Source organism: Ceratotherium simum, chromosome 12 (assembly GCF_057802395.1).
Source record: "Ceratotherium simum simum isolate JZ-2026a chromosome 12, ASM5780239v1, whole genome shotgun sequence".
Classification (NCBI taxonomy): domain Eukaryota; kingdom Metazoa; phylum Chordata; class Mammalia; order Perissodactyla; family Rhinocerotidae; genus Ceratotherium; species Ceratotherium simum.
Window position 1 is genome coordinate 10,523,088 of NC_141911.1, and position 71,150 is coordinate 10,594,237.

At 49.5% G+C, this 71,150-nt stretch overlaps 2 protein-coding genes across 2 annotated transcripts in view; one reads left to right on the top strand and one right to left on the bottom strand.

Annotated features, from left to right (window-relative positions):
• Nucleotides 1-12,667: 12,667 nt before the first annotated feature.
• Nucleotides 12,668-41,921, top strand: C12H8orf74 (chromosome 12 C8orf74 homolog). Its single transcript, XM_004433520.3, has 4 exons — nucleotides 12,668-12,715; nucleotides 14,303-14,495; nucleotides 38,917-39,320; nucleotides 41,685-41,921. The coding sequence occupies exons 1-4, from the start codon at nucleotides 12,668-12,670 to the stop codon at nucleotides 41,919-41,921; spliced, it is 882 nt and encodes a 293-aa protein (XP_004433577.1).
• A 22,461-nt stretch (nucleotides 41,922-64,382) lies between these two features.
• SOX7 (SRY-box transcription factor 7) overlaps nucleotides 64,383-71,150 on the bottom strand; it is a 6,996-nt gene continuing 228 nt past the window's right edge. The window contains exons 1-2 of the mRNA XM_087437228.1: nucleotides 71,091-71,150; nucleotides 64,383-67,361 (exon numbers count right to left, since the gene is read on the bottom strand). The exon at nucleotides 71,091-71,150 is cut by the window's right edge and continues 228 nt beyond it. Of these exons, the coding sequence (XP_087293354.1) occupies nucleotides 66,433-67,361; nucleotides 71,091-71,150 (989 nt within the window). The 3' untranslated portion in view covers nucleotides 64,383-66,432. The remainder of the gene's footprint in view (nucleotides 67,362-71,090) is intronic.

Genomic DNA, 71,150 nt, shown 5'->3' on the forward strand with positions numbered 1-71,150 from the left:
ATCGTTCTCTCAAAACTTAGTTGACTTTGGTTCTAATTGCTTCCAGTCAACTCTACATGCAAGTAACCACACGGAACCAAAGATCCTTTCTAGACTTAATTTTTAGGGCTAAAGCTGCTTGCCTTTTCCTATTGGCCACTGTGTAATCCCTTAGCCCTTAAAGTATGGCTAATTGAGGTGATTTCTAACAATAAGCTCCCGTTGGAAGGTTTTATCCTATCTTTACTAGGAGAGACTTGGAATAGCAGTCTTATCCCACAGTGGCTGCCATTTTGAAGCTGCCACTTATAAACTGCTCACTTTGAAGTATAGAAGCAGTTGGATTTTTTTGATTCTGCAAGACTCCAAATTACAGTGACCTCTTTAGACACCCATGTCTGTAGTAGCATTATTTTCAAAAGCCAAAAGGTGGAAGCAACCAAGCGTCTGTCGATGGATGAATAGATAACCTGAATGTGGTATAGACATACGATGGAATATTATCCTGCCCTAAAAAAGAAGGTAATTCTGACAAATGCTACCTCATGGATGAGGCTTGAAGAAATTATGCTAACCAAAATAAGCCAGTCACAAAAAAACAAATACTGTATGATTCCACTTATATGACGTTCCTAGAGTAGTCAAATTCATAGAGATGGAAAATAGAATGGTGGCTGCCAGGGGCTGAGGGGAGGGGAATGGGGAGTTAGTGTTTAATGGGGATGAAGTTTCAATTTGGGAAGATGAAAAAGTTCTGGGGATGGATGGTGGTGATGATTGTGTAACAATGCGAATATATTTAATGCCACTGAACTGTACACTTAAAATGGTTAAAATGGTAAATTTTATGTTATGTGCATTTTACCACAAATTTTTAAAAATCATCTTTAATAAATATATAAATTAAAAAATTGCAATTCTCTCAGCTAACGTAGATTATAGACTGTGGGCAGAGGATATATCGCTAAAGAGAGAGGTATTTCCATTCATCCCTGTTTACACTATTCCACTCTAGGAATTCTCAGAGCTGTGAGTACCAGACACCCAATTATGGCGGCTTAAATGCAAAAGGGTTTGTTTTTGTCATCTAATGAACAGTCCAGAAGCAGGTAACTGATGGTGTTTGTTCAATATGTCAAGGGGAAGACCTGTCTGATTTGATTGCCCTTTTCCTCATGGTCCAAGATGCTTCTGAAGCCTCAGCCATGGTATCCATGTTCTAGGCAGGAAGAATAAAGGAGAAAGAAAGATAAAAGTGTGTTTTCTGGCGGGGTATGCTCCTCCTAAAACCCTTCCCTGACATTCCACCTAGAAACTTCTACTTATATCCTACTAGGGAAAACTTTATCATATGGCCACCCCTAACTGAAACAGAGGCTGAGAAATATAGCTTTTAGGTGAACACATTGCTGCTCCCTCCCTGCAAACATAGAGTTCCTTTAGTAAGGCAAAGGGGGAGAACAAATACTGGAGAAAAACCAACATTCTCTGTATCTCTACCGTAGAAACCAAAGTTCTCTTGATACCACAAGCCAGCATCTCCCAGCCAATCTGTCAACTGTCCTATTGGACTGCTTTCAACTTTCCTTGGGCATTCTCAGCAGGTAGAATGTTTTTTTTAGATAATTTTATGTATTTTCTTTAAATTTACATATACCGTATACATGTGAACAAAAGTTGTGTGTGCCATGTAAGTCCCTTTAGGGCAGAGTATGAGTCAGGGTTCTCCTGAGAAACAGAACCAAGAGGAGAGATGATAGGTAGGTAGGTAGGTAGGTAGGTAGATAGATAGATAGATAGATAGATAGATAGATGATAAAAGATAGATAGATAGATAGATAGATAGATAGATAGATAGATAGATTGTTGACAGATAGATGATAGGTAGCTAGATAGATAATAGATTGATAGATGATTGAAAAATTGATAGATGGATGATTGACAGGTGATAGTTGATAGATAGAAAATAGATTGATAGATTGATAAATTGATAGATGATTGACAGATAATAGATGATTGATAGATGACAGAAAGATAGACAGACAGATATTAAGAGATTTATTTATAAGGAATTGGCTTGTGTGATTATGGGGGTTGGTAAATCCAATATCTGTAGGACAGGCCAACAGCCTAGAAACTCAGGCAGGAGTTGATGCTGCAGTCTTGAGGAAGAATTTCTTCTTTTTCAGGAAACCTCAGTTTTTCTCTTAAGACTTTCAACTTTCTCTTAAGATTGGAAAAGTTTCATAAAGTATATCAAGAGTAGGGCTGGCCTCGTGGCTTAGCGGTTAAGTGTGCGCACTCTGCTGCTGGCGGCCCGGGTTCGGATCCCGGGTGCGCACCGACGCACTGCTTGTCAGGCCGTGCTGTGTCAGGCGTCCCACATAAAGTGGAGGAAGATGGGCATGGATGTTAGCTCAGGGCCAGTCTTCCTCAGCAAAAAGAGGAGCATGGATGTTAGCTCAGGGCTGATCTTCCTCACACACACAAAAAAGAATATCAAGAGTAATACTTAAAGTAATTACTTAAAGTCAATTGATTGCAGATGTTAATCACTTCTACAAAACACCTTCATAGCAACACCTAGATTAGTGGTTGATGAAATAACTGGCTACTATAGCCCAGTCAAGCTGACACGTAAAACTGACTATCACAGGCAGGTGACATGATGTAGATGAAATGGCACTTATACGGGGTCAGATGATTGCGTTCCAGTTCAGACTCTGATATCTAACAGTGGCGCCCCCTTTGCTCTGGGCCTCATTCCATTATGGAAAGTTAAGGGCTTGGATGAGAATATCTCTGTGTCCCCTTCCAGATGGAATAGCTTTAAATAATCTGACCTTACCGTGTGCCTTTTTATATTTCTAGCATTCATGGTCATGTCTTAGTAGGGCCTCAATTATGATAATGAAGATGATAAAAACAATGTTGATCAACAGTATAGAGTAGGAAGGTTCCTCAAAACATTAAAAATACAACAATCCCTCTTCTGGGTACGTACCCAAAGGAAATGAAACAGGATATCCAAGAGCTATCTGCACCTGCATGTTCACTGCAGCATTATTCACAGTAGCCAAGATACAAAACAACCAAAGTGTCCAGCGATGGAGGAATGGATAAAGAAAATATGGTATATACGTATATACAATGGAATATTATTCAGCCATGAGAAAGAAGGAGATCCTGCTGTCTGCGACAACATGGATGAACCCATAGGGCATTATGCTAAGTGAACAAAGCCAGACAGAGAAGGACAAATACTGCATGATCTCACTTATATGTGGAATATGAAAAAAAGGTCAAACTCATAGAAACAGAGAGTAGAAAAGTGATTGCCATGGGCTGGAGGTGAGGAAATAGGGAGAGGTTAGTAAGCAGTACAAACTTTCAGCTGTAAGATGAATAAGGTTTTTATAGTCACCGTGTAACACAGTGACTATAACAAAACAAAACAAAACAAAAAACAATGTTGATGATGATAATAAAGGATAGAAAGAAATAATAATGGTCAGATCTGTCCTGAATCATTCAAGGATAGCCCAAATCTCTAGGCTATATATAATGTATACTGTAGCCTGAAGCCAGCAGTTAAGCAAACTCTACTTGAGTGTTAACTAGAATCTGTGAAGCCTAAACATTCAGGCCTTATCTAGAAAGCTCTTGAGTCCTGCAATAGTAGTTATTATGGCCGATTATTGAGATCAGTGTTCCAATACCAGTTTGTGATCTTGTAAAAGATATTTAATCTCTCTAAGACTCAGTTTCCTCATATGTCAAGTGGAAATGATAATCATTACATCCATCTTAGAATTGTTGGAAGGATTAAAATAGATAACATATTTAAAGCTCTTAGAATGTAACTCGCATTATTTACTAACTGGAAACACTCTTTAGCCTTGATAGGGAATTCTATGAGGTTTCTGTTTAGTTTTGTTTTTATTGACAAAACAGGCCTCTGGGATAGGTAAGATGAGGCACACATATTCATTCCACAAACAGTAAACAGGAAAAGACACCTCAAACACCATTAAGTTCAAGACAGCCAGACTATGTGGCTTCTGTATGGATCTCAAGGGAGAGTTGAGAATATCCGTGTTTAACATAAGGACACTGAGTGTGGACAAAATGAGTCACGTGCATAGATAGGCTCTGTCCATAACCTGTTTTCCTCCTGTAAATATCACTTCATGATGCTTCCATTATTTAACTACCAAACGTTTACTGAGTGCCAGCCACCTTCCAGGCCCTGCACTAGGCACCTGGCCCCAGAGGTGAAGAGGACATTGTCCCTGCCCTCATGGGACGAGCAGACTAGAGGGAGAGGCCAGTGTTCAACCAGTGGGTGAAATGCCGTGTCATAAGGGTTATGATAAAGGCAGTCACAGCCACTCAACACACAGTTGTGCCTACTATGGCATGTAGGGCGGGGAGCAAAACAGTCATCAATAACATGAAATGCCCTAGTGTCTTACAATCGAAGATGAAACAGGCATTAAAACAAATCATCAAAATGTAATCAGTGAAAAATTATCATGTGCCAAGAGCTGCTGGTGACGCATTTAGTGCTACAAGACCGTGTGACAGGGACTCAAGAAAGGTTGCCCTGAGAAAGAGATGATTAAGCTGAGACACGAGGCACCAGAATGATGTAGGCAGAGCGAGGGAGGACAGAACGTTCTAGGAAGAGAAGGCAGCACATGCAAAGCTCTGGAGAGAGAGGGGAGGACTGGAGAAGTGCTGATGGTGAAGCCAAGAGGCAGTGGGCAGAGCAGCTGGGGTGGGCTGGAGAAGAAACAAGGATCCAGATCATATAGGGCCTTGTAAGCCCCGTGAAGGTGTTGGTGCTTATCTGTGAGCAACCATCGAAAGTTTTGAAGCAAGAAAGTGACATAGGCCAATTTTATGTGTGTATGTATTTGTGTGTGTCAAGAGAGGGGACAATATCATTTACATAAAATAAAAATCAAAGATCTTAGGTGAGAATATATACCAGAGTAACCAACCCCTGAAACAAGATGCAGAACATTATGATCGCCCTAGCAAGTTCCCCTTGCCAACTTCCAGTCCATAATCAGGTTTGGGGTTGGGGGGTTTACTCTGGCGACAGCGAGGAGAATGGGTGGTTGGGTAATTGGGGTAGGGATATGGCAGTATTGAGGCAAGAAATGATGCAGGACTATCCTTGAGTAGCAGCCATGGGGATGGAGAGAAGAGAAGGGATTCAATAAATATTTAGGAGGTAAATTTGGTAGAACTTGGAGTGGCTGGGAAGAAGGAGTGAGGGGAGGAGCAGTCAAGAATGACTCGCGGTGGGCCGGCCTGTGGCTTAGCGGTTAAGTGCGCGCGCTCCGCTGCTGGCGGCCCGGGTTCGGATCCCGGGTGCACACCGACGCACCGCTTCTCCGGCCATGCTGAGGCCGCATCCCACATACAGCAACTAGAAGGATGTGCAGCTATGACATACAACTATCTACCGGGGCTTTGGGGGGAAAAAAAATAAATAAATAAAATCAAAAAAAAAAAAAAAAAGAATGACTCGCAGGCTTGAGCAGGTAGAGGGACATCTAAACAGCATGGGGGAGAAGGATCTGGAAGTCTTTCCAGAAGAGCTAATATGCAGGCTAGATTTTGCAGAATCAATAAGAAGTAGTCAGGTGAGGGGAGTTAGAGTGCATTTTAGGAAGGGGGAGTGGTAAAGGAAAATCTTGGGGAAGATCCTGAGAATGAATACATATTTGAGCAGCTGGATCAAGCCTCACCTAAAGCATAAACCAAGACATTTTAGTTATGTGAGACAATAAATTTTCATGTGGTCTAAGCCAGTTTGAGTTTCTGATGCAACAAAGAGAGTTGTGATTAATACAGACCCTCAGGAGAAAGTTGAAAGGGACGGGAAAGGTGAGAAAGGGCTCTAGATCCAGGGTATTGAGCCATCCCAGCACTGCTTCTCGAATCCAGTTGTGTCCCGGGAATTGCCTGGGACTGCAGACTTGGGAGAGAATTCGAGTAAGGGGCATCATCTGAGTGTCCAGGCAAGGTGGCCATCTGTACTTCTTCTTTGAAAAAATGAAGATTCATTTCAGATCATCTGCCCATTTTTAATTTTTTTTTTCTTTTGGTACTTTTCTGCTTTTTCATTTTTTTTTTTCAGTTATTTTATTGAGGTCATAATGGTTTATAACATTGTGTAATTTCAGGTGTACATTATTATTTATCAGTTTCTATATAGACTTCATCTCGCTCACCACAAATAGTCTAATTTTTATCCATCACCATATATGTGCTCCTTTACTCCTTTCATCCAATCCCCTCCCTTCCCCTCTGGTAAGCACTAAGCTGGTCTCTTTATCCACGTGTTTGTTTATCTTCCACGTATGAGTTAAATCATGCAATGTTTGTCTTTCTCTGTCTATCTTATTTTGCTTAACATCATACCCTCAAGGTCCATCCATGTTGTTGCAAATGGGAGGATTTTGTCTTTTTTATGCCTGATATAGATATATATACACACACCACATCTTCTTTATCCAGTCATCAGTTGATGGGCACTTGGGTTGCTTCCATGTCTTGGCTATAGTGAACAATGCTGCAATGAACATAGGGGCGCACAAGTCTCTTTGAATTGTTGATTTCAATTTATTTGCATAAATACCCAGCAGTGGGATAGCTGGATTGTATGGTATTTCTATTTTTAATTTTTTGAGAAATCTCCATACTGTTTTCCATAGTGCATTCCAAACTGCACCAGTTTGCATTCCCACCAATAGTGTAAGAGGGTTCCCTTTTTTCCACATCCACGTCAACATTTGTTATTTTTTGCCTTGGTAATTATAGCCATTCTAACGAGTGTAGGGTGATATTTCATTGTAGTTTTGATTTGCATTTCCCTAATAATTAGTGATGTTGAACATCTTTTCATCTGCCTGTTGGCCATCTGTGTATCTTCTTTGGAAAAATGTCTGTTCATAACCTCTGCCCATTTTTTGATCTGTTTTTTTGCTGTTGAGTTGTGTGAGTTCTTTCCATATTTTGGAAATTAACCTCTTGTCAAATATATGATTTGCAAATATTTTCTCCTAGTTGGTGGGTTGTCTTTTCATTTTGTTGATGGTTTCCTTTGCCTTGCAGAAGCTCTCTAGTCTGATGTAGTCCCATTTGTTTATTTTTTCTTTTGTTTCCCATGCCTGAGTAGACATGGTACTCAAAAAGATGCTGCCAAGACTGATGTCAAGAGTGTACCACCTATATTTTCTTCTAGAAGTTTTATGGTTTCACGTCTTACATTAAAGCCTTCAATCCACTTTGAGTCAATTTTTGTGTATGGCAAAAGATAATGGTCCACTTTCATTCTTTTGCATGTGGCTGTCCAGTTTTCCCACACCATTTATTGAAGAGACTTTCCTTTCTCCATTGTATCTTCTTGGCTCTTTTGTCGAAGATTAGCTGTCTGTAGATGCATGGTTTTATTTCTGGGCTTTCAATTCTGTTCCATTGACCTGTGTGTCTGTTTTTGTGCCAGTACCATGCTATTTTGATTACTATAGCTTTGTAGTATATTTTGAAGTTAGGGATTGTGATGCCTCCAGCTTTGTTCTTTTTTCTCAGGATTGCTTTAGGTATTTGGGGTCTTTTGTTGCTCCTTATGAATTTTAGAATTCTGTGTTCTATTTCCATGAAATATGTCATTGGGATTCTGATTGGGATTGCTTTGAATCTGTAGATTGCTTTAGGTGGTAAGGACATTTTGACTATGTTTATTCTTCCAATCCATAGGCATGGAATATCTTTCCATTTTTTATGATCATCTTCGATCTCTTTCCATAATGTCTTATAATTTTCAGAGTATAGGTCTTTCATCTCCTTGGTTAAATTTGTTCCTAGATATTTTATTCTTTTTGTTGCAATTGTAAATGGTATTGTATTCTTGACTTCTCCTTCTACTAGTTCATTATTAGAGTATAGAAATGCAACTAATTTTTGTAAGTTGCTTTTGTACTCTGCAACTATGCTGTAGTTGTTGATTATTTCTAATAGTTTTCTGGTGGATTCTTTAGGGTTTTCTTTTTTTTTTTTCCTGCTGAGGAAGAGTCACCTTGAACTAACATCTGTTGCCAATATTCCTCCTTTTTTTTTTTTATGTGACTTGCTGCCACAGCATGGCCACTGGCAGATGAGTGGTGTGATTCCAGGCCCAGGAACCAAACACTGGCTGCTGAAGCACAGCATGCTGAACTTTAACCACTAGGCCATCAGGGCTGGCCCTAGGGTTTCCTATGTATAAGATCATGTCATACGCAAACAGTGAGAGTTTCACTTCTTCCTTTCCAATTTGGATACCTTTTATTTCTTTTTCTTGCCTAGTTGATCTGGCCAAAACGTCCAATACTATGTTGAATAGGAGTGGCAAGAGTGGGCACCCTTGTCTTGTTCCAGTTCTCAGAGGGATGGCTTTCAGTTTTTCACCATTGAGTATGATGTTGGCTGTGGGTTTGTCATATACAGGCTTTATTATGTTGAGGTACTTTCCTTATATACCCATTTTATTGAGAATTTTTATTGTAAATGATGTTGGATCTTGTCAAATGCTTTCTCTGCATCTATTGAGATGATCATGTGATTTTTATTGCTCCTTTTTTTAACGTAGTGTATCACATTGATTGATTTGTGGATATTGAACCATCCCTACATCCCTTGTATAAATCCCACTTGATCATGGTGTATGATCCTTTTAACGTATTGCTGTATTCGGTTTGCCAATATTTTGGTGAAGATTTTTACATCTATGTTCATCAGCAATATTTCCCTGTAATTTTCCTTCTTCATATTGTCCTTGTCTGGTTTTGTTATCAGGGTAATGTTGGCCTCATAGAATGAGTTAGGAAGCATTCCGTCTTCTTCAATTTTTTGGAATAGTTTGAGAAGGATAGGTATTAAATCTTCTTTGAATGTTTGGTAGAATTCTCCCGAGAAGCCATCTAATAAAGAGAAAACTGAGAAAACCATCACAGAAAACCACCAAACTGAAATGGCAGTCAGAAACACAAAGGAAGAGAAACAAGGGAAATATGGAACAACTGGAAAACAAGAGATAAAATGGCAGTATTAGGCCCTCGTATATCAATAATCTAAATGTAAATGGATTGAGTTCTCTAACCAACAGGCACAGAGTGGCTGGGGGCCGGCCCAGTGGCACAGTGGTTAAGGTCACACACTCCACTTCAGCAGCCCGGGGTTCACAGGTTTGGATCCTGGACACGGACCTACTCACCACTTATCAAACCTGCTGTGGCAGGCATCCTACATATAAAGTGGAGGAAGATGGGCACAGATGTTAGCCCAGGGCCAATCTTCCTCACAAAAAATAAAAAAGAGAGAGAGACAGAGTGGCTGGATGGATTAAAAAACAAGACCCAACAATATGCTGCCTCCAAGAAACACATCTCAGCTCTAAATACAAATATAGAATCAGAGTGAAGGGAGGGAAGATGATAACACAAGCAAAGGGAAAGCAAAAGAAAGCAGATGTTGCCGTACTTATATCACACAAAGTAGACTTCAAGATAAAAAAAAGGCAGTGAGAGACAAGGAGGGGCAGTATATAATGATAAAAGGGACACTCCACCAAGAGGACATAACACTTATGAATATATTTGCACCTAACACAGGAGCTCCAAAGTACATAAAGCAACTATTAACAGACCTAAAGGGAGAAATTGACAGCAACACAATAATAGTAGGGGACCTCAACACCCCACCTACAACAATGGATAGATCATCCAAACAGAAAGTCAATAAGGAAATAGTGGACTTAAATGAAGAACTGGACCAAATGGACTTAATAGATATATATAGAACATTCCATCCAAAAACAGCAGAATACACGTTCTTCTCAAGTGCACATGGGATATTCTCAAAGATAGACCATATGTTAGGAAACAAGGCAAGCCTCAATAAATTTAAGAAGATTGAAATCATATCAAGCATCTTTTCCCACCATAATGCTATGAAACTAGAAATCAACTACAAGAAAAAACCTGGGAAAGGCGCAAATATGTGGAGACTAAACAACATGCTACTGAAAAGCCATTGGATCAATGAATAAATCAAAGGAGAAATAAAAAAAATACCTGGAGACAAATGAAAATGAAAATACATCATACAAACTCTTATGGGATGCAGTAAAAATGGTTCTAAGAGGGAAATTCATAGCAATACAGGCCCACTTCAACAAACAAGAAAAATCTCAAATAAATAAGTAATCTTAAGCTATACCTAACAGAACTAGAAAAACAAGAACAAAGCCCAAAGTCACCAGAAGGAGGGAAATAATAAAAATTAGAGCAGAAATAAATGAAACAGAGACCAAAAAAACAGCAGAAAGGATCAATGAAACTAAGAGTTGATTCTTTGAGAAGATAAACAAAATTGACAGACCCTTAGCCAGACTCACTAAGAAAAAAAGAGAAAAAGCCTCAAATAAATAAAATTAGAAATGAAAGAGGAGAAATTACAATGGATCCCATAGAAGTACAAAGGATTATAAGAGAATACTGTGAAAAACTGTATGCTGACAAATTGGATAACCTAGAAGAAATGGATAAATTCTTAGGCTCATACAACCTCCCAAAACTGAATCAAGAAGAAATAGAGAATCTGAACAGAGCAATCACAAATAAAGAAGTTGAAAAAGTAATCAAAAACCTCCCCAAAAACAAAAGTCCAGGACTATGCCCATTTTTTAATTGGAGTGTTTGTTTTTTAGCTATTGAGTTGTATGAGTTCTTTATATATTTTGAATATTAGGTCCTCATCAGATATATGATTTGCAAACATTTTCTCCCATTCAGTAGGTTGCCTTTTCACTTTTTATGGTATGTATGTTTTACCTCAATAGAAGAAATAAATTTAAAAAATAAAAAAGTGTAAATGGGATGAATCTTGATGACCCTATGCTAGGCAAAATAAGCCAGTCACAGAAGGACAAATACTGCGTGATTCCACTTATATGGGTATGTGGTGGTTCAAGTCACAGAATCAGAGAGTAGAATGGTGGTTGCCAGAGGCTGGGGGGAGAGGAGGATGGAGAGTTGCTATCAAGAGGCACAAAGTTTCAATTCTACAAGATGGGTAAGTTCTAGAGACCTGCTGTACAACGTTGTGTCTGTAGTTAACAATCCTGTATTGTACACTTAGAAATATATTGAGAGTAGATCCCATGTTAAGTGTTCTTACCATAACAAAATAAAGAAAAGAATATGTGGCCTAGAAAAAGAGAGGGCATGGAGAGAACCCTGGCACGTACCAACATGTAAGAGAGAAACAGGAAGAGAAGTCTGCACAGAAGGCAGAGAAGGAATGGGTGGAGAGAAAAGATCGTTCAGGAGAAAGCAGCTTATTAGAAGCCAAGAAGTAAACAAATGTTCAACAGACGCATCATCCAAAGATGACGAGGATGAAAGGGGATCCGTGATGTAGCAACCACATGTTGCAAGGGGCGCACTTCCTATGTTCATTCCCTCCACGTGATAAACAAGAGTGTGAAGGTTGCTGAAGAGAGAATGGGTAAGTTTGCATGAAGAGCCCGAGGGCCTCATGGGAGGGAAGGGACACCCCGTCCCCATCCTCTGGTCCCTAGTAATCTGCGGGGATGCAGGAGAGTGGCCCTAACCAAGGTCTTCCTGGTGGCAGTAAGGGCAGGTGGGCCCTGAAGTAATATGGCTGTGAGGGTAGGGAAGATGGGCTATGGAACTGGCCTTGATGGAGTCACGTGGCCGATGTGGACGATGGCTCTGAGTGGTTGAGGTGGCAGATGCTGGAACCTTGGGAGTTCTTTCCCCTTCCTCTGCTGGGGGAAGAGCTGTAACTTGGGAGCTCTCCCTCCTGGCCAGGGGAGAGGGAGCCGAGGGCAGGCTGCTCACCAGGACCAGATGGCTCAGCCACCAACCCCAGACAGCTTCTCAAACTTTCCTCACTGACGATTCTGGCCATGAGACTCCTGTGAGCTGGGGCTTATGGGCAGGGAGGCAGGGGAGGGCAGGACTTGCCTCTCAGGTGACCGGCAGGCACCAGGGCCTCAAAGACAGAGAAGGGCAAAGGTAGCCAGGAGAGAGAGACTGGATCCCTACAAATCGCAAATGTAGGTGTTTGGGCCCTGTGCCTGGGGACACCTCCACAGAACTGTTTTCTGTTCCACAAAGCAAAGTCGGGATGCTGGAAATGGGGTGTTACGGATGCCACTGGCCAGTGAAGAAGTCGAGTGGAAGCCAGCTCCCCGTGCGACAAGGAGTCGGTGGGGACGTGAAGACAGCAAGTGGAGGCCAGTCTTTTCACAGAGACAAATCCCTGACTGTGGAAGGAAGGAGAGAAATGGGGCTTGGGTTAGAAGGATATGTAGCGTGGGGGGACATGCGTGTGTGTTCACAGGGGGACCTGAGATGGCCCACCTCCTGAAGGTGGACAGCTGTGAAGGGGAGGTCAGAGGAGGGAAAGGGATCAAAGTCCCTGAGCAGGGGCGGGGACGAGACCCAGAGCCCAGCGGAGAGCAGGCTCTGTGAGGAAGGAGCCTGGAAAGAGCCGCCTAGCAGCAGGTCTTCATGACCTCACAAAGCTGGTACACTCACTCCCAGGGTTCCAGAAACGCGGAGTCGGTCCTGGCTAGGTCTCCTGGCAACTGGATGCAGGGGCCATGGCACTCTTAACACCCCAGGGAGTGAAAAAAGTCTTCCAATTTCAGGTAAGGAGACAACATGGCTTTTAAAAGGCAGTTGGGTCCGATTGGTCTAACAGGGCGGGGTGCGCAGGAAGCAGCCCTCGAGGGCGCCTCTTCAGACAGACGCCTTGGACTTCACGCCTTCCCTAGCACACCGCCCCTGAGGCCTATGATGGGTGTGGAGCACCAGGCCAAAGGCTCACCAGCCCTTGAAGCTCGGGGGCTGTTGGCAGGCCTACAGGGAGGCCCCTGATGCAGCAGAGCCCGCCTGGAGGAAGGAGGAGGCGGGCATGGAGGAAGTGGGCCTGCCTCCACTCCAACTGGGGTGGGTCACTGCAGGATGCCACCTCTCACCAGGCGCCCTCTGGGATTGCAGGCCAACGTGCGTAGGGAGTGTGTGGTGGTGTGTGGGGCGGGGGAGGCTCTGTCACTTTGGGGCGAGGAGGGAGGCAGATTTTATCAGTTTCTCAGAACCAATTCTGAAGTTGAAAGGCATGAGCAAGGGGGCTCCTGTGGAGGGATGAGGATCCAACCACAGGGCCTGGACCTCTCAGCAAGCTCCTTCCAGAACAGGGTGTCCACAGAGGGGTGTCCAGGCACTGATGCAGACCTCAGGCAAGAGGACTCCATGCCCCATGTGCGCAGGTCCCTGCAGCCACCAGCTGATGGGCAGGCGCCAAGGCAAAGGCTGCTCCCTCCCCGGCCCAGACACGCACTTTCACCGCCTTCTCTAGATCTTCCACCCAGCTGTCCCATCAGACGCCAACCTGGGGATCTGTGAAGGCTGCAGGGAAGGGCTGCCAGGGTCAGGCGAAAGAGCTGTGGTGGTGGGAAAGGAGTCCTTGGAGGCTGAGGACAGGGCTCCGGGCCTCCTCTTGGCACCAAGTCTGCCCTTGGTCCCCCAGGGTCTCCATAGCCGGAGCCTCCCCTCATCCCAGGGGAGCAACACTCCTGTGTTCAGTGGGTCTCCATTTCATGCCACATCTTTTCTTACCCCCTTCTTTAAAGGCACTTGCTTCTCTTACATCTGTTGGTGATCTATAAGAACATTTCCGAAAGGGCCAGGTGAACTCTCAGGCAAAATGAGTTCTCACCTCTAGATAGGAAAAATGGTACGCTGATCAGTCTTTACCATCTGGCCTATCAGAGTGCCTGAATTTTCACCAAGCAAGAAATATTTCTTCTGCTAAAGCATTGCCTCACCAAGCCTCTTCTCAGTCAGTCATTTACACTTTAGTATGAATTTCATTATCAGGTTGATACCTCTGGGACAGCTAGTTGAGAGTAGGCTCAGAGGGAAGTCAAATTTTGTTTTAGGGCAGAGGAGGAAGGGATCATAATTCAGGACTTGAGGCCTGTTTGAGGTATATAAAGCTGGGCCTGCAGTGGCTAGCATGAGAACTCTCAGAGGCAGGGCTAGAAAGAAAAGCACGTGCCCAGAAAGGGGAGGGAAAGCTGTCCAGGAAGGAAAGCACCATTCTGCCCAGGGGTATCCACATTCCCGGTCACTCTTCAGGATGGTGGGAGCCTGTGTGGGGCCCCCAATAGGGTTTTGCCCCGGGATGATGGCGTCCTGATTCCTCACCCTCCATCCCATCTTGTGCCCTGCAGAAACCAGAAGGTCGGGAGCACCTACGGAGACTGCTGAGCTGGGAAGAGTTTGACGAACTGAGAGACACACGCAGAAGCATCCTGCTGGATACCCTCTATGAGAGCATCGTCTTTGCCGCAGGCAAAGGCTTCCCCTGGGTGGAGGTGGCCAGCGTGGTCAAGTTTACAGAAGAGCTGCTAAGGGAAACTGAAGGTACGGAGCATCAGGGGCAAGAGTCAGCGAGGCTTGCAGGGGGTGGGGGCACACAGGACCCCACTGCGACCCACAGCCCCAGGAGCCCTCTGAGGAGCCTGGAGCTCCTTCCTTTTTTTCCCTGGCATTTAGCCTCCTCACATGCTCAGAAACAGGGTCCCTGTCCAGGCTTTCTGGAAAGTGGAGCAAACAGAATGTCCTGGCTGAGTCTTTTCACTGCTCTCCCTGGCTAAAAATCTTGCACCTCTCCAAGCTGTTTACACAGCAGCTGGGGTGTTTGCTTCTGAGTCAGTCATTTACACTTTAGCGTGAATTTCATCATCAGATCACTACCTCTAGGACAGCTAGTTGAGAGGATCCTCAGAGGGAAGCCAAATCTTGTTTTAGGGAGGAGAGAGGAGGGACCATAATTCAGAATTTTTATTTTGTTTAGTTTCGTTTTTGCTTAACATAAATCAAATCTGTCACTCCTCTACTTAAAACCCTTCATTGACTTCTCATTGTACTCCTGAAAGACTGCAAATTGTTCCCAGTATCAGGTTTTGTCCTGCTGAATATCTTGGGGGAATCCTTTACAGGCATCAGCCTGCTGGCGGGGATGGGGGAATAACAATCAGGTGAGTTTATAGAGGGAGCATCTCTCCCACCCCTGCCCCGTGTTGGGGTTCATGAGAAGAGGATGAGCATCTCTCTCTGTGACTCCACGGCACGAGGGGCTGTGGTCACGTTTGTCCATATATGGAGCAGCCCCTCTATGGCCAGCAGCATAGTAATACTCAGCCAAGAATCACCAACAGGTGCTGGAACCAGTGAATGAACACTTGATGAGAAACGGGATATTTACACACTTCCTAAGAGCCTCCCCACAACATCCTTACTGATCACAAAGGGGAAAAGAATTCTACAGTGAGAGGGACTGGCAGACCCCTCCTTAATCAAATGCTCCACGAGGAAGAGAACACATTGAGAACACCGTGCTGCTTGGTAGGATGCAAAAGAAGAACCCAGCATCCTTCTGTGATGGTTCTAGCAAAGCCTCTGAACCTGATCTAGTCATAGAAAACACCAAATTAGGGGCATTCAACAAACTCCCTCTCCCGTTAGCTTCAAGAGAACATTAAGGTCATGAGAGCCAAGGAAGACAGAGGAACTGTTCCCAACTGAAAGACACTGAGGAGACGTGGCCCCGTGACATATGGCCCCGATTTGGGTTCTCTTGCTACCAAGGACGTTATTGGGACAGCTGGAGAGCCTGAATGAGGTCTGGGGATTGGACAGCAGTGATGTGTCAAGGGCGATCCCCCAATTCTGATGGTTGTCATTATGAATGTCCTGTGTCAGGAAATGCACACAGAAGGACTCTGGGACGATGGGGCATTATGTGGCCACTCATTCTTTAAGTAGTTTGGCAAAAATTTCTTTGTATTATTTTTTCCCAGTTTTATTGAGATATAATTGACATATAACATAGTATAAGTTTGAGGTGTACAACATAATGATTTGATGTATGTACATATTGCAAAATGATGACCATAATAAGTTTAGTTAACATCCGTCACCTCACCTAGTTACAAATTTTTTGTTCTTGTGATGAGAACTTTTAAAGTCTACTCTCTTAGCAACTTTCAAATATACAGCACATATTGTTAACTACAGTCACCATGCTGTATATTCCATCCCCAGGACCTATATATCTTATAACCAGAAGATGGTACATTATGATCACCATCGTCCATTTCACCCAACCCCCATCACCCACCTCTGGCAACCACCAATATGTTTTCTGTTTCCATGAGTTCAGCTTTTTCAGATTTCACATGTAAGTGAGGTCATAGAGTATTTGTCCTTCTCTTTCTGACTTATCTCACTTAGCATTATGCCCTCAAGGTTTATCGTGTCGCAAATGGTAGGATTTCCTTCTTTTGTATGTCTGAATAATATTCCTCTGTGTGTGTGTGTGTGTGTGTGTGTGTGTGTGTGTGTGTGTATGTATCACATTTTCTTCATCCATTCATCCACAAATGGACAATTAGGTTGTTTCCATGTCTTGGCTATTGTGAATAATGCTGCAATGAACAGAGGGGTGCAGATTTCTCTTCAAGATCCTGATTTCATTTCCTTGGAATAGATACCCAGAAATGAGTTTGCTATATCATATGGTAGTTCTAGCTTTAATTTTTTGAGGAAACTCCATACTGTTTTCCACAGTGGCTGCACCAGTTCACATTCCCACCAGCAGTGCACAAGGGTTCCCTTTTCTCCACGTCCTCACCAGCACTTATTTCTTGTCTTTTTGATAAAAGCCATTCTAACAGGTGTGAGATGGTTTTGATGTGCATTTCCCTGATGATTAGTGATGTTGAGCACCTTTTCATGTGCCTGTTGGCCATTTGAATGTCTTCTTTGGGAAAATGTCTATTCAGGTACTTTGCCCATTTTTTAATTGGATTATTTGGGTTTTTGCTATTGAGTTGTATGAGTTCCTCATGTATTTTGGATATTAATCTCTTACCAGATATGTGGTTTGCAAATGTTTTCTCCCATTCCGTAGGTTGCCTTCTCATTTGGTTGATCATTCCTTTTGCTGTGCAGGAGATTCTTACTTTGATGTAATCCCACATTTTTAATTTTGCTTTTGTTGCCTGTGCTTTTGGTGTCATATCCAAAAAAATCATTGTCAAGACCAATGTCAAGGAGCTTTTTCCTGTTTTCTTCTAGGAGTTTTATGGTTTCAGGCTGTTTATTTTTTTAATACACTTTATTTTTTAGAGCAGTTTTAGATTCACAGCAAAATAGAGCAGAAGGTACAGAGATTTCCCACAAAAAACCTTGCCTCCACACATGCATGACCTCCCCCATTATCAGCATCTTCCGCCAGAATGATACATTGTTACAATCAATGAACCTACATTGATACATCATAATCATCCAAAGTCCATAGTTTCCATTAGGGGTCATGCTTGGTGTAGTTCATTCTACCGGTTTGGACAAGTGTATAATGACAGGTATCCACCATCACAGAATCATACGGAATAGTTTCAGTGCCCTGGAAATCCTCTGTGCTCCATCTATTCACCCCTCCCACACCCCCTAACCCCTGGCAACCACTGATCTTTTTACTGTCTCTGTAGTTTTGCCTTCTCCAGAATGTTATATAGTTGGAATCATACAGTAGGTAGACTTTCATATTGGCTTTTTTCAATTAGTAATAGGCATTAAATTTCCTCCATGTCTTTACCTGGCTTGATAGCCCATTTCTTTTTAGCACTGAATAATATTCCGTTGTCTGGATGTACACAGTTTGTTTATCCACTCACCTACTGAAAGACGTCTTGGTTGCTTCCAAGTTTTGGCAATTATGAATAAAGCTGCAATAAATGTCTGTGCACATTTTTGTGTGGACATAAGTTTTCAGCTCCTTTGGGTAAATACCAAGGAGCATAATTGCTGGATCACATGCTAAATACACATAGTGTATTTAGTTTTGCAAGAAACCACCAAACTGTCTTTCCAAGTGGCTGTACCATTTTACATTCCCACCAGCAAAGAATGAGAGTTCCTGTTGCTCCACATCCTCACCAGCATTTGATATTGTCAGCGCTCTGGATTTTGGCCATTCTAATTGGTATGTAGTGGTATCTCACTGTTTTAATTTGCATTTCCTTGATGACAAAAACAGCATCTTTTCATATGCTTCTTTGCCATCTGTATATCTTCTTTGGTGAGGTATCTATTAAGATCTTTACCCATTTTTTAATTGGATTCTTTCCTTATTGTTGAATTTTAAGAGTTCTTTGTATATTTTGGTTAACAGTCCTTTATCAGGTGTCTGTTGCAAATATTTTCTCCCAGTGTGTGGCTTGTCTTCCCCTTCTCTTGACATGGTCTTTGGCAGAGCAGAGTTTTAAGATTTAATGAAGTCCAGATTATCAATTCTTCTTCCATGTACCATGCCTGTGATGTTGTATCTGAAAAGTCATCACCAAACCCAAGGTCATCTAGATTTTCTCCTATGTCATCTTCTAGAAGTGTAATAGGTTTGTATGTTACCATTAGATAGGCAATCCATTTTGAGTTAGTTATTGTGAAGGTTATAAGGTCTATGTCTAGATTCATTTTTTTGCATGTGGATGTCCAGTTGTTCCAGCACCATTTGTTGAAATGACTCTCTTGGCTCCATTGTATCGCCTTTGCTCCTTTGTCAAAGATCAGTTGACTATATTCATGTGAGTCTATTTCCAGGCTCTCTATTCCGCTCCATTGACCTATTTGTCTGTTCACTTGCCAATACCACACTGTCTTGATTACATATTCTTTTTGAAAGTTTCCTTCATTTCTTTATTCTGAAGTTATTTTTTTAATTTTTTTTGTGTGTGTGTGAGGAGATCAGCCCTGTGCTAACGTCTGCCAATCCTCCTCTTTTTGCTGAGGAAGACTGGCCCTGGGCTAACATCCATGCCCATCTTCCTCCACTTTATATGGGACGCTGCCACAGCATGGCTTGCCAAGCAGTGCATCTGGGCGTGCCCCAGATCCAAACTGGTGAACCCCGGGCCGCCACAGCGGAGCTCATGCACTCAACCGCTTGCACCACCAGGCCGGCCCCTGAAATTATTTTTTAAGTATATTTTTTTAATGTGTGGCATGTTTGAGGTCTTCTTTTGTCCTTCTCATCAAGCAAACAGAATTCAGGATGCCCTGTCCCCAATGCATGATGTCCCTGTCCCCAGTGCACCCAGAGCTCACCTACCAGTCATATCAGCAGCACCTCAGTGTCCTTCCCTAATCTCACCAATTACACCACCTCCTCATCTACCACCCCTTCTAACCCACCTCCATCCTCGACTCGTCCACTGCTTTCAAATCTTGTGCTTCTGCACCCATCCACCAAATGGCACAGTGATTTTTTTCAGACACAAATAAAATCCCATCACTCCCCGGCTTCAAGCCATTCCGTGTCCGCATTGCACATCTTGTGTGCACTCGGATCAGCCTCTCTTTATTTCTGAGCTGCCCGTGTGCCCTTCCACTTCTCTCCTCCAGGCCAGCATGCCCACACCGTGGTCCCATTCTGAAGGCTTAAGCAAGACATGGCATTGCTCACGGGCTGGTTTCAGGGATCCTTGGGAAATTTCACCCCCCTAGCCACCCCCAGCCCCCGCCCCTGAGGCCTCCCTCTGGGTCCTGCTCCCCTGCTCACAGCAACGCACAGGTACAAAGGTCAGCCCCGTTGGGTGAGCTCTGCAGCGGCTCACGGCCAGAACAAACACTGACGAGTAGGAAGAAGAATGTTCAGCCCCAAGCAAGTGGGGGCTCGGGCTCTTTCAAGTTTCCATCGGAGCCTTCCTCAAGCCGAGCCCTTGAAAAACAGCTGGTGATAACACAAGCTAGCTTCACACGGAGGAGATGAGAGAGCGCTGGAGCGGTCGGCGTTTCTGGTTATCGCGTACCTCGCCAACACGGCCTGTCTACACCTCAGGGACTTCTAAACCCCGGGGTGGGAAGGAGACCTGGTGATCAGAAAACTTAATTCCCTCTGCTTCAGAGGCCCCTCAACCAGCCAACGAGGTTCTCCCAGCTGCTGCTGGCACCTCCGGGCGACAGGGAGCTCCCTCCCTCCGAGGCAGTTCACTCCCTGGTACAACCACTCTTGTTACTAGGAAGCTTTTTTGTATATCCAGCTGCATCTGCCTTCTACACCTTTTACTCGAATGCTCAGTCCGTCCTCTGGCAGCAGAGTGCAGGCCCTGCCGATATTGAATGAGTTTTATGTAATGTGGCTGTCATGTCTCCACGTTTAGACTAGACAGCCTCAGTGCATTTTATCATTCTTAATATGGCCTCATTCCCATAGACCCCTCCACCCCACCTCCCCACCGCTGCCCCTTTCTTGCTGCTCTTCTCTGGGCATATTTGTGTTTGTCGATAACATTCTTAAAACAGGGCATCCAGATCCAAATACAATACAACCAGCATTTTAATCAGTGAAGTGATTAGGAGTTTTATCACCTCCCCTGTCCTGGTGATGATGTTCCTGTTTATATAGCCTATAGTGCCTTTAGTTTATCAGCATCAAGGTCACATTGATTCATATCGGGCAAGCAGTCCCACATGGGAACCATTTTTCCCATCCTGCCCTTCTGCAATGGCAAAGCAGATGCTGCGTGCGCATGCAGGATTGGCAGACTCTGCACACAAGCAGGTGGAGTGTACACGCAGGACTTTACAGTCAGCCCCACTGATTCCGTCTTGTCAATGCTGGCCCACCCTTCTTTCCTCCCAACATCTTTTAAATCTTGATCCCGGGCCAGCCAGCTCACAAGTTCTTCCTCTTACCTTTAAATCATCTCGAAATTTGTGAAACATGGTTGGTAGAAACATCGAGTAGGAAAAGCTCTTGGGTGGGCTCCCCATGCCTGAAATTCAACTCACTAAAAGTAGAGTCCATCGGGAGGCTCAACACCCAGAGGGAAGATTCAGAGCCTAGTTCAGTCCTTTTCTGATGTGTGGTCCTGGGCAAGTCACATCCCCTCCGAGCCTCTGATCACACATCTAGAGAGTGGGAAAGGCAGGAGCACCACTGCCTAGGAGCGTGTTAAGGATTAAAGGAGGTTATTACATAAAGCTCACTGCAGAGTGCTTGGTGCCTCGTAAGTGCTCAGTGCATGCTAGCTCTTACTTTTAGGAGGGGACCACAGGGACCAAGACCAGAGGCTTGAGAGAGTGTGATGTGACTCAGAGATGGCGATCAGAGGTGGCTGGGCACCCTTCAGGCAGCACCTGCTTCAGATCAGCCTCCAAATGCACAGGAGTCACATCGGCTCCTTCTCGAGGGCAGCGGACACCAACCGTCCCCGGGCCCTTTCTCCTCAGAAGCCAGCACTAGCTGGATGATCCTGCTTCGCAGGGAGTGGGGCAGGACAATGGGCTGGGAACGAGGGGCCTGACACTTCAGCTGGAGGGAGGCCCAGGAGGTCAAGCAAACTGTAGACTCGTCCGAGAAGCAGGGGTGCAAGAAAGAAGGCAGAGAAGACTGTCCCCAGCTCTGCTCCCCGGTGACCGACCAGTTGTGAGAGCCATGCCAGGCTGGCTCCGGGCTTGGAGGGAGCAGATGGTGGGGGTGTGGTGGGAGAACCCACAGGTGCAGAGCACACTAGAAACAGGCCTCCTGCGCTGGGTCCTGTGCACTTTGGGCTCTGCCACGGTGCCGTTCAGGATGATGCCTGATGCTCCAGAAGATGGCCAGGCTGCCCCAGATGGCATCTCCATGGCAGCCGTGTCCGCACTGCCTCCAGGAAACCCAGAACGGAGACATCTGCAAGAGCATGAACAAGCCCATCAATCCCCCCGAGGTAGGGGTAGAATTTCAGCTGGCGCCTCCTTCCTCCCTGGGGATTCTCCTCCTCACTGTGCAGTCAACTCCAGTCTCAGGCTGGGCTTGCCCTCAACATTTCTGGAGCCGTGATTCAAGTCCTGGTTCTGCCATTTCCTTGCTGTGTGACCTTGAGAGATTCCCTTAACTTCTCTGTGCTTCAGATCACTCATCTGTAAAACCAGGACAAGAATGTCACTGACCTCATGGGATCGTTGTGAGGATTAGATGAGCTCATTTATGGAAAGTGCTTCGAACAGTGACTGGTACCAAGGAAGCCGGTGTACGTGCAGCGGGGTGGCTATTACTGCTATACCTGCTCCTCCTGCGGGCTCAGCTGTCCCCCGAGAGCCGTGGGTCCTACGCCTGCAGCAGGAGGCAACCCTTCAGCACTGTTCGTAGAGAGCGGCTCGCTTCACTCCCGAGACCCTCTGCCTTTGCCTGGTTAGTTCTGCCCAGTGCAGCCCTGACCTTGATCTTCTCTTTCTCTCCCATCCGTGTTATCCGAACTGCACTCCAGGTTTGGACCAGTCTCTAAGGAGTTGGTCCACAGACCCTTTGTCCCTTCCTGTGCCCACCAGCTCTGGGTAAACTCCTCTCTTGACCAGGCCCCAGGACCTCCTGACTCGGCCCCAACCCCAGTGGGGGCCGACTGAGCCAGTGTCCGCTGGGCACAGGGACCTCTGACATCCACCCCATGTGCTGGCAGTGATTCCAAATCAACCCTCAGCTCAGCCTGCCCCTCCCCAGGCCCTGTCCACTCCTCTGAGATGCCCGCTGTGCTGAACTCAGAGTCCAGGGCCTTCCCACACTCCCACACCCTCCAGGTCCCCGGACTTCACCACCCTCGCCCTCCAGCATCAGGCCCAAGTTTGGCCACTCTCTCCCAGCCGTGGCCACACCTCCCCAAGGCTCTCAACACCTCACCTGGGTTTCTGCAGCTGCGTCCTCTCTGGGTGTCCACATGCATGCTCACCGTACTCCCGCCTGCGACAGCTGCCTCGTTCATCCTTCTCAAACCCCGTTTCCATCAAGCCGTCCTCCTCCCTCCTCTCTTCAGATCTAAACTCCTCCCCCAAAGGCCTACGATTGGACAGCACGGAAGCTAGACCATGGGAAGCTTGAACTCCCGGAGGGAGGACTTCACCCTCTTTGTTTTTGTCCCCTTTATCTGTCCCCCCCAGTGCCAAACAATGCATGTGGCACACAGTGAGTGTTGCATGAAGAAATGAATGAATGAATGAGTAGATTCTTGATGCCCATGGAGACAATACGTTCTGTATGCAGAGGAGTTTATGGTCTTGCCTCGTCCCCGGGTTACTTCACTGAGGGCTGCGTGTCCGGGTGATGTGAGAGGCAGCATAGCGCAGTGATTAGGCACCAAACTCTGCAGTCAGGAGATCTGGGTTCAAATCCATCACTTATTACTGTGTAACCTTGAAAATGTTATTTCACCTCTCTGTGCCTCGTTTCCTCATCTGTAAAATGAGTGCAATAATAGTTCCGATTCCCAGGGCAGCTGGAAAGGTTAAATGAGAAGGGCGTACAAACACACAGCAGAGTGACAGGCAGAGAGCAAGTGCTCGACAAAGGACACAGAGTCAGCTCCCACGTGTCCATCACTCGTGGAGGTGAAGCAGGATACGAACACAAACGCTGGTGGTCCAGGACCAGAAGCAGCCGCGCAGGCTGCCCCTCAGGAGGCTTGCTGTCTCTGCCATTTCTCATCCTCCCCTCACCCTGCAGGCAGGACCGCAGATAGGTTCAAATCACGGGTCAGCAGAATGGGGGTCCAGACAGCCTGCAGCCTGGCCACTAATCCAGCTGCCCCACACGCATGACTCGCCCTTGGGCACACATGTGAGCAAGCATCGCTGCCCGCCAGCACGCGGGAGAGGGCATCTGTTCACTGCCCTTGTCAGGGGACCCAGGTGACAGGGGGCAGGGAGAGCTGGCCAAGACAGCTGGTCAGGTCCCAAATGAGTCCTAGCCCTTCCCATCTCGCATCCCACCTGCCCCTCCCCCGGGGCACAAGTCCCACCTATCACAGGTCGTGGGGTGCAGGACACAGATAGCCCAGGTCCCACTGGCCCGCCAGCTCACATTCGAGCTTCTGTTTCGGCTGAGGTCCACACTGGGCTGTCATTCTTGAAAGGTAGCTTCTCTAGGGACTTGTTTTTTCCATTAGTTAATCTGGGGCTAAGCTGGTTGAGTTGTGTTTGCATACTAGATAACAAAGTTGGCAGGAAGCACATAAGGAGGGTCGTGCTTGCACAACAGTGATTCAGAGCTCTGCCAGGACAGCCGCCAGCTTGACTTATCTGCAGGCCCAATCGAGCCTCGGTCCTGGGGGGGAAGGGTAGCCCATTCAAAAGCATAAGCTGACTCTGTCCTGGCAAACGGCTCACCAGGACATTCTGGTTTTAACCCCAGGCCAGAAGAAAGAATCCTTTCATCAGCACCTCCTCTGCCAGTCTCCGGGAAGCCCTGGGCAGATCCCATCCTGCTGTCTCCTTGGGGCCCAAGGTGAAGTCACCAGGCATGGCGCAGAGGGACAGAAGGCTGCCAGCTCCGTCCTAGTGGGAGGAAATCGTAGGAAGCGGGTAGATTTTGCATCCCCCACCGAGGCTCCAGGAAAGGAGAGGGGAGAGACGTTGGGGCACATGGGGACCCTGAGGTCTTCTCCTTCACCTTGGGGAGCTGCAGAGATTTAGAGGGCCAGGGAGGCCCCGCACTTCCCATCTCTGACTGCACACTGCAGCCGGGGAGGAGTATAGGGGGAACAGCCTCCTCTGCCTCAGGCCTCACTCAGCTGAGAGTCGAGGCCGGAGGAGTGCCAGCCAGCGCAGGTGCTTGCTGGGCCCACACCCACCTGCTCATCTGCGGAGCCTCCTGCACCAACCATCATGTCAGCCACTTCACAGCTTCTGCCTCTGGTCATCGTCCACGTCTGGCGGGCACCGGCCTCTCCCTGATGCTCCACCTAGACATCTGGGCTGGGAGGAATGCCTTTCCTGCTGGCCTGGCCCCCAAATCCTGGGACTGAGAGGAAGTGGGCCTAGATGACCAGTCAGTGGAGGCACGAGGCGGCCAGGCGAGTGCCCAATGAAGTGTGTCACATCACTGGTATCTGTGGTTCCACCCAGGGCCACTCCTGATTCTCCAGGAAGTGTCATCCAAACAGCCGTAGGATGTAAGCCAGCCACCCTGCCCGCCCCCCACAGCCTGGGGCTGGCAAGAGCCAATGGCTCCCCCAAGCTCTCCTGCATGAACTCTTCCTCCCAGCACACTCATGGCCATGCCCAGGGTCTCCCCTGCCAGCCCCCATGTACCCCACCCTGCGTGCAGGAGCTCCCAACAACTCAGGCCCAGCCGGAGCAGAAAGCAGGCAGACCTCAGGCTTTCGGATGGTGACTGCCCCAGCGGCCTTCTCCAAGGCACCCTGAACCCAACACCCCTCAGACTAAACCCGGAGGGAGGGCCTTTGGGGGCAACTGCTTTGTCGATGGAGAGTGGAAGTTTCCTCAGAGGCCATCGCCTGAGATCTTGGGAGAGCCTTTCTTAGGGCAAATGAGCAACTATCATTTCAGAGATACCTCCTCGAGCATATTAGTCTGCTCAGGCTGCCGTAACGAAGGACCAGAGACTGGGCGGTTCCAACAACAGAGATTTATTTTCTCACAGTTCTGGAGGCTGGAAGTCCAAGATCAAGGTGTTGGCAGGATTGGTTTCTCCTGAGGCCTCTCTCCTTGGCATGCAGATGACCGTCTTCTCCCTGTGTCCTCACATGGTCTTCCTTCTGTGTGCATCTGTGTCCTAATCTCCTCTTCTTATAAAGACACCAGTCATATCAGATTAGAGCCCACCCACGTGACCTCATTTAACCTTCATTACCTCTTGAAAGACCCTACCTCCAAAGACAGTCACATCCTGAGATCTTGGGGGTTAGGACTTCAACATGTGAATTGGTGTTGGGGGAAAAAGGGGTGGAGAGAACATGATGTTAATCCAGCCTGGAGTGCGGTCACAGCAGACCAGGTGAGACTACACCATAGAAACCTTCCCTGACCTTCCCCGAGGGAGCGTGCGTCCTGCAGAGGAACAGGAAGAGATTTGTGACCCCGGTATTTTCACATGTATAGTCTGTAACCCTCACCATGACCTTGCATCATAAGCATTATTTTAAAGATGAAGAAACTGAGACCTAGAGAGTTTAAGTAACTTGCCCCAGGTTGCTGCTCCAGAAAGTGGAGTTGGGGTTTGAGCCCAGGTCTGTCTGACAGCAGAGCACTCACCCCACCACGCGACCTTCTATCTTGACCAGAGAGATCAGTACACGGGGCACGTGAGGGCCTGAGAAGCATGAAGCCCGGGAGAGCACCCTGCAGTGGGTGGAATGAGGCTGCTGGCGTGCAGGAAGAGCTGAGCACCTGGAAGAACCAGGTGGAACACCTGGGGGCTGGGTTCCTAACTGAGTCCTCTGTTACTTACTCACAGCATGAACCTGGGCTCCTGGCCCCCAGCAGGCTGGCTCCAGTGTGGTAGGTGGCACAGGCCCAGCTGTGCCCGTTGGCTAATGTGTCCTGGCCTAGATCTGCCACCTGTGTGTGGGTGGATGGTACTGGTGTCCTCAAGACCTCTGGCCCTTTGGAGTGACCCTATGCCCTGCCTCTAGCTTCCCATGTCCTTCCTTGCTCAGCTGAACTTGCTGGTCGGTCTCAGAACCCCCCAGTAGCTGATTTTGAGCCTCGGTGCAGTGCCATGTCCCCAAGACGTGGGATCACTTGGTTGTTTTCATCTCGAGGATGATAATGACAAGGATGATGAAGAGGACTTGCCTCACCAAACCTGAGACAGCTACAGAGCTTGGCCAGGAGGTGCCCACAGCACCCCAGGATGTGGCTACGGGGGATTGTCAGCTCTGTAGAAATCACCATAGCTTCTTAGAGTCAAAAGGGCCCCAAGAGGTCACCTGATCCAAGCCGCCTGCACCACCACACACACACATTATTCAGGAATCCTCTCACCAGCTAAATGCCTCCTCACTCCTCAAGACAAGACCCACCCCACTGATAAAGCTCTCTCTCACTTCTAGAAAGTTCTTCCTGTTGCTGAACTGACATCTGTCTCTTTGAGCCTTCCAACTGATGGCTCCTGTTCTGCCCTCTGAACCCTCTCTGAATCAGCTTAATCCCGCCCCACTCACTCAGCCACTGTCCTGCAAGCACTGCCAGACCCCTGGGCTAGGGGGCGGAGAAGTACGAACATCCACTCAGCAGTCACGATGCGCTAAGCTCTCTGTGTGGACCATCTCATTTAATGTTCTCAGCGATCTTGGGTGGGTGGGTACTATTGTCCCCATTTCATGATGATGCAACTGAGTTTCAGAGAGATGAGGTAACCTGCAAATTGTCACACAGTAACAGGCAGGACCAGCATTAACCTTGAGACCTTCTGGCCCCAGAGTCTATCCCTCCTGCCAAAGCTCTTTAGCATTAAGCATGCAACTTCTTGACGAATGGGGGCGAGAAACAGGGAGGGGTGCGTTTGCTAAGCAGACAAGATAGGGGGACCACTGTGGACAAAGAGAAGAGCTTGGGCAAAAGCCCACCACGATCTTTAAAACACATGGCCCTGTGTTTGCCCTTTGAGACCTAGAGAGGAACTCTTTAAAAGACAACAACATCTTTCTAATCCTAGCATTTGGGTAAATTTTTATTTTAATGTGACTCTTGGTTTATCTTAAAAGGAAAAACGGAAAATCTAGTGGATGGGAAAACAGTAGTGTAGTTCCTCAAAAAATTAAATATAGAATTACATATGACCTAGCAATTCCACTTCTGGGTATACACCCAAAAGAATTGAAAGCAGGACCTCGAAGAGATGTTTGGACACCCATGTTCATGGCAGCATTATTCACAATAGCCAAACGATGGAAGGAACCCATGTCCATCAACAGAAGAATGGATAAACCAAATGTGGTCTATCCATAGAATGGAATATCATACAGCCTTACAAAGAAAGGAAATTCTGATATGTGCTACAATGTGGACGACCCTTGAAGACACTATACCAAATGAAATAAGCCAGTCACAAAAGGACAAATACTGTATGATTCCTTTTGTGTGAGGTCCCTAGAGCAGTCAAATTCATAGAGACAGAAAGTAGAATGGTGGCTGCCAGGGCTGGGAGGAAGGGCAAATAGGGAGTTAGTGTTTAAGTGGTATGGAGTTTCAGTTTTACAAGATGAGAAGAGTTTTGGAGACGGCGGGTGGTGAGTTGTACAAGGTGAATGTACTTAATGCCACTGAAATGTACACTTAAAAATGGTTAAAATGGTAAATTTTATGTTATGTATATATATATTTTTTTATTGATGTTTTAATAGTTTTTAAGATTGTGAAATTTTGGGTTGTACATTTTTGTTTGTCCATCACCATATATATGTCTCCCTTCACTCCTTGTGCCCACCCCCCACCCCCCTTGCCCCTGGTAACCACAATACAGTTTTCTCTGTCCATGTGTTGGTTTATATTCCACATATGAGTGAGATCATACAGTGTTTGTCTTTCTCTTTCTGGCTTACTTCACTTAACATAATACCCTCCAGGCCCATCCATGTTGTTGCAAATGGGACGATTTTGTCTTTTTTATGGCTGAGTAGTGTTCCATTGTATATATATACCACATTTTCTTGATCCAATCGTCAGTCGAGGGACACTTAGGTTGCTTCCACTTCTTGGCTATGGTGAATAATGCTGCTATGAACATAGGGGTGCATAAGCCTCTTTGGATTGTTGATTTCAGGTTCGTTGGATAGATTCCCAGTAGTGGGATGGCTGGGTCATAGGGCATCTCTATTTTTAATTCTTGGGAGGAATGTATGTATAGTTTACCACAGTAAAATTAAAAAGCCCTAGTGGAAGTACTGTAGTTCTGAATATCCCATATATCTTCCATTTGCTCCTGAAAAATCCTGCAGTAGCTGTGGTATACTCATCCTGGGGTCGGAGAATCTGGGTTTGAGTCCTGATTTTGCATAAGATTTCTAAGCCTCAGTTTCCTCATCTGTTAAATGGCAGCAATTACCTTTTTCATAGGTTGGCTGTGATCAATTAAATAGATTGATGGATAATTAAAATGCTTTAAAACTGTAAAGTGGTACGTCAGTGTAGGTTGGTTGTATTATTATTTACCAAGTGCTTGGCACTGGGCAGCAACCACATGTCCAGAGCTTTCTGGAAAGATCCTTCAGGTTTGGGAAATCTGGTCCATTCTAGCAGGTTCCTGCCACTGAGGAGCTCACAATAGGGGGAAGAGAAGAGGATGCCCAAGAGACACAGGGGAGAGCCATGAACTGTTGAGTCACTCAGTAAATGGTCTGACCAGAAGTGTTGCCCCTTCTACCCCCCGCAACCCCATAACTGGGGACCCCGCTGACTCGAAGCCATCCTTCCCCTTCAGCAGACACATGACCAGGAAAGACAGCACTTCTGTATCTCATGCTTCACCCCCCAGCAAGGTAAAGAGAGTCGCCAGGTAGAGACCTCCGAGGGACTGGACTGAGGAAAACCAGTCTCCGGGACGCATTGCCCGAGGGTCCTGCTATGCCCTCTGGAAAGCCAGGGTCCAGAAAGCTCACAGCCCTCAGGGAGCTGCAACACCAGTAGAGGCTTCGCAATGATGACGATGACAACGATGACCACGTTATTTATTGAGTGCTTACTGCACTCCAGGCACTGTGGGAAGCAGTGCACACATGTGCCCTCATCTGACCCTCTGAGGTGGGCATTTTTACTGCCTCCATTTCATGGATAAGAACACTGATGCCAGAGAGGCCAAATAGCCTATGTAAATGATTAAGAAAGAGAAGCAAGACGTGAGCCCACATCTGTCTGAACGCCCCGTCTGCGCTCTTACCTGGCACCCCGCATCGCCCCTCATAGATGGGCCAAGCTCTGAGGAATGACCCCAGCGTCCACACTGTCTTCAGTCCAGGGGCTGCCCCAGGCTCACTGGTGGCCTGCACGTGACTGTGAACTGCGGTGGAGAACAGGGCATGTGACCAGGAAGACGCAGTGCTATCCAGTCCTTGGTCCTGGGATCACAGGGCAGCAGGGAAGGTCCATCTCCAGCCAGTTTGGTGGTCCTCTGGCCAATCCCAAGCAGAGCTGATGAGGTCGGCAAGGATGTTGCTGGCCCTCCTCCCCAGATGGGGGGGTGTCAGGCCAAAGCAGGTAGCCCACTCTTCTCTCCCTGCAGCTCCACTACTGGACTCCCCTGGAAAGGAGCGGCCCCAAAGGAACTGCTTGTTTTGCGCAGGGAGGAGGGAAGGCCCGCAGCCCAGAGACCTCAGGACAGGCAGGAGCCACAGGGAGCGGTCTCAAGCAGAGGCGGGGACCTCTGGGGCTCTCACCCCAGACTCCTGTCGTCCCTGCGGCCAGCAGTCAGCAGAGCAGCCACAGAGAAAACTCCCAAGAGCAGAACCAGACCCGTGTCTCCTGGCCCAGCTCATCCCTTCCTAGAGCAAGCAGAGCCCCACGCCCCCTTCTGAAACGTTTCTGACCTACCAAAAAGCTCCAGGGCCAGGTGGGTAATGACGAGAAGTAGAACCAGTCTCATCCCCAGGCTGCAATGGTGACAGGGACGCCACCCCATTGCCAGGTCCCTGACCCCTGACCTCTGACCCCTGGCTGGAGCTCCTGACTTTGGTCCTGACTTTGTCACAGTGAGCCTTAGGCAAGTCCCTTCCTTTCCCTGGGCCTCTAAAGGACTAGACCAGCTCAATATGTTCAACCCTTTTCAGCCATTTGCTGAGCCTATTAGCATATTTTGCTGAGCCCGTTAGCATATTAAGGGCTCTGTTTAATTTCTCTTGATCCAACATGTCTTCAAGGTCTCTGGTCGTGGAACATTTATTTCTGTGCAATACCTACTGCAGAACATCCTTTGGAAATCTGTGACTCAGAGGGTTGGGGGTCCCTTCGAGGGTCCACCTCCAAGGGTCTACAAAGAGCCCAAAGCCGCTTGGAGCTGGATGGCTGAAAGGGGCTCTGCCACTCACCAGCCGTGTGCCCTTGAGTAAATCCCTTGACCTCTCTGAGCCTCAGTTTCTCTCACAGGCGAAGTGGGGATGGTGCCTCCACCTGCCTCCGAGAGCTGGGAGGCCTTGGGCGGAGGCTGAGATGACCCAGGACATGCAGAGCACACCGGGAGCTCCCTAAACAGGAGCCCTCCGCTGCCTCCAGGAAAGCACAGCCTGTCTCTGAGCTGTGGCTGTCATTGGCACTGTGGCTGAATTAGATTGGCAGCCTTCCCAAGAGCAGAAAGGAGGGCAGGGGCAGCGTCCAGGGCTCAGGATGGGGGTGGAGGTGGTGGGTCTTGTCGTTTGTCTGCTTCCCACCCTCCTGGCCAGCCCTGGTAGGCACTCAGGTATTTGGAAAGGTAAGCCAGGCCAGGCTGCTGCCTGACTTGGTTCCTCCCCTCCGAGCCAAGGCAGGGGCAACCAGACTGGTTTGTCAGGGGCACCGTTGGCCCCTGGCTCCTCCCCTCACACCCACCCAGAAGGAGCAACTCCTCTTCACCGTTCCCAGACCCACCAGGACATGGGGCATCCCCCTTGCTCTCACCCAGCCCTAGACCCTGCAGGCGAGGGCTGGGGGAGGCACCCAGAGAGCCCGGTCCAAGCGCGGTGCCTTTTTGCCCTGATTCTGGAGCGTCTGGGGCCATCATCCAGCCCCCGCTCTCCCTCCTCCTTGCCCTCCTCCTCCACTCCCATGCGCATCCCTGTGCAGGTGCTGGCCTCCAGGGGCTTGGGGACTGTCTTCAGGAAGTTCCTAGCAGCCAATGCAAATGAAGGCCACTCCCTGTTATTGAAGAGCAACTTGCAGGTACAGATCTGTCCCCTGGCAGCCACAGGTTTCTCCCTGAGACATAATCCTCGGCTTTCTGAGTCACCCTGGACTTCTCGACCCGCGGCAAATGGAGAGTGGTCTGGGGGCCAAGAAAGTGTCTCATGAGCCAGCAGGGTGCCATCTTTGCTGAAAACCAGAACTAGTTGAAAGAGTGTCTTGGGGTTGAAAGTTAGCATCCAGCCCAGGAGTTCCCTCCCTGTTGACACGGGACAAGGCCCACACTGTGTTTCATGACCTGTAGGCTGAGGCCATAGCTCATGCCCAGAGGAGGACATCCCCCAGGACAGCAGGCAGCTGGGCGCACCTGCACACGTTTGCTGAGGGCACTCAGCGCACTGGGCCCGCGGACGTTTTGTTTCAAACCTGGGCTTTGTGCATGGCTGCCAGAAGCCAAATAGAGAAGGCCAGGGGCTGGCCTCGGCTCACGAGTCACTCACGGCCACCCAAAGTGGAGGATGCAGGTGATCCAAGCCCCATTCGCTGCCAGGCCGGAGGAGGAGCAGGGCACCTTCCCGCAGGATCAGCTCCGCAGAGCCCAGAGGAGGTGCCATGATTCACCCCAAGAAGATCGCACAGGCCTGGAGTCGCCTCCCCAAGGCCTGGAGTCCAGCTTCGATGATCAGAAACTGAAGACCGCACCCTGCTCCCCAACCCCCAACCAGAGATTCCTCCAGGCACCGCCACCATCCCTCTGAAATACCTGTCTGACCTCCCACTTCTCGGCTTAACACCTCTGAGCAGCTCCACAGCTCTTTGCCACGGTTCTTAACCTTCCTTTCAGGAATTTGATGATTCTCTCTATGCACACTCTCCCCAGAAAAAAATGTGCATGCGAAATTCTGGATGCAGTTCCAGGAGGTCCCAGTGGGTCCCGAAGCCCATCCTTGGATGTCCTCAGGTTTCAGGAATTCCAGTTAGAGTCCAGCTTCTGTGATGAAGTCTAGCTCTTTCACATGGTATACACGGGCTTGCCCTTTGCAAACCGAAGACCTCAAGCCCTTCCATGTCCCAGACCTGACCCACGGACTCCAGCTTTGCCTCCCAGGACCTCGGACCTCTGACCCGTGTGGATCTGTGCGCATGCCCATGCTGTCCGCCCGCCACTTGCCTCCTGCCAGTATCTCTGCTGTGCCTCTTCCAGGGTGCCGTTTCCCACCGTCTTCTTCCAAACTCCTCCTCATTCTTCCACACTGGGTCCAGCGTCCGCTGTGCAGCAACCTTCCTCGGCTCCCCGCCCCCAGCCTCCTGGGTCAGGGCGCTCCCCTCCCCCATGGGAGGACCTACCCGCTCTCTGACGCACTTCTCCCTTCCTCCTCTCTGCGCTTCGGCGGGCGCAGTGGTGCCCCACGTCTGGGCACTCGCTTCCATGTTGCTTTCAGAGGCGTCCTCAACTCTTGCTATGTAGTTATGTAATGTACATGAGCACCATAAAAAACACAACAGACTGTATATTCTGTGTCATTTTTAACCACCCCTCTCCGAAAGCAACAAGGACTAGAACAAAATGCCCACAGAATCCGAGTGACAGGAGGCTCACCCAGGTGCAGGAAGAGACTCGGCAGCTGTGTCACAGCAGGCGCCGAATGGCAAGGTCACTGGGCAGAGCAGGGCGTTCAGGAGCTTTGGCTCTGTCCTTCGGCCAGTTGGTCATTTAGTGACTTGATGGCCCCTGTGTGTCAACATCTGAGTTCTTTTGGCTCAATATGGCTCATAACTCCAATCAGAGTCAGCAGGCAGCAATTCCCAAGCCAGCCGCCACCCCGGAACCAGCACTTCCTTTTTTGAGATGGGTGTGTGTGTATGTGAGTGTGTGTGTGTTTGCATGAAGGGGAGTTTGCATTTTTTAGAAAGCTCTGGGTGATTCTGGAACACAGGGCTCACACTGGCCCCAGTTCCCTCCCCACTGCCAACCTGGGACACAGGTTCAGGGTGGAAGGGGCTCCTGGGATCAGTGGCCTGGGCCGCTTATTTCCCAGCACAGGAGACAGGCCAAGGGAAGCATAGGTCACTGCCCCAGTGCCAGCTGGGTCTCCATGATACAGGTGACAAGCTGTGAGAATCGAGTGAGAAAACGGGGAGGAAAGTGCATTGCACACCATAGCATGCTAAAGCAGCATCTCAACCTTATTTTTTTTATCATTGTCTCCCTTAGGAGCCATTTTATTTATTTTATTAACTATTTTTGTGTGATCCTCCCCCAGCTTTATTGAGGTATAATTGACAAATAAAAATTTGTCAATTTGTCAGTAACTGAAAATAAATATTTAAGATGCACGATGTAATGTTTTGATATACATATACATTGTGAAATGATTACCACAATCAGGCTAATTAACACACCCACTGCCTCACACAGTTAGCACATTTATTTGTAGTCAAAACATTTAAGATCTACTCTCTTAGCAAATTTCAAATATACAAAACAGTCTCGTTAGCTATAGGCACTATGCTGTACATTAGATCTCCAGAACTTTCTCATCCTGCATAACTGCAACTTTGTACCCTTTGACCAACATCTCCCCATTTGCCCTCCCCCAACCCCTGGCAACCACCATTCTGCTCTCTGCTTGTGTGAGTTCCACTCTTTTAGATTCCCTGTAGGAGTGGAATCCTGCAGTATTTGTCTTTCTGTGTCTTGCTGATTTCAATTAGCATGATGTCCTCCAGTTCATCCGTGTTGTTGCAAATGACGGGATTTCCTTCTTTTTTAAGGCTGAATAATATTCCAGTGTGTGTGCGTATAAAATAATTTCTTTAACCATTCATCCATCAACAGACACTTCAGTTGTCTCCATATCCTGGCTAGTGTAATGATGCTGCCATGAACATGGGAGAGCAGACATCTCTTCAAGATCCTGGTTTCATCTCCTTTGGGTGTGTACTCAGAAGTGGTATTGCTGGATCATATTGAGAAGCTGTTTTAGACATTTTTCCCTAATTGCCCACCACTATTAAATTTTCATACCATAGGTCTTCTGTATATCTGATTACATACACTATGTGTATCTACTTTATACATATGTAAAGCTTACTCTTTGTATACGATGCAGGGTACAATATGACTAAATAAAAATTTTAAGTTAAATTAAGAAGCTATCAACATATAATTTAACATTATAACTGAACTTTCCAAGTAACTTTTAGTGTAATTTATTTACTTACATAAATTGTACATATGCAAAGAAGCAATTTATAAAAATATACAATGGTAACAGCAATGCAATCAAATCTTAAAATATCATTCAAAACTGTCATTTTTCTAGCAAAACAATTGACAAAATTAATTTCTTAAAAATTATTTTCAGTAAACTTAGCTTTCAACTCTTGCTTGATACAGCAAAATAACTAGTCTCTAGGGAGTGTGGGGTAGGGTGGTCCGAGAGGCCTCTGTGAGACAGTGGTGCTCCTGGGGGTGAGAGGTGAGTCCTGTGTTGGAAAGGGCATACTAGGCTGAGGCCAGTGTGCCAGGAGCAGAGGGAGAGGGAGGAGAGGAGAAACTGAGTCAGAGGAAGGGATGGATGGGCCTCTGGCTGACTTTGGCTTTCGCGGTGTGAGGTATGACAGGCAACCTGCGGAGGGTGTTAGGCAGAGGAGGACCATGATCTGACTCACATCGTGAAAGGGTCAATGTTTTAACAACATCGCCCTTAGGCTGAAGATCAAATTCCTCCCTCAGGGGCTTATGAGGCCCTGCACAGCCAGGTCCCTGCTCACCTCCCAGCCTCATCTAGAACCAGGGGGCCCCTCATCAGTTGCTCTCTAGCCTGCCAACTCCCCACCCCAGCCCTTCAGTTCCTCAAATGGTCCATGCTTTCTCCAACCACAGGGCCTTTGCACATGCTGTTCTCCCTGTTTGCTTCACCTTTCCCACCTCTCTCTGCCTGGTAACTCCTCTGACACTGCCCATCTCAACTCCTTCATCACTTCCTCAGGGAACTGCTCCCTGACTTCCCTTGAGAAGGTCACTTCTTCCTATTGGGTGCCCGCCCAGCCCTATGTAGCACTGAGCAGAGTTATACTATCTGTGTGCTCTCTCCCTAGCCCTTCACTGCCTCACTGGAACCTGGAAGAGTTCTGGACACAGAGAAAGCCCCTAAGAAATTTTTGTTGAATGGATAAATGAACAGCCCCTTCACTGCGCTTGATGTATCAGAATGTGTTCATTTACTCCCTAGATACCTATCGGCCCCGACTGTACACAGAGTCCTGTGCTGGGGCTGAGAATAAAAAGGTAGATGTCATTTGTCCAACTGTCTCCTCTTCCACAGATTGGAAGCTCTCTGAGGACAGGGGTCATGTCAGAGGTGAATGTCCCCAAGTGTCCTTCAGTAAGAACCTGGGAGTTGTGCAGGTCTCTGTCACGCTTCACATCCGACCATCAGTCCTGCCGCTCAATCTGCTCCTTCTGCCCAGGCCTGCTGCCCTGGCACTCTCAGGCCACAGCAACTCCCCTCTGGACTGGGCCACAGTCTCTGCACAGGCCACCACATGACCGTCAATGTGATCGAGCTCAAGGCAAGCATAACCACGTCTACTGCCTGCCTACAACCCTGGGCGGGTCCTGCGCTGCCTAGGGTACAAAGCCCTGGCTTCTGAACGCAGCATTCAAGGCCCTCCCATCTGTCTTCCACCCACCTCTCCACTCAACGCTTGCCATTTTCTGCCTCCATCTTTAGGTGCCAACAGCAACAAACCCTGTCTTGTTCCCCACCCATGCCATGCAGCTTCTTGCCTCTCTGCTCTCACTCAGTCTGTATCCATGAAGTGCCTCCCCCACCATCTTTGCCAACTTAGTCTCACTCAGCTTCTGAGATATAGCTCATGCATCCTCTTCTCCAGGAAAACCCCTATCCTCAACTGAGCATTCTTCTTCACCTGATTCTGTTTCTCTTTACAAACGTATTGTAACATCTGCTTGTGTGTCTCTCCTGTGAGCACTTTGAGGGCAAGGGATGTGTCTTATTTATCATAGTATTGCCAGAACCTAGCATAGTGCCTAGTAATTAATAGACACTCAGTAACAGTTTGACAAATTGATCTTGGATGGATGGATGGGTGGATGGATGGATGGAGAGATGGATGAATGGATAGAGTGATGGATGGATGGAAGGATGATGGATGATGGATAAATGGATGGATGGAGAGATGGATAGATGACTGGATGGAGGGATGGATGGATGGATGGATGGATGGATGGATGGATGGAGAGATGGATGGATGAATGGATGAATTGAGGGATGGATGGAGCAAAGAATGGATAAATGAAGAGAAGGATGGATAGATGATGCATGAATGGATGGATGGAGAGATGGATAGATAAATGGAGAGATGGATGGATGGATGGATAGATGATAGATGAGTGGATGGATGAAGAGATGGATGGATGGGTGGATGGATGGATGGGTGAGCAGACTGATGGAGAGATGGAAGGAAGAAAGGATAGATATGGCCAGGAGAGACTTTTCTCACAGGGCAGAAGCAAACTCTTCTTTTCCTACAGCATTTATTGATTACTACCTTGTAGCAGGTTCTGTACAAGGCACTTGGATATGTCACCCCATGTGATACTCCCAATAATCCTATGGAGTACATACAATTATGCCCCATTTTACACTTGAGGGAATGAAGGCCCAAGGTCACAGATAGGAAGGGACAGGGTTGTCTCAGGCCTTCAAACCTAGTGCCCTTCCCCTACACCGCCCTGAGATAGGAGCACTCTCTCAGGCCTCTGAGCCTGCTGATTTGCCTTGAAAGAAGGGGAAAGCACAGCCCACCAACCTTTAATTCTGCACGATGGAGAGGCCTCCCTTCCTCCCTCCCCCAGGAGACAGAAGCCTAAATCCAAGGGACACTTTCCAGCACATTCTAACAAGGTTCAAAGTGGAGTGCTGCTCCATCTACTAATATTTCTCTGAGACTGTGATGCCTCTACGCTCTCAGTACTCTGGGGAGATTGAAGGTAAATGCTCCCACTCCAGGCCAAGAGTGAGGAGCCAAAGTGAAAACAGAATGGGGGGTGGGGAGGACTTGAAAAACAACCGTGTGGGCAAAGCTGAGACAGCCCCCTGAAGGAGGCCAGAGCACTGTAGCTGGGGAGGAGGGAGACTCCTCTAGGGCCCCCTGGGGGGCTCACACAGGGGAGATGAGGAGGGGGATCTGCAGGCAGCCTGGGCCTCTGCCCCGGGAGGAACGCCAGGCTCCCTGCATTCAACACTGGTCTCTGTCTTCAGAGAAGGGACTGGGGAATCATCAAAGGCATGTGACTTGGTGGTCACTGGCCCAAGCTCCCATTCTGCAGAGGCGGACACTGAGTCAGGGAACAGGAGAGCCTTGGCTGAGTTCACAGTGTGCTTCAGGGAGCACAGGGAGCATCTGTGTGAAGACCCAGGTCTCCTCACACAGGGACCATGTTCTTTCTCTGTCCATTGTCTGGTCCCTCTCTGCCTGATTCTGTTCCCCAGGGCACGCACTTCACTTAGCCCTGAGCCCGTACTGAACCACCATCATGTTAAGACCCAAATCATCTGCCTCCCTGACCACACCACTCCCCTGAGCTTCTGATGGCGTGGTGAGCTAGAGGAGCGAACGGGAGGGCATGGGGGAGAAGGTCCACCCTCTGAGGAGCGCTGCCCAGGGTGCTGCCCTCAGAGCTGATCTCTGCGTGGTGTAAACAAAATTTGCCTAACTCTGTGATACAAGTCTCCGGTATAACGGTGGCCTGAACATCTGTCTCTCCATCATCTCATGCTCAACTGTTTCCAAAATCCCTTTTTTACCCTCTCGTCTCCTTCCCAAAGGGTTTGAAGTGTAAACAATATAAAGGACAGCTGAAGTAAGTCTTTAAAACAAGAGTTAAAAGTAAAAATATAGGTAGGGAGTGGGATAATCATATAAGCAAAAATGGGATAAATGTACGTTACTGCAGAAAATTGGCTCTGAGCTTCCTAGAAGCCAAGGTAAAAAGGGAAATGTGATACACTACATAGCTTTCAGGAGCTAATAAATGGCAATATAGAATAGCTGGTAGGACGTGGGTTCTGGGGTCAGAGTGCTTGCATTCAGAGCCTATATTGATCCGCTATCAATGCAGCTTTACCCTGGTTCACACTCGATGCCTGCCCCTCTGTGTCCCCAGGCTGCTCCATCACTGAGGCTGTGACGATCCTGGGGAACAAGCTCAGAGATTACCAGGGGCAATTCAACACCACCCACCTGCTGGCCCTCTGCGACTACTTCCACAACACCTTCATCCGCCACTACAAACTCTACCAGTATGTCCTGGGCCAGGAGCAGGACGTCAACCTGACCGTCACCCACCTAGAGGTGTGTGCGCCGCCCCAGCTCCTCCCGCTGGCCGAGGGCGTGGACAGGGAGATCTGGAAGCACGAGCAGCAGGTGGCCGAGCTCAGTGCGGCTGAGGGACAGAAGCGCACCAAGGCGCTGCTCCTGAAGGAGGCGCTGCGCCTGGAGCAGGAGCACACGCTACAGAGGACGTTCTCGGAGGCGTCCGCGCAGCGGAGCCGGGTTCTGAAGAGAGAGGTGAGCCTGTGCCCCAGGTGGGGAGGATGCTCACCTGCCATGTGCAAACGCCCATTCCTCCCAAGAGAAGGTCCAGGCTGGAGTCAGATGCACAGACAGAACCCTGTTGTCCGCACACAGGGAGCGGGTAGAGGGGACAGTCACTGAGCAACTACTGCAGGCTTTGTATGCAGGTTTCACAAAACACCCCTGTGAGGTATAATTCATGTCCTCATTTCAATGATGAGACAACTGAGGCTCCGAGAATTTAATCAACTCGCCCAAGGTCACTGAGCTAGCATGTGGTAGAGTCCACATTTGGACTGGCTGACCCCGAAGTCCAAGTTCTTTTCACTGCATCATCGCTCAGTGACAGATTCCACCAAAAAAGACCCCTGGCTCTGAACCACCACGGAGTCTGTCTGTGCCCTTCACCTGCCTGCAGAGCCAGCATCCATCAAGGCCTGGGGGGAAGATGAGAGAAGGACCGTGAGGGACATCTCGGGGTGGATGATGTGAAGAGGTGGGCAAAGGGATGGGGCTCGAGATCGAGGGAGAGACCAGATCTAAGGAGAATCCATGTCTGGCGTGTGGATCTAAGAAAGTGGACTGCCCTCTTAACGGGTCTTAAGGACCACGGGGGCTCCCAGAGTCAGAGTCTCCGATGACCAGCTCCTCAATAAATGTTGACTAGCTTGGCCCAGGGCAGCCAACTTCTTGAGGGCCTGGCACAGTCCAAATTTATTTTTTAACTATACATAGGCACTGATATCATCACTGTTGCATCATCTTTGAACAAAGAGACAAGTATGTGCATCTGTGTATATATACATGTGTGCATGTGTTGAGGGGCGTGCTGGGGTGGGGGTAGGGAATCGCAAGGCCTGTGGGTTCCAAAAGGGATTTGGCTTTGAATTGTCAGCCAAAGAGTGAACGGCCCTGGGAAGTTCTCCTTTACATATATATGACACATTGGAAAAATCTCTAAAGAACAATTAACACAACAATTAACACAAGATGTTCTTCTAAGGTGAAGTTAAGTTTCCAGGATAAAAAGCACATCGGGCTGCCACATAATCTTAGTACATTAAGACTTCCAGCGAGGATCCAACAGAACCCAAGCAGCAGCCTGTCTTCACCTCCTTCCTGGGACCTTGCTCTAGAATACGTGGGCAAGGCCACAGATGGGAGGGGCTGCCTCTCCTCCGCCTCCTGTTCCCCGCACAGCTGCTCTTCTCTGCTCCTCCCAGCTCCCCTGTGGGCCTCCATTACTTTGCTGCTGGTCCCTGCCTGGTGGAGCTTGTGGGCTGGAGTCCCCTCCACTATGTGCCCCTGCTGGTGTGCCTTAGCTGGGGACACTCAACACCATAGAATAAACATGGTGCCTCCTCTTGGAACACAATCCTCCCTAAAGACTTAGGGGAAGAACATTATTTTTATATAAAAACAACCAAGGAGACATTCTGGGGTAAATGTAACATTTTGCATGAGATTCTAAGTTCAAATATGAGATCTCAGAGAAACGTCCTCTAGGAAACCAGATACTCCAAGGACGTCCCCCGGCATCCCCAGGACAGGCATGACCTCTCCTCTTCTGTCTGGTTGCTCAGCCAGGGAGCTTGAAGAAACACAGTTACATGGTCCATATCTCAAGGATCCCAGGATGCCATGATCCTGATTGACATGACAGAGAGTTTCTTCTGTTTAACGTGGCAAATGGTGGCTGAGTTTCCCTTCTTTCCATGGCTGGCTGGTTGGGGGACACACCCGCTCTCTGAGCAATTTCCCCTGTCCCCTCCAACGAAGCCTGCTTCTGGAACTGTGAGACGTGAGAATGAGATGGAGGGAAAGGGGAAGGAAGGGGGATGATCTTCAGATGGAGCTTGCATTGACCAGGAAGTAGGGGATATGGGACTGGCCTATTGGCCCAGAACAATGTTAGTAATCAACAGGGTGATTGCCACAGTGGGCCTGAAGGAAGAAGGAGAGAAGCAATCACTGGAACCCAAAAAGAGAGCAGTGGCTGTAGGAGAGGGCCATGGGGCAGCAGGTGTGCCTGTAGGTAGAGGTCATGGTCATGGCCAACCCACAGCTGGTTGGGAGGAGGGTGAGAGGCTTCATTCTCCTCCCACCCTCAGATCTCCTGCCAGGACCTCCCATTGGCTGACTCAACCAGAAGCCAGAGGTCAAGGTAGCTGGTTGACGCAGCCACCCAGAGCACAGAGTAGGATGGAGAGGAGATCTGGAGGGGGACGTGGAAGGTCCTAGCACACAGATAAAGGAGGAGGCTGAGTTGAGAATTGGATCCTATTGAGGAACTCTATCCGCAGAGGGCCTTAGCCTTCCCTGGAGCCCCATTCACCAGCAGCCTTCTGTTTCTTCCAGGAGTTAGAAAATCTCATCAACGAGGCCATTCACGTCCAGATCGAATGCCTGAAGGAGCTGCTTGAGTATGAGATCCAGATAACTTTTGATATTTTGGACCTGAAACTTCAGAAGAAGACTTTAAATCTCAACGCTCCTATCCCCTTCCCACTCCCCATCACTGCTCAGCCAGCTCAAGAGGACTCTCTTAAGTTCTACAAAGCAAACAAAGGAAAGAAAGCAAGAGCAAAGAAGTAGAAGGCCCGTGTGGCTCTGACTGAGGAGGAGCCATTGACGATCATGCAAGTATTCTGTGATGTAGATCAGAGATTTCTTACAATTAAAAGAAACAAAACAAGACTCACCATCTTATCTCTATCTTCTTTCTGGAAACCATCTTCTAGCACCTGAAAATCCAACCCAAATAGATTGTCCCTGTGCGGTGAAGAAGGCTGTCCTCTGCTCAGCACAGAGCTTTGCACTCGATGGGCAGGCAAATATCGCTTTTTGACTAAGCCTGGGCTTAGACACTGAGGACAGAACTACCACCCGTGGGTTTAAGCAGGTGAGAGTGAGGCTGACGCCAGACACCCAGAGGCACTTCCAGCTAGCTCAGGGGTCCTGTTGCCGGCATGGGGAGAATGGGTCCTGAGATTCCGTTTCCTTTCTGAGATTTGTACAACAGGATTGACTGCATGCAGCCTGCTGGGCACGCGCTGGTCTCCCTGCTGGAGGACCAGAGCCGCATGCCTCCAGAAAACTCTTCCTTCTGTGAGAATCTACACTGTTGAGACTGAGGCAGGGGAGTAAGCACTGTCCTAGTGGTCAGGGACCTGGCTTTGAACCCAGCTCTGCCACTGGTCTGCTGTGTGACCTTGCCCGTGCCCCTTGCATCTCGGGGCCCCAGCCTCTCTTCTGTCAAGTGGAAGAGTTGCTGGCTGCTGTCTAAGGCCCCTCTCCCACTCTGACATCCCGGGAGAGAGACGAAGCTTTGCTATCCCCATTTTGCAGGGAATTCAAGATTCAAGGAGGTGGAGGACCTACTCAAAGTCACACAGCCAGGCACTAAAGGAACTGGGACTAGGACTCAGGCCTCTGGACTCTTGTTTCTGTGCTCTCTCCCCTGCAGCATTGTGCCTCGTGCAAACAGCTGCACAAATCCTGTAGTTACTGGCTTATTGCAGCCATATAACTGGCAGGTGACTGTGGCCCCCGAGATCAGGGCAGAAAGGACGTTGCCACTCTCTGTCTCTCTCTGCCCCATGTTCTTGCTCACAATGAGTTGAGCCACTGGGCAACGCTCTCATCCCTCATGCCCACCTCTCTTATCACGCCCAGCTCTCCGTTGCCACAGCTGCCCTCTGGGTCCTGCCCCCTAAGGTGTGCCTGGGTCTATGTGATTCCAGGCAAAGTCGGCCTGCTTTTGGAGGCCAAGCTGGATTCAGGTAGAGAGAGGGAGCCCTGGAGAGGGCATGTCACAAGCCCTGGAACCCTCTGAGAGAAGTCCAGGAGACAGGAGACCCTGGCTGGAAAGGGGGCCCTGCCGGAAGCACTACCCTAGACTCTCTCTCCCCGTCTTACTTGATGCCACAGGGCGGGTGTTTCATACCTGAGGAGTTTGATAAGCTTCCCTATACCTCTTTAGACAGAGGAAGAAGTTTCCAGGTTTTTCTTAAATTTTTCATCCCTTCATTCATTCATTCACGTATTCATCCTTCATTCCACAAACGTTATTTAACATCCACATCTACTGTGTGGCTGAAACCGCTATGGCCTGGAGGGAAGTGCAGGAGCTGCCGTCCTATCCTGTCCAGGCCTGACCAGGATCGCAAACACCCCTGCTGCTGTGTGTGTGAGCGCATGTGAGTGTGTGTATGTGCGTGTGTGTGTGTGCGCGCGCACGTGTGTGTGTGCACGTGAGTGTGTGTGCGAGTGTGAAAGCATTTGAGTGTGTGTGCATGCATGTGTGTGCGTGTGCATGTGAGTGTTCGTGTGCGTGTGTGTGTGTGCGTGTGAGTGTGTGTGTGTGTGCGCGCGTGGGGGGAGGTGGAGGGGTGAGTGGGTATTGCTCCAGTCCAGGCCATATGCTGGAAACTCCCATGCTGGAGCAGGAGAAAATCAGCCTGGGAACAAACTGGGCTGCAAGCACTGCTATACTGTCCAGAAGGCACTGGAAGTCTTGGTTGACACTGGGCTGGGTTGATTAAGCATAAAGGGATGAAAGGCTCCGTCTTGCCTTGCCTTTCTCCCAAGTTGAGGGAGGTTTGACCATCGCATCCACACCCACACCCATGCCCAGTGTCCCAGCCTTGCTCTGCCAGTGCCCGGAGAGACCCTCAGGACCCCCAAGACTTTGAACCTTTCAGACTCAGGCCATTCGGATCCTGAGCTGTGGACAGTGGACTACTGGCGCTGACCTCCCCACTGGACCTGGCTCTCCCCAGGAAGACTCCTGCCATGGGAGGCCCTGTCACCCCTTGTGGGTGGACGCCCAGCCTGGCCAGGGTCGTCATCCTAGTGCCAGCCAAGCTGCCAGTGAGGGGGTGGTGTTGCAGGGGCTGCCAGGGGGGAGAAGGTGGCCCCTGCAGCCTTGTGTTGGCACAGTCAGCCTGTGGGGCCCCCTTCACCCTCAAGGGTGGCTCGGTCCCATAACATCGAAAGGTTGGAGTTGGAGCTAGGGTTTCAGCTACGCAGTAGATGCAGATATCAAATAAACTAGGCTTTCTACATCGAGGTAGGAACAGAGAATGGGTGGTCCCACTGAGAAAACCCCTCCCTCTCACCCGCCTGAGGGACCAGCCCTGAGCAGCCTTCTGCAGCTACTCGTGGAGGACCCCACGTCTACTGTGGGAGGGCAGGTTCCCGCCTGTGCCCCACATTCACGCAAGGCCTGGACACCTACACCACCCAGGCGTGGCAACCCCAAACTGAGAGAGTACCCCCACACGGGCCTGAGATTGGAGCCCCCCGTAGAGCCCGAGGATAAAGTGCCCCAGAGGAGAGGTTCATCCGGGGCGGTCCTGGTTGTCTCCCACTGTCCTGGTGTCCGGCCTGGCTTGTCACAGTTTAGTGGAGCCCTATTAAGAACCGCTTTAACAGAAGCCAGGACGGCCTGGGCACCCTCCACTCGTACTTCCAGCTTCTGCCGCGACTGCCTCTCTCATGAGAATCACACGTGCAACGAGCCAGGTTTCCCCTCAAGTCGAAGCTAAAGCCAGAAGACGACAAGGGCTGACCTGTCTCTCCTTCCCAACCCTCTCCTGACCCGGTGCAAGCCACTCAGGGACAGCGCGTGCAGCTCTCCACAGACATTGACGTGCCAGCAGATGGGAGCCACCAAGGGCAGCTGACTCCCCTCTGGGGCGGGGCTGAGAGACAGACTCAGTGTTGCTGCTCCTCTTGGTTGTACCACGGCCCTCGAGATGCACAAAGCCACCAGGCCACCAGGCTCCGGGGTCAGGAGAGGTGGGAGTGGCAGGCGGGGGGTGTCTGCACCATGTGCAGGGGTGGAAGGCAGGGGTCCTGCTGAAGGGCTCACAGATGGTGGTGGGAGCAGCCTTGCCGCAGCGACTGCGACTTACCATACGGCGTAAATGCACAGCTATTCGTCTTTGTGTTTGCGACAGCAGCTTCATTTTTCAATAAACCCTCAGTAGTAATGAGTTCGACAAAAAAAGAAAGTGCCTGAGTCATGAAAATGTTAAGTCTCTCGACTTTCTCTTTTTCAAGAAAGTTGATGAAACTGTAACATGCACAAAATGGTTATCTGCGTTTACCACCTGCCCTGAGCCACAGTGATGTCACCAATTCTATAAGAAGCAAGACCCACGTCTGCTCAAGAAGCATCAGCATCGAACTCAAAGGTCATCAGTAACTTTAAGAAGACTGACTAAAATCTTGGTTAAACATTATGCTGGGTGTGTCTGTGAGGGTGTTTTGGGATGAGATTAATATTTCAGTCAGTATACTGAGTAAAGCAATGGCCCCCCAATGTGGGTGGGCCTCATCCAATCAGTTGAGGGCCAGAATAAAACAAATCACTGACCTCCCCCAAGTAAGAGAGCCTTTCTCCTGCCTGACAGCCTCTGAAATGGGGCATCAGCTCTTTCTGTTTCTACAGCAGCCTTCCAGCCTTGGGACTCAAAATGAGACATCAGCTCTGAAGATTTTGGACTTGCCAACCTCCATAATCATGTAAGTGAACTTCTTATAATAAGTATATACATAGATATATGTATAATAGTATATAATATAATTATATTTATATATTTATATTTACATCCTATTGGTTGTGTTTCTCTGGAGAACCCTGCCTAGTACATTAGTCAGTTCCAAGTTTTCTTGTCAGTTCCAACCTTCTTTCTCTAGCACTTCAGGCTAGAAGTGAAGTGATAGCTGTTCATTTGACAGCACCGTCAAGAGAACGTCCCACATGGCTACATGGCGCCAGTTTTATGTTAGTGTAATCAGATGCATCAATAGAAAAAAAACAGTCAATTACAATAATAGTTCCCTTTTTTCATCTAATTTAGGCAATCAAAGGAAAGCTTTTGGACATTCATTCTTTTCAAGGTGAAAGGTCTCTCAAAATTGTGAATGCTACTGGAAATTCACTTTTTAAAAGTTCAACATGAGAGATAAAAGTACTTGTTTTGGGGTGATAATATTATCACCTCAAATATGTAAAGGTTGGTTGAAGCAATGTTCTCAGTAAACTTGAAAAGTCAGACTACAGAGCAGAAGTGCCTAGAACGGGTTGGGGGGCAGAGAGAAGTCAGACCTGCACCAAATGGGACAAGGAGTAGAGACGAGGGCGGAGGAGGGATGGGAGAAGGCGGTGAGCAGCCTGGAGCAACAGCGTCAGACTCCTCCCGTGAAGACACTGCCCTTCAGAGCCAGGGCAGCCGCTCGTCCATCTCACAAATATTACCTGACCAGCCGTTCATACCAGACACTGTTAGGCACGAGGGGCTCGAAAGTCAACAAGACAGTCAAGGTCCCGCCTTTGAGGAGCTCACCTTCCAACACAGGACGCGAGCGAGCAAGTAAACAAACAAGATACTCCCTGATTGGGAGGCGTCATACAAAGGCCATAAGTGACTCAAGTAACTTTGGGGTGTCAGAGACTTCACTGCTGAGGCTATTCGACAGGCACACATTGAGTGTCCATTGTATGCCAGACACTGGGGTAGCTCATGTATATAAAGAAATGAACAAGACTCAATTAGTGCCCCAAATGAGCTTACAGTCTGAAACAGGAGGTGGATGTATACACAGCGAACAAATGCTGGTACAAGGAAGAATGAGACAAATGCTAAAATAGACACGCAACAGGGCAACCTTTAGTACTATAGGAGGAATAGAAGACAGATTCTCAAATGAAGGACAATGTGAAATTGACTTTGAAAGATAACGAGGGGCCGCCCTGTGGCGTGGTGGTGAAATTCGGCACACTCCGCTTCGGCGGCCCAGGTTTGTGGGTTCAGACCCCAGGGGCAGACATATACCACAAACTCAGCCATGCTGTGGTGGCGACCCACATATAAAGTGGAGGAAGATTGCACAGGTGTTAGCTCAGGGTTAGTCTTCCTCAGCAAAAATAGAGGAAGATTGGCGACAGATGTTAGCTCAGGCTAAATCTTCCTCAGCGGAAAAAAAAAACGATAATGAGGATTCTAATTGAGGGGCTATAGGGGAAAGTGTGTTATACAGACAGAAAAAGAAAGCATGTGCCAAGGCCCTGGGTTGGAGGAGAGAAAGCAGGAGCTGGGACAGCAAGCAGGCTGTGGCAGGTGACTGCAGGGAGCAGAGCAAGAGCGAGTGACAAAGGTGCCCACAGGGTGGGGCCAATTAAAAAGAAAAGGGCTAGGAGAGCATGGGCTCTTGACTTGAGAATAGGGAGCCATTAAAAGGCTTCTGGCAGGGGAGCAAAATGATCAGAGGGGTATAGAGGCTGGGAGAAGGGAGACCAGGAAGGAGGCTATCAAAGTAATTCAAGCCAAGTATAACATTAGCTATTACTTCTGCAATACATGACTATTTAATAAGGGCCTACTGTGTGTTAGGGACTATTCTGAGCCCTGAGAATTCTGCACTGAACAGTAAAAAGTCCCTGCTCAGGAAGCTTATGATCTAGTGGGGGGAGAGAGAGAGTAAATGAATAAACAAGTAAAGATCTGATGTAACAGATGGTGCCGGAGCATACGAGCTGAGCACACGCTGTGTGCCGGGCACTCTTCTAAGCACTTGATGTGGAGTAACCTATTTTTATTTTCATGGCAATCCTATGAAGTAGATACTAATATTATCATGCCCATTTTACAGATGAGAAAACCAATGGCCAGGGGTTAAATAACATCATCATGCTCTTTGCCTCCACATTTTACTGCCTTTCAAGGGTTGGTGGCCTGGCAGTGGCAGGGGGTGGGGAGGAGAAGTCCCCAAAAGCAGGGGCGTCCTGTCCCCAGTCCAGGCACCCCTAGCACCCCAGCTGCACCCTCCCCCAAACACCCCCAGCTCCCAAGCACTCATCCCTTCGCTCTGCTGTTCTGCGTTTGCCAGCTTACCACCTGCTAGCCTGCAACTAGCTTCGGGAGCCAGGAGCCATCGCACCTCTGTTGAGTCTCTTGAGACCTTCGCACAGCGTTGGCGACATGGCACGTGCACAGACTCATACACATTGCCAAAGCCCTCCTGTTCGGCAAAGAGTGGCTGTGTGGATCGAATAGAAAAGGAGAACCCCGATGGCGAACTCATCCTGTGTTCTCTGTTTTAAAGGGGACAACTATTTTATCTATCAGACATTGGAATTTTCCATGATGGGTAAGAAATCAGGTCCCCATCCTTCCTGGCCAGGGTACTCAGAGTGGATCAGGGTCCCAGTCCCTGGTCCTCCTCACAGAAACTCAGGTACAGGGCTAACAGCAGAAATGTTGATGGCACCTTACAGGTACCTGGCACGTACAGGCTTACAAAGTAGCCTTATACCTCAGTGGGCATTTACAGTTCTGACTGCCCAGGTCAACAGCTCTTTCTTTGAAGGACAGTTCTCCACCTGCTGCCTCAATCAAGTGGTTCTGTTGGGGGGGGTCCCACCCACAAAGCCTCCCTCTTTGGCTAAAGGATGAGCACATTCCTCAAGTGGACCAATCATAGGACTCCATTGCCCTTGGCCACAGTGATTGGGCCAAGCATGGGCACATGACCCAAGCTGAACTAATCAAAATACTCTATTGTCACCCCACTCACCACACCCCCAGCCATGCTGATTGATTCAGAGATTTTTCTACCTAGAGCAGGCAGAAATATCAGCTGAATTTTTTTACCTAGATTTTTCTACCTCTCCCTCTTGGTTGGCAGGCTGTAAGAATTCTAGGAGGCCAGAGCAGCCTGTAGCTGTGATTCCAGCCCCAGAGAAGGAAGACAACATGCAAAGGAAGCAGAAGAGAAAGAGGAGAGATTGACTTAGAGATTGCTCCTTAATCCAGTCACCCTGGGGCAGCTCCACCCCATCAGTGGTTTGAGCCAATGTGCACACACCTATTATCTGACTGAGGTCAATGAGACAGGCAGGGCAGGGAATGCTTCCTCCATGACAGGTGAGGAAACTGAGGCCCGGACAGGTGAAATGATTGCTCAAGGTCACTTGACTAATAGGAGGTGAATCCATGACAGAAGCAACCAGAACTTCTACCCTCTAGATGAGAGCTCTTGTCTCATCCACTGCCTCACAGGGCATGGTCCCTGTAGCCAAGACCACTGCCCTGCCCACATGTGTGATGGCTCCCGGGTATAAGCCACCTTTTTTGTTCTGGACTCTGAGCGACACCACAGCATCTACACTTAGATGGAAGACTATTTAGGACCCCGGGGACAGAACCTTTCCTATGGAACTTGTACGCACAAAGTCCAATGGAAGGTAAACGCTAAACAGAATTTACCAATCATCATTATTCCCTCTTCAGAAAATGTTGACCCCAACAGCAGTGTCATCATTCCTACTCGCTCAATAGGATGTCTACCACAAAGTGCCTTATGTCCAACTTCTGTCAACCATTAATGTTTTATTATTATAGCTCCTTACAGTGGTACTTCTAAAATGTCCTCCAAAGAACCCAAAAGGCTTTCTGACATTTTCTGTAAAGTTCTTTTATACCTACTCAAAAGGTTGAGAAAACAGAGGCCATTCCCAGTGCCCACATTTTTAAAACAAGGAGCGAGGTAACCCTTGTATTCTTTCTGAGGCCCCTTCCTGCTCCAGCATTCTAAGAACATGGCACCATGGCTCCCAGCCAAGGTTCCAAGGCACCTGGGCCAAAGTAAGAACAGGGACATAGTTTTCTGAATCTGATACAATAAGACTATGTTAACCAGTACCCATCATCCCAGAAGAGTTTCTCAGGAGGTTGTCCCTCCTGTGGGTTTCAGATTTCCGGCAGAATCTGGAAACACCCCGTCCATGACCCCCGCAGTGAGGAATAGCTTGAAATTGCCCAGAGGCTCTCCTGTAAACCAGCCTTAGGCGTTTTCTTCTGGAAGACTCCAAATGCCTCTAATGTTTTTGTGAATGATTTAGGCCAGGCAGGCGGACAAAGGCTTTGGAACTTTTCTAGCAAAAGGATAGAGCTATTGGTGAAAGTTGGGCAATGCTGCTCAAGACTCTTTGCAAGAAGCACAGATCTGGGCCAGCAACTACTGTCTCAAGGACCATACCAGGTGGATATCTTAGGCATGGGGAGGAGACTCACTTTCAAACTCTGAACTAGGAGATTGCTGGCGGTTGGGACTCAAAGCCTAGAATAACTGCAGCCTTGCAGCACTGCTGAGATAGCCTGACAGCTTCCTGGAGGAGCCACTGCCCACACGCTGAGAAGCAGCAACATGGCCAGCTCCTCAAAGGTCCGTGTCATCCTGGACACCTCTTGTGGGCCACCTCCCATTCGTGTGGCCTCACCTCTTATTCCAGCCAAGGCTACAGAAAACTGTCCCATGCAGATTTCGTCCACTGCATGCTGACAACACCTCATCTCCAGCATGTGACAGACGTCTACTGCTTCCTGCCCAGGGACTTCTCTGATGTCACAGCATGTGGCACTGTCAGGAACCGGTGTGACATTCACACATATACATCCTAGACATGCAGGGGGCTTTACATCCCATGAAACAACCCAGACAATGGAAGGTGGGGGCCCACCTTCCTGAATGCTTCTCCCCTTCATCCCTCAGGCAGACAATTCTGAGACATAATCCTCAGGGCTCCTCAGAAGACCCCAGTGGGATCAAGCACCAGTTACCTGCAGTGGTGGACAACCCAGGGACATGCCTTAAAGTGGCTTTTCCTCCTTCTCTGTCTTCCTCTCCTTGGTCTTCTTTCCTGCTCTCTGAGATCACTTCCCAAAGAAACTACCTGTGGCAAGCAAACCTTTGTCTGAGGTCTGTTTTGAGAGGAACATAGGCTAAGACACATGTCTTCATCTTTGAGGTCCCATATTCCAGCACTAGCACTGTCTGTTTCAGTTCTCTATTGCTGCGTAACAAACTCTCCCCAAACTTAGTGGCTTAGAACAACAACCATCGTGATTTTGCAATACGGGCAGGGTCATGTGGACAGCCTGTCTCTGCTCCACATGGCATCAGCTCGGGCAGCCCAGCCTGGGCTAAAGGACCTCCTTCCAGCATGTGTGACCTCCATGGCTGGCACGTGGATGCTGGTTGTTGACTGGGAGCTCGGCTGAGACTGTTGACTCACGGCCTTGATTTTCCTCCCCATGGGCCTCTCCACATGGCCGCTTGGGCTTCCTCACAACATGGGCGCTGGTTGCAAGCAGAGCAAGCAGAAGCTGACAGTCCTCTTGAAATGGAAGGAACAGGCAGAGCATCTCTGAGCAACAGACTGTATTCTCTTGGCCAAAGCAGTGTTAGGCCCAGCCCAGAATCAAGGGGAGGGGAAAACAGACGTACCTCTCAGTGCAGGGCGTGACACAGCATCTTTAGCCAACTTTGATCTGCCACATCATCGGCATAGAACACTAGATAAATGAAGAGTTAAATAAATGGTTAATTATGTAAGCTAATTAATTAATTAATGCTACCAGCTATTACTCAACAGTAACCTTCCATCCACCCAAACCACCACTGTCACTCTGAAATTTCAGAATAAAATATTACTTCGATACTAATTTACTTGAGGCTAGAAGGTTTTTTGACCTCAAAGTCATAGACTATTAGAGCTGAAGGGATGCTAGAGTAACTCCCTTCCGCCGCTTCACAGTACAGCTGAGGAAAGGGAGTCCCAGGAAAGGAAGAGATTTACCCAAGGTCACCATCATGGTCATTAGCAGGGCAGACACAAACCCAGGGCTCAAATTCCCTGCCGGGACCTTTCCACCACTCTGCGATGCTGGCTGGAGGAGTGCAGGAAGGGCCGCCTTCCCCTCGTGAAACTCGGCCTTCCCAGTCCCTTTCAGGTCTTCGAGGAGCCGGGGAGCTTACCTATTGTTCTTGAGCTAGTAAGTAACCTGCTGGGATTCAAACCCAGGCCCGTCTGACCTAACCTTAACCCTCCACCCTTTTCCCTAAATCAGCCATCACACTGACATCCCTCCCCTCCTGGAGGTTTGATTTAGACATGAGGCCAAAACGCCTCGTATTCAGTCCACAGGGCAGCATGTGACCGAGGGCGGCAGGCCCACGGGCACTCAGAGGCGGACCGGTTCCTGAAGAGGCAGGACTCTGGCCCAGGAGGAACCTCAAGATCCCGGAGGGCACAGGAAGGCAGGCTTCAGGGATAGGAGGCTCCGGAGAGAGGGAGGGGAGGGCAGGGCATCTGAGCTGGTGGAGCGCACACCTGCGTGAAGGCTTGTTGCTGGGAAGAGGGCAGATGGGTAGAGCTGGAGGCCGTGTCAGAGGTCAGGCTGCCCGGTGAGATCCAGGGGCTCGGAATGTCTGCGGAGGAGGCTGGGGGTCTCCTGTGCTCCAAGTTCACTCAGGGGGACTAGGGAGCCTGGCTTGAAGCTGCTTTTGCACAGCAAGCCCTGCTGTTCTTTAAATGCCTGTTCACCGAGACACCATGCCTGTCCTGCCACAGACAAGGGGTGGGAGGTGAATGTGGAAGAGAGCCCTAAAGGTGAGGCTGAGACTCCTGCGCCGCGTGCCCAGTGGTAGGGAGCCACTGTGATCCCCGGATGGGCAGGGGCAGGATGAAGCAGAAGGAAGAGTGCTCATGGATTAGGCTCCTGCTTTGACCCATGTGATGACAGTGTGGAATTCCAAGCCATCCATCCACTCTGTGAGGGGGTCTCAGGCTCTCCATCCTTCCAGCTGAGGAAACTGAGGCTCCAGGAAGTGAAGTGACTCACCCTGGGTCTCACAGCTAGCACTTGGAGGAGCTGAGAGCCGGGCTCAGGTCTCTGCCCTCTGTGCACACTTTCCTTCCCCGGCAGCAGTGAGCTGGAAAGGTACAGGAGACAGGAAGGCCACGTCCTGCACAGTCACAGTTTGGCTGGACACAGGAGACACACAGGAAAATACCACCCAAAAGCCCCCAGTGCAGTTTCTAGCAGAGGGAGGCATCTCCAGGCCCAGAGGCACCCCAGGGCCTTTGCCCCTCCTTCCCAGGAAGAGAGGTTTCCGCCCTGAGCAAGACAGTGCACGTCAGAGGCTGAGGCCTGGCAGCCCTGGGCCCGGGGCTGGTTCCCAGCACTCTCCGGGCAGCCGGGCCAAGCTGCTGACTCACCCAGCAGCCCTCAGACAAGTCACTTCCCTCCCGGGCACTCAGCCTGGCACCGAAAGTGGGCATCCCTGTGTCCCTCACCACCCGTATCTGGGCCTGCATGACCTGTGCCAGAGGGCCCTGTCCCCTCACCCAGAGCTGACTGGTCGAGTGGGGAGGGGGGTCGGATGATACGGCAGAGCAGGCAACATGTTTGAAAACTGATATTCAATGGAAAAATATAACCTACATTTGGAACAGGAAAACAATGCCTACGTATTTTCATAACACGTGCCACCGAAGAGAAAGTTCCACAGGCTTCTTGGGTGACGGGAACATACACAGGCGGGAGTCCTAGGGGCAGCTGTGCTTCTAGAAGGGAGCTCAGCTGAAGGCTGAGAAAGCCCAGAAGGTCAGGAGTGGAGACTTTGCTCGTCAGGGGTGACGAGCAGGTGAGCTGCTTGGAGTAGAAAAGGTAGGTCCTCACTGGGGGCAACTCACACTTCTTCGGCAAACTGCAGGGTGTTCGTGGGGTCCAGTATCACAGGGAACAGAAAAGTGCCTTCTAGAAGGGCCCACAATAGACTGTTCATCACCGATGAAGAGGCATCCATTGGTGCAGAAACATATTCAGGCTACATTATGACTTTTTTAAAAAGTGAGTTTACGAAACAATGTAATCCCAATATTCTAAAATAAAGTTTAAAAATACTTGTGTGAGCCCATACATACACTTGGGGAAAAAGTCTAGAAGGAATACAACAAAATGTTGACAGAAGGTATCCTTGCACAGTGAGATTATAGGGAATCTCTTGCTCTCTTCCTTCCTTTCTCTGTGTGTGTTTCTCTCTCTGTTGTTGTGTCTCTGTATTTCCTAGTCTTCTGTATATACCTACGTAACATGTTTAATAAAGGAAATGATAAAAAGTTTTTAAATTAGGCCTGGAAAAGGGAACTTACCCAAGGGCTAAAGTTACTTCCAAAGAGACCTTAGCATCCTCATTACTATATAGTTAATAGCCAGCTCCTTACTGTGATAAATCCTGACACTCACCATTAGTGTCAGCTCTGTGCATCTGTCCAATCAGGGGTAGCCAGAGGGCACAAGGTCTCAGTGTCTTTGATATCAGGCCTTGAAAGTCATGATGTGTGTGTGTGTGTGTACACACATACATATATATACATCATCTCTTCACATGCAGCACAAATTTTCTTCCTAATTTGCTCTGGTGGGGACAATATTACAGATAGTTTTCATTCCTGACTGATGGCCAAGGGTGGGGTATGGACACAGGCTAGGAGGTGGCAGAGAGCCAGTGTAGAATTCAATTTTTCCAGAGATCGTCAAAAGGTGATTGTATTAGGAATTTACATCTCATCATTGATCATCTCCTGAGCTACTCCCATGGCTCCTGTTTATTACTGTCATCTGAAAGCTCTTGACATAAACCAGCACCAATTTACCAACAGAAAAATGGAGTCACAGAGAAATAAAGCGACTGGTCTAAGATCAAACCCTGAGCAGAGGGCAGACCAGTCGGTGTTGGAGCCTGAGAAGCTGTTTCATCATCCACAGATATTGATTAGACACCTACTATGTGCCTGGCCCCATGGAATCAAAGATAAATAAGATGCCTTTCCCAGATAAACACGTTCCCAGACTAGTGGGAGGAAAGAGGCTTAAAAGAGATTGCACCACACTCGGGTGCCGTGTGAGAGGGTTGTGGAATATGCCACAAACTCACTTGGGGTGGGAACTGGGAGAGGGTGGGTCGAATGGGTGGAGGGCGTATGGAAAGGCTTTCTGAGAGGGGAACATTGGAGCCAGATCCTGAGATGTGAGTAGGAATCCACAGAGTGAAAATGTGGGGAAGGGCATTCTGGCCCAAGGGAACCGCCTATGCAAAGGCACTGGGGTGTGAGGAAACAAATCCTATTTGGAAATTAGCTGTGCCTACAACAGCTGTGTGCTGTGGGGAGTGAGTCAGGGGAGAGGAGGCTGGCCTGGTCTGAATGCCCCTCTGAGAAGTCTGAACTTCACCTTGTTGGCAGTACCAGGCAGGCAAAAGATTAAGCAAAAGGGTGACATTTTCTGACCTAATGGAACCTCTAGCTGGATGGGAGGGGAGCAGCTCAGGGTAACAGCCAGCAAGTGACTGTGTGGAGAGCGTGGAGTGGACAGCAGCTGTGGGGTTGGGAGGAGAGAGTCCAGGAGTCTCCACGGGCTGTGAAGGCCCAGCCTCCCTCAGGAGACCAGCTGTAGCACCCGCACCAGGGCCTGCCCGGCAGGAAGGGTGCTCCTGGGCGTTAGGGTGACGTGAGGACCTTCCAGGCTGGGCTCAAACAACAGAGGCCTCTTGCCCCATCCTGTTGGGTCCAACACCCCATATGGAGAGGTAGAGAGATCAGGTGACGTGGGCAAGGTGGGGCAGAGTGCCAAGGCGGTGGGCTGGGGTCCAGCAACACATGGCAATGGGGCCAGGCCAGGTGTCTGGGGGCCTCACGCCATGGCCTGGTGACAGAGGCCGGGCAGCAGGCAGGCGTGGCTGATGCCATGGAGGTGTTCAGGGCCTGGACGCAGGAGCTGCAGCTCCAGCACACACTCCTGCTGTGTGTCTCTTCAGGGAGGAGAGGGACCCCCGCCCAGCGACATTCACCACTGCCACCTCCCTAGAGACCACGCCCATGCTGAGGCCAGGAGAGAGGAGGGGAACTCTCCTCTTTTCCTTGCTCCCTTTTCACAAGCTCAGAGAACCAGGGTATTTTAGCCCCCGGACACAGTCAAGTCAGGTCTCCTAATTTATGGAGGCGCAGAGAAGGAAAGTGAGTTGCCCAATGTCACACAGCAGATGAGTGACTGGGCCAGCCCTGCAGAGCATAAGATGAAAAGGCCTAGACCCCAATCTTCCTTCCTTTACCCACCTCTCCCGTATTCAAGCGTCTCATGACCAGGAGACTCTCGACCAGGGAGGGCTGCCCAGCCCAGGCAGCTCTGGCGGCCTTGCGCCATCAGCCGGGCTGCAGGCAGTCTTGCCTAGAGAGCTCCCCGCCCTCCTCTCAGCCGCCCACCTGCTGTGCAGGCTCCGCTGTGGTGGATGGATGCTCACTCAGGAGCAGGCTGCGAGTCAGCCCATAGTCCTGGGTGGGAACCACACGAGGGCAAGTTTGTGTCTGCTCCACGGGCGGGTCCTTGTCTCTGCTTCCAGGAGATGTGACCTTACGCAGCCCCTTGGCCCCTCCCCAAGCATCGGCCTCACCGCCTGTGAAAGGGCATAATCGTACCTTCATCGGGGTGGCTGTGATGATCACATGAAATAGCAAATGCGAAAGTGCTCTGTAAACAGCGACGCACCCCAGTGTGCAGGATAGAGGAGCTGCCTGCTCGTCCACGGGAGCGTGCGCGTGCGGGGACCTGCTGACACCGCCGCAAATGCCTTCTCCAAGGCGAGCACATGCTCCTGTGTGCACGTTTATTCCCAAGAGCCGGCTCCCGATGAGGGTGGAGGGGTGCCTTTACAGAGGCTCAGGAAGCAGGTCTGGGCTGTGGGGAAAGAGGTGGCACCACAGCTTGGGGGTGGAATGCCCAGGGCGGTGGGCCTGGGGGAGGGCCGTGCTCCTAGGGCGAGGCTCACTGAGTACCGGTGGCCCGGGCTCCTGGTGGGGCTTGTGTCTGCGAATGTGTCTCTGAGCAGCCCCCCTACCTTCTCCGGACCTCCGTCCTTATTTCAGGGATGGCCACTGGCCCTGGTGCTCCTGGAAGTGCCCTGACTCCAGCCCCAGAGTCCAGATCATGAATGCTGAGAGGGGAGGCCCTCAGCTCCCATGTGGCTCACCGTTCCAGTTACAGACCTGGACCGAAGCTCAGAGAGGGTCGGGACTCACCTGGGCCACACAGACTCTTAGGGCAGAGTGGGGCGGGAGCTGGGTCCCGGGGTCCAGCCCCTGCCCTTCCCTCTGTGCCAGCCTGGGGTCTTGCCTCCCAAGCCCAGTCCCTCTGTGGTCTGTGCCCTTGGACTACTGGCTGGGTGGGAGGGGGCTGGCGTGTAGACTGACAGAGCGAATGAAGTGACCAGTTTTCTAGGCCCAAACTCCAGGCATGAGATCGGACAAACACATAAAAGGTTTGCAGTCACTGCCCTCCTTGGAAACGGTTGACTTTGGAGCAAGACGGCTTCCGCTCTTGGGGGACTTGGACGCTGGGGCTCCGAGATGGCCGGAGTCCCTGGGCCTGGAGCCTGAGTGCTCTGAAGGTGGGGACCTCTGGGCGTGCTGGGCCCCAGCCCCGTTTCCTGTGGCTGCTGCGGGGACCGGGTGGGGGAGGAAGGCTCGGCCTGGGCGAGCTAATCTGGAGAAGTGATTTTCCTCCTCAGCCAGCCCCTCCCTGGGCAGGGCTCTGGACGCGAAGGTAGGCCCGGCCAGGGCTCCCAGGGAGGGGCTGGCTTATCAGGCAGGAAACACTGGGCTCCGGCCACATCCTCCTCCTCGTGGTCACAGCAGCTCCCATGGGCAGGAAAACACTCAGCAGCCTGGCTGCTCCTCCGCCCTCCCGGGCCCCTCCTGCGAGCCTTCACCCTCCTCTTCATCTTCCAGCAGCCGACTGGGGAGGCAGAGTGTGGAGCGTGTGGTCTGCTGCCCTCGGAGCTCTGCTCCCCTGCCTCCCAGCCCCTCTGCTGCCCCTCGCCCGCCTGCTGCCTTTCTGGGCCCCTGCAGCCTAGTCACAGGGTGGGGCAGGCAGGGATGGCAGAAACACGACAAAGGGGCACTGGCTCCTAGAGACATCCAGGTGGGCTCCTCGGGCCCCTCTGTGCCAGCCCCTGGTCCTCGGAAGCCACCACTTGTTCCCAGAAGTGTCTCGGAACCCTAGGGCCGTGTGCCTGCCTCCACTGGGTACACTGGGACTCTCCGTCCTCGGGGAGGCTCCTTCCCAGCCTTGCTCTCCTGGGCCAGCACCCACCAAGACCAGCTGGGCTTCAAGAAGCAGAAGAAACTTCTTAGGAAGTCTCCTGAAGGCATGCTAACCCACAGGGCTCTTGCCTCCCCTCCCATCTGCATTCCCAGGGCCCCTTATTCCCATCACCCAACATCCCCGTACCTGTGCCATTATCCCTGCCGAGACCCCTGACCCAGCAGACAGAGCCATGGGGGCCCTCTCCCACAGCCCAGTCTGAGTTGCCCTCCTTGGCTTGCCCTGCTAAGGAAGACTGACCCCCTCAGCCCTGAGGGGTCTCGCCCGGCCCCCTCCCCTCGCAGCTCTCCACCCACGGCCCTCCACCAGCTTCTGCTGTCAGCTGCTTGCTCTCAGGCAAATCCCCTGACCTCTCTGGGCCTCCATTTCCTTTTTCATCAAATCTGGTGGTTGACAGCATGATGAATAACGATTTCTTCCAGCTCTGACCTCCAGTGATTTTGTTCGAGGTCACAGAGCTGGGACAAGAGTCTCCTAATTCTGAGCCCCGTGTATTTTCCAGCAAACATGTCACTGCTCTGCTCACATTAGGACACCTCCACGGACTGACGGTCCTCATCAGAACAAATCACCTTCTCTTATTATACTCCTCTTGCAGATTTTACGGATGCTACACACCTTCCTTTTCCTTCTCAGCATCCTGAGATGTGGGAGCTGGTGCTTCTAGTTTTCAGGGAAGGGAATAAAGAAAAACAAAGTTACAGAACTTGTCAGGATTGGAGCCGAGAAGCTACGAAGCTCTCTCGGATTCCATAACATGATAAGAACAAACCCGCGTGAAGAGACACAGGTGGGAGCAAGGGACACCTTTGGCCCCCGGACCTCTTCACACAACTTTTCAGCCGTGGAAGCCACAGCCTCACCTCTCAAGGTTCATCATCAGAGCCTCTAAGACACAGCAGCCAGCTCCCGGAGGCCCTTGGTGACTGCAAAGACATTCATCCATCAGAACCTAATGACCTTTCTAGAATCCAGTGGAAGATTTTTCTTTTTTTAAGGTCCTCCTCTTGTCCCAGATCTGTGTCACCCCACAGCCCCTCAAATGGATGGAAGATAAGTGACCAGGGAAAGGACAGTGAGCAGGGCTCACTGTCCACATTTGACCACAGTGGTGTGAACCTCTGAGAAATGACTACACCCTACGCCCACACACAGAACATTTCAAAAGTGCCCACAGAGTGCACTCCCCCACTCCCGGGTGAAAGCCCCTACCTTCCTCCCTCGCAATTTGCATGACCAGGTCTTCCTCTCCTCCACCCCCCATGCCACGTCCCTACAACATCCAGCCTCTAATTAAGGGGAACCCAGACCTGAGGGAGGATCTAGAGGAAACCACAACCCCTACCCGGGCCTCCAACATGGTCCCAGAACAAAGAGGAGAGGAGTGTGACCTCCGGTCTTCAGGGTCGATGGGGACTAACTGTGCACATCTCCACAGGCGACGTAAGTGGGCACGGACTTAGACTGAAGCCGGAGGGATTTAGGTGAAGTAGAAGAAAGAAGTTTTTGATGATGGAACTTGTTAGAATAGCTTACAGAGAGAAAAATCCCTTTTTCTAGAGGACTCTCAAATCAAATAGAAACCCACCTGCCAAGAACGGCTAAGAAGCCATCCTTAGTAGAGGCAGGAGAATGAACTAAAGGACTCAACTGGTCTCCATCACTCCCAGCTCGGCGTCCAGACAAGGGAACTGACGGGTTCCTCTACTATCCCCTTTAGCCATATTGAGAGGGTCCTTTCTCCTCATTTCTCCCAAACAATCAATCCCATATGACAATCACTGAACACATGGCTCCAGATTTCTCCAGGCCTAAAAAATATCTAAACTGTTTAAAGAAATCTAAAATAGATAATAGCTATCCTGTACACGCATATAAAGCATTACAGTTTCTCCAGTGCCTACAAATTCACTACCTCCCTCCTTAGATGAGAGAACAGGTCCAGGGATTTACCCAACTCCCAGGCAAAATCCAGTGATGGGGTAAGGTCAGGCTCTGCCCCCAGGTCTTGGCTCTTTCCAGACACTCCCCCACTAGAGCGGCCAGCAGGGCTGAGGGTGTGCTCCAGGGCACTCTGGGGAAGAATCTGGTTGCCTTGCTAACTGATAGAACAATCCTTTCTCCCACATAGTAAGTTGGTACTCAAGGAAGGGCGTGCCAATTACTGTGGTGTTTGGGGAAGGGAACATTCGATTTGCCAGTGAAAATTTGCCAGTGGACGCCAGCAGCAAGCACATAAGAGGTCCTCAGGAAGATGAAGCCACCACGACCCGCGAGGCCAGCTGAGCCTGGTCAGATGTAAGTCAGTTATAAATATTCTTCAGGGGTTTTAATTCTTTCTGTTAGGAAAGAGTCAGTTCATGCTGGGAATTGAATGGGGTCATTTTGTACATCAACTCTCAATTGAGACTCTTTGGGAAAGCCAATAAACAGGCAGTTTGAAGCAAAAGCTGTAAACTTGTTCATACTCTTAGATCCCATGATACTCTGCTGGGAATCTAGCCAAGGACAGAAACAGGTAAGTAGGTAAGTGTTCACTGCAGTGCCATTTATAATGGCAAAAAAATAAAAATGGAACAATTTGGTTATCTAATAGCAAGGAGAAGGTAAAGTAAATTAAGCTACGTTAATGCACTGAAGTACTGTGCCATCATCAAATGTGATATGAAGACAGATATCAATGTGGCAAAACTTCTGCAATAGCATGTTGAAAGGATAAGCCAGATATCAATGGTATCTACATCTGCACTGTGATCACCTCAGGTACAATTCTGAACACGTGACTACAAACTGGAGAGTTCAGTCCACAAAAATGAGTATGTCGAAAATAGTTACATCAAAGTCGTGGAGTCGATAATTATTCTTCTTTTCCAAAATTTTTTTATATTGATTTTTCAGCTGGAAAGAAAACTTTTTTTTGCAGAAAAATAAAGTTTAATGACAGGGCTGGCCCAGTGGTGTAGCCGTTAAGTTCACACGTTCCACTTTGGCGGCCCGGGCTTCACCGGGTCGGATCCTGGGGGCAGACTTCCTCACCATTCATCAAGCCATGCTGAGGCGACGTCCCACATAGAAGAGCTACAACTATGTACTGGGGCTTTGGGGAGAAAGAAGAAAAAGAGGAAGATTGGCAACAGATGTTAGCTCAGGGCCAATCTTCCTCAAAAAAAAAAAGTTTATGACATAGGAAAATGTTTATTTAATATTAATGAATAAAAATGTCTAATATAAAAGACATATGTAGATGTAGAACTAGAGAAAAAGAAAAGAATGGATGGATGGATATAAAAAAATTACCAGTAATATCTCTAAGCTGTGGAAAACAGATGACTTACTTTTTCTCTATCATATTATTTTTTTCTAAACTTTCTACAAACACTGCCTCTTTTGAGAATTAAAATATCAATATATAATAGATGATAGATAGATAGATAGATAGATAGATGAGTGGGTGGATGGATGGATGGATGGACGGACGGATGGATGAATGGGTGGATGGATAGATAGTAGATAAATAGAGATGTCTCTTTTCTTTTCTCTCTCCTTCCTTACTCCTTCCTTCCTTCCTTCCTTCCTTTCTTCCTTCCTTCCCTCCATCCTTCCTTCCAAATCCCTTCCACTGGGAAGAAATCAAGAGCACAGCCTTTTCAAAAGGAAACGTAGGCAGTTACAAATGTTACAAATCATCTGTCCTTAGCTCATTGTGCTGCTCTAAGATGTGATAAGAGAGGAGATTCTCCTCCCATGCCCTTGCGTCCATCGCCTGACCTGTTTACTCCAGGCTACACTCTAGCAGGGGAAGATGGATAGCCACGGCTGGATCACATCCAGCCTCAGAGCCCGGAGAACCACACACACAACGGCTCCAGGGTCTTGGTTTCCAGAGAGATGGTGGGAAAATTAGGGACTCAGATGGTTTCAGGTCTTTATCAACAAGGTTAACTAGAATACCTCCAGGACATCTCGGAAGTTCACTTTATTCATTTACTCATTCATTTATTAGTTGAGCAGCTACTATATGTCTGCCCTGCTGGGGAAGATGCATGTGGGGGGAAGATTCCACTGCCAGGTGATAAGGGCTATAACTAAAATCTGCTCATGTCCTGTGGGAGCTCGGGGAAGAGATGACCGGGCCCTCTGTCAGGCAGAGTTGGGGACATCTGAGCTGGATTTGGATAGTCAATGGGATGTCATTAGACAAGTGATGGGAATGAGGGTCCCCCGGTTGGGGCGTGGGAGGGTTGCTATGGGAGGCTTCTGGAAAGAAGAAGGTCGGCCATAGGGGCACTCACATGGTGTTGTGGGTCCTGAAGCTTGTCCAGTTGTGGGGAGGCTGCCATGTGAATACACTACCAGGGCCCCTCCCAGGACCCTGTGTAACTGAGGGGTCCAGAGGCATGGATCTTGTTGGCTTCACGTGAACCCACCTCTGTGCTCACCCCGTGCACTGCGGGCGACGAGCAGGCACTGAAGGATCTTAAGTAAAAGAATGAAATGGTAACATCTAAGTTTTAGAAAAATAACTTATAACTGTGCATACCCATCAATTCTCATCAGCCAAAGCAAAAAGTGTTCTTGTCACGGGGGGCAGTTGGGTGACTGCCAGAATATGCAGCTAAAACTCTAAAATACCGCTGGCTTCTGGGCATGACTGTTTCAGTCACAGCCGACAAAAGTGAAAGAGCAGCCCTGTCGCCTGCCTGTTTCCTGCCCTCCCAGAGGCAGGGACAACGCCCCCACCCCCACCCTATGTCCTGGAATGAAATACGCCCATTTGGCAGTGTCGAGGGCCGGTGTGCTGGGCAGACACTGCTGGACAAGTCCTCCAGCCAGCTGATGACCCTGCAGACTGCCACTGTCAGCTGGCCACAGCACACAGTGGTGGGCCTAGGCGGCAATGAAGCCGGTTCGTCTTACTCTGGCCCCATAATTTCCTCCTTGCTGGCTCTTTCTTTCCCTGGGCTGTAATAGGTACGAACTGGACCACATGTAATTCCATGCCATGGTGAAGCACTAAAAAGGCACCAAGCCTCTAGCTGTGAGACTATTCAGCCGATGCTGCCAACAAATGTATCTCACAAAGTGCTGAAACCCCAGCCTCCACCAGCTGAGCAGGCTGAGTCACACTGCACCACCTCCCACCCTGGGCCTCAGTGTCCCTGGCTGCACAATGGGGTGGATGGATGATGGGGCCCTACCTGGGGCTGTGGATGAGAAACAGCCCATAAAAATTGCTGTAAAACTCCCCACACCTATAAAGTGCTATTAAAGTAATGACTATAGATTATGATCCAAATTGAAGGATGAACATATGCCCATCTGGGCCCTCCCAAGACCCACTCCTTGGCCCAGAGGGCCTGGGAGAACACAGGCTACCCTTGACTTGAACAAGTTACAACTGCTTCCCCACATGGTGACCTGCAAAGGGACTGAGTAATCGTCAGTTTTTTCCAGACACTTTTTGGCTGGGATTTTAATCCTAAACCTCACAAGACATTACATCCTTTAATTACTGACCTGTGTGCTCCCCTGCCTTCTCCACAACATTCCGTCAAGTTTTGAGAGCCCACAATGTCTTGTTACACCACATCCATGAATGCATAGGAAAGAAGGCAACCTAGTTATTTTTCAAGATTATTTCAAAAAGAAGAAAAAAATGTGGTACCTTAAGAAAGCAAATAATTGGGCAGAACTTACTTCCTGTCTTGAGACAGCCTGATAATCACCTTGTTCTATTTTACAAACATGAAATCATCCCAAGGAGAAAATTATTCTGCAGGTAGGCTAAGAATTGGTCTTTTCTTTCAATATTAATACAACGCTGTTTCCAATGTGCAAAATTAGGCTTTCTCTCTTTACCATAACTCATAAAATAAAATAAATCATCGCTACAAGATAACAATTTTTTAAAATAAAAAAGTTGATGTAGAAAACATTTTGACCAATAGTATAAGTAGCACTGGGCATAATATCTATCCCTCCCTTCCCTTGAAAACTTTTTCTTTTTGCAAAACTATGTCTCAAATGATAAAATGGTCACGGTACAAAACATTTATTTAAATTAAATATTTTAGACAAATCAATATCTACAACCATCCCAAAGCATATGTAGTTCTTAACAAAAAATGGAACAGTTTAGCTTAATGTCTGTGGTAATGTTTTACAAGATTATTAATACACATTCTGGATGCACCAGTCAATCATATTGTCAGTGACTTACTATTTATTACCAAATGGCATATACAGTAACAGCATAAAGATTAATTATATCTTATAAGTGATTTTACAAGAATACTCCTTGGAAGGAAAAAAAAAGGGTCTTTCAACAATACAAAATATAAGGTGAAAATAATGGGAGAATATATAAAACACTTACATAGTTCATACAGGCAATAATACGCTGGAAGGAAAAGACAAACAACCGTCTTTCAGCTCACTGCCCAGTATGTTCCTTCAAAGGAGATTTGGGAGAAGGACGGAAGTGTGTTTGGGGTGGAGTCAGGGCTCAGAAACATTCTCTGAATCACAGTGTGTTTCTGTTCTTTGGGAAGCAAATATAAGGAAGGGGAAGCTGTTTTGAGGTGCTGGTGAAGATGTTACCTGAAGAACCAGCTGGCTGATGAGGACAAATTCCCATCTCAGTCAGAGGAATCCCGCTTGGTATGGTGAAGTCAGGGGATCTTTGAATTAGTGGCTGATTCAGAAGTGGAGGCAGAGAAAGGAAGAAGAGAAAAAGAAACCCCAGGAAAGGGAGAAAGGGAGATGGAGACCGCGGGAAGGAAGCTCCTTCGGCCTCTGCAGGAGAGAGGGTGTGCTGAAATCTTGCTCAAGAAATCAACACATCCAGAGTAGAGGAAAGTGATGCTGCTTTGTTGAAATTCTTTTTAGGTTCCCTGCTCTTGGGGTCATTAGGACCAGAGAGTTGACAAGAGGTTGCCAACGTCAACAAGAGTATCTGATTTAGGGTGTGCATGAAGGTGTGTGTGTTGTGTGTCACACACACACTGACTGTATATATTCAGGCTGTGTATATTCTCTTGAAACGTGTGTGTAATAAAAAATAACTTACCTAAAAAATGTATTTTTAAAAAAACAGCTTGAATTCAATCTCATTTTTGGTGATGCAGTCAACCCTAATGGTTAATTTCCCAAATCAAGATGAGTGTTTTTTCTCAAATTGGAAAAGAGTCCTTTTGGAAGACTGGGATCATTTTGGAAGGCAGTGCAAGGGCAGAAAGCCTCACATCCTTGGGCTGTGCACACGGATTTATCACCAGGTTGCTCATTAATGAGCTTACTAATGAGTCAAACCTTGGTTTCCTTTTAGTTAGCTTTGAGAGAATCCTAAATCAGAAAACCTGGAGCAGAAGAGACCTCAGGTGTCAGGTCTGTCCCTCACTTTACAGATAGGGGGACGGGCTGCAAAGGGAGTAAAGGAGCGCCGGGGCTTCACCAGCCGCCTGAGGCGGAGCTGGGACTGGATCCCGGGTCCCTGTAAACCGGCCCAGGGCTCTCCTCACCTGAAGGACCCGAATGAGGACCCTGCCCGAGCGGCCGTGTCCGGAGCAGGAAAGGTGCGAACGCCGCTGGGCTTTTCACGCATTTGTTTCCGTGTTGGGGACATGGGGAGCGGTCAGTGAAAATCTACCGGGAAACAGCATCTTTCAGCAACTACCTCGCCCTCTTCCCAGGGTGTAGCCAATGAAAACTCATTTGAAGGAATATACTCAAAACGCAGGCTGCGGACCGGGAGGGTGGCGGAGGGGCACTGGGATCAGCAGAGCCCCACTCCGGAAGGTGGCGGAGGGGCACTGGGATCAGCAGAGCCCCACTCCGGAAGGTGGCGGAGGGGCACTGGGATCAGCAGAGCCCCACTCCGGGAGGTGGCGGAGGGGCACTGGGATCAGCAGAGCCCCACTCCGGGAAGGGGGCGGAGGGGCATTCGGATCGGCAGAACCCCATTCCGCCCGGCCGGCAGTTCTGACCTGCCCACCCTGGGGCATCGCAGGAAATCTGGTAGCCCTGCCCTCCGCCGTGCTCAGTGCGCAGGAAGGAGGGGACGGCAAGGCAGGACTGGACTGGCTGCCTCCGCTCTATGACACGCTGTAGCTGTTGTAGTACGTGGCTGTGGCATCAGCCAGCACGGAGATGAGGCTGGTCTCTGTGGGGCCCGTTGGTGTCACCTGGGAGACCGGGGCATGCCCACTGAGGGCCACGGCCCCTGCAGCAGAGTCTGGGTGGCCAGAAGTGTTCAAATACTGGTCGAACTCATTGCGATCCATGTCCCCCAGGAGTTCCACCTGGCTCAGCTGATCCAGGGCATCAAAGCCGGGGTGCTCGGGAGGGGGGGAGAGCTGGCCCAGGTGGGCATGGAGGTTGGAGTGGAGAGGGTGGTAGGTGGCAGGGGAGTAATAGGCAGGAGACGGAGGACAGCCGGGTACAGTGGACATCATAGAGACGCCCGGGGACTGGCTGAGGGCCAGGGAGCCCAGGGGGTGGCCGCAGTGGAGAGGGCTGGGGGCGTACTCCGGCGAGTAAGGGGGCCCGGACAGGTGGGGGATGCGGCGGGAGTGCGCATGCTCCTCCTGGCAGGGGGAGGAGAAGAAGGTCTGCTCCGGCTCCAGCACGTCCAGGGGCGACATTTCCGGGGGCGTGGGCAGCCCGTATGGGTAGGTGTCCGCACTGCCCGGGGTGCCGCCGCCGCCGCTGCCTGCCGGCCCTTCGTGGTAGCAGCCACGCAGGCCGGGTAGGGCGGAGCTGGGGGAGTACTCACCCCTGTCCTCCTTCTCCCCCAGCACCCCCCGGCCGGCGCCCCGCTTCTCGGGCAGGGCATTCTGGTCTCGGGAGAGGGAGCTCAGAAGGAAGCCGGGGTCCACGCGCTTGCAGAGGCGCTTGGCCTGCTTCTTCCTGCGAGGGCGGTACTTGTAGTTGGGGTAGTCCTGCATGTGCTGCAGGCGCAGCCGCTCCGCCTCGTCCACGTAGGGCCTCTTCTGGGACAGCGTCAGCGCCTTCCACGACTTTCCTGCTCGCACAAGTCAGAGAAGGCCGCGTTCAGCATCAGCGCTGCTTGGGGCGGCCGTGCACCTGTCGGACCTGCCTCCAAGCATCGCACACGCACACGCACACGCACACGCCGTCCGCCTCCCTCCCCCATCCCACCCGCTGCGTCCCCCTCTCCACAAAGGACACAACACCGCACTCCTGGCACCCTCTTCCCAGCCCAGATCCTGCCCGCACAATGAGGCCAAACCAACCTCTCCCACTCGCATCCCGCAAAACCACTTCATGCCAACTATACGCACAGTCACATTGCCTCTCATATAAACGCCACCAGATAACATGAATATAGAAACACTGCGGGATCCACAGCAAAAGCCCCACCTGACACAACGTCAGCCACCAGATAACATGAATATAGAAACACTGCCGGATCCAGAGCAAAAGCCCCACCTGACACAACGTCAGCCACCAGATAACATGAATATAGAAACACTGCGGGATCCACAGCAAAAGCCCCACCTGACACCAAGTCAGCCACAGCAAAAAGTATGGAACAACGACAACATTGATTCAGGCTCTTTTTACCATTGGAGGGCCAGTTCTAATCATCCGTGCATTTTAATGAAACCTCTCTGCCTTTGTTGATTATCATTGATTATTGCTGCCTATCAGGAAGTGATACTATAATATTTATTTATGGCCTAAATCTCACAGGCCTTCTTGTGAGGGAACTTGGGCTCAGTCAATAGTTTCACAGATGTACGGAAGTTACAGGATCTCACTCAGGGTAACAGACAATAGTCCCTTATATCTGAAAGCCAAATAGGACCCGGCTGTACTAAGATCTGACAGTGGCCAGAATACTAGCATCTGCCTGCAATATGCACGTATGTATCATGCACAGGCGTGCACATGCATGCACGTGCACACACACACACACGCGCTACGGCTTCCAGCCATCTATATAGAACCTTCTGATTGTGGCAGGGGCACCTGCTCAGCCACTGACTCCTCCCTACAGAAGCAAATTCCTTACCTTCCCTGGGTCTCTCTATTTTCCTCACTATAAAATATACTGCACTAATACCCAACTCAAAACTCTTTCTGTAAGAAGCATCCCACACTGGTACCTACTGGTGCTAACATGCTGGTGTCACTTGTATTTTCTATTCGTCCTTACTCACTTGTGTGTTGTTTGGTAAATTGCTCTGGCGTCTCTCTTTCATCTCTGAAAGTACGCAGCACATCACCCTGACTGCAGGTTTTCTGAATGTCGCTTCTGAGCCCCTTACATTGTCACCTTCTAGGGTGAACTTGGGATTCTACCACTTTGACAAGTTCCCCCATGACGCTAACATATCCTGAAGTTTGAGACGGACTAGTCTCGCCCGGAGCACTGTAAGGAAAGGGGCCACATCCACCCAGAGCACTCCACACAGGGCTGAGTACAGAGCGATGTGCCCAGACTCCCTCGGTGCCCGGGCTCTGCATGTGGGACCCTCAAGGGGGCTGGAGGAGGGCGATTATTAAAGGCGCTCTACCACTGAAATGAGAGTTTGTAACTATAGCTGACAGAGTCATCAATTGATAGAGTTAGCTGTCACTTAAGAGGGCAACTTGAAAAGCGTTAGGAACTCGGGATATGGGGTTGGTCAGCAGTTCCCAGCCTGTGACTGAGGCTACAAAATTGTTGCAAGAAGCCCACGATCCAGACACAGCCTACACCCTGTCTGCAGACTGAATGTAACACATGACTCTAGTTTCTAAGTGTACATAGATGTTGTAGTATTAATAAAATATACGTTCATTTTAAATGCTACTGAATGTGTAATGTCTTTATGCTCTCTCTCGTTCATAACACACTAAACATACTAGTGCTACTGGTAAAGTTTTAATGTTAAAGACTGGAAAGCTTGTAGTCAAAAAAGTTGGGACTGTCACTTCCAGCCCTTTCTTTTCCTGGGTCAGAAACGAAAGGACCAGGCAAGATCCCAGGGGTGGGAGTAGATCATCCTGCTGCTGATGGGGTAGAAAGTCTATATTTTAAAAAGCAACAGTGCCAGGGGCTGTGTGGTTAAGCAGGAAGGAATGAGTGTCTTCCCTGCAAAATGAACCCTAACCTCTGGAAGCCTAAGTGCAAAGTGCCAACAGAGATCAGCTCACAGGAGGCATCTGTCATCTAAGTCCCTCTTCCTGCCCTTTCCCTGGGAGCAGGCAGCTCCATCCTGCAAGGATCCCCAACCTGAGTTCTCCTCCCACCTCTGGCCTGGGCCTGCAGCAGAAGCCCTGCTCTGTCCTGGCCACCAGAGCTGCACTGATCAATAGGCACAGCACCTCTGGCCCACCAAAAAACTTTCAAGGGCCCACACACAAAAAAGATTTCGTTTCTAAAAAAAAATGTAAATTTTTAGGTCAAAAAAAGGTTTCATTACTGTATATAGTAATATATTTGTCCTTATGCCAACACAGTATAAAATATAATTTTTAATATTTTTTATGGAGCAAAGGGCTCACTAAGACACTGGCCCATGAATGAGTCCTGGGCACAATGAGCCAGGAGCCTGGGCGGTGGGTCGGAGGCTCTTTGAAACCAGCCCTCCACCAGCTGCTTTGAGGGAGAGCCTGGACCGCAGGAGGGACCCTCTGCGGTCCCTCAAGCCTGTGGCATGAGCCAGCAGAAAGGTGCGGGTCAGCCTTACGCCACGGTTCCGACCTGGAAGGAGCCCAGAGCTCCAACGGAAAAAGGAAAAAGGCTCCGTCCTGGGCCGGGTGGGGCTGGGGAGGGCAGGGCCAGCCTCGGGCGACCACACACTGTCCCTTCGCACAAGGCCTGCAGCACGCTGAGCACACCAAGCGCTCTGAAAGATTTCCACCGGGTAAAGTGAACAAAACCGCATGGAAGAGCCAAGAGGTTAGGAGCGGAGCAGAGCTGAAGGACGCCCAGCTCCAAACAAGGCGGGGGAAGAACCCGACACGAACTCCAGCTTCCTGGACGTGCCCTAACATCCCCTCTCAGGGCTCCTCCCGGCCGGCTTGTCCCTGTCCCCACTCCGGCCACCTCTGCTGGGGCTGCGCAGCGGAATTCGGGAAGCAGCCGGGCTCCGGGACAGACCCTCACTGGCCGCCCTGAGGATCAGAATCAAATCATCTACACTCCTGCGACTGAGAAATGAGCATCGAATCGAGTCAATTTGCGTAGACTTTTTTGCTGTTGGTTTAGTAATTCAGTTAAAGCCAGGATGCGTTCCCGCAAGGTCTCTTTTCACGAATATTCGTTAATAATAGTTACAACCTCCCTCTGTGATTGTGCCAGCGGTCAAGTTCGGGGAATGATGGGTTTTCTCGCTTCGGTATTCCTCCGAGCGAAAGCCGGTTCCACCGAGCCTCGGCGTTTCCGTCCGGGTCTGTCCGTGCGCACGAGTCCTCGTCCCCGCGACCCGGGCCTGGCCGCTGGGGCCCCAAACTCGGCTCCTGCCCTCGCGAGTGGGCCTCTCGGCCACCCCGGCAGGCCGCGCGGTTTCACTTTGGGCCTCGCCCAGGTGTCCCGGCTCTGAATCCCGCCACCGCGCACACACGTTCTCACAGATGCCCAACCTCGCGGGCACAGCGAGCGCTCCCGCTGCCCGCGCGGCCCCCACGCCAGGCCCTCCCCACGCCCCGCGTGGCCTCCAGCCGCCGGCCCCAGGCCCGCCCCTGCCCGCGGCCCCGGCCCGCCGACCTCGGGGCGCGCCCCGCCCGCCCGCTCACTCACCCAGCATCTTGCTGAGCTCGGCGTTGTGCAGGTCCGGGTTCTGCACCGCCAGACGTTTCC

Bases quoted from the DNA above. Each gene is read 5' to 3' on its own strand.
- C12H8orf74 (XM_004433520.3), top strand. From the start codon at position 12,668: ATGGCACTCTTAACACCCCAGGGAGTGAAAAAAGTCTTCCAATTTCAG. The intron at 14,496-38,916 runs GTACGGAGCATC...CTGTGTCCCCAG, and splicing joins GCTGCTAAGGGAAACTGAAG to GCTGCTCCATCACTGAGGCT. The intron at 39,321-41,684 runs GTGAGCCTGTGC...TGTTTCTTCCAG, and splicing joins GCCGGGTTCTGAAGAGAGAG to GAGTTAGAAAATCTCATCAA.